Source organism: Oncorhynchus kisutch, unplaced genomic scaffold, assembly GCF_002021735.2.
Source record: "Oncorhynchus kisutch isolate 150728-3 unplaced genomic scaffold, Okis_V2 scaffold2442, whole genome shotgun sequence".
NCBI lineage: Eukaryota > Metazoa > Chordata > Actinopteri > Salmoniformes > Salmonidae > Oncorhynchus > Oncorhynchus kisutch.
The window spans coordinates 725,482-797,570 of NW_022264387.1; the positions used below are offsets into that span (position 1 = coordinate 725,482).

Sequence of the window (72,089 nt, forward strand, 5' to 3'; positions counted from 1 at the left end):
AGACTGTAGGCTTGTTCATTTATCAGACTAGATACTGTATGTTATCAGACTAGATACTGTATGTTATCTGGCTATATGCTCTATGTCATAGACTGTAGGCTTGTTCATTTATCAGACTAGATACTGTATGTTATCTGGCTATGCTATAGACTGTAGGCTTGTTCATTTATCAGACTAGATACTGAATGTTATCTGCACCATGCTATAGGCTGTAGGCTTGTTCATTTATCAGACTAGATACTGAATGTTATCTGCACCATGCTATAGGCTGTAGGCTTGTTCATTTATCAGACTAGATACTGAATGTTATCTGCACCATGCTATAGGCTGTAGGCTTGTTCATTTATCAGACTAGATACTGAATGTTATCTGCACCATGCTATAGGCTGTAGGCTTGTTCATTTAGCAGACTAGATACTGAATGTTATCTGCACCATGCTATAGGCTGTAGGCTTGTTCATTTATCAGACTAGATACTGAATGTTATCTGCACCATGCTATAGGCTGTAGGCTTGTTCATTTAGCAGACAAGATATGCTTATAAGTCCTGTGCCATTCTTTTATATTATATGATTTTATAGTAAGAAGAATATAATTGAATTTTGAATTAAATAACAATAATATTTGTCTCATTCCAGTGCGAGTGCACATATGAAGTGTCTATGTAGACCATAAAAGTGATCCTGTGAAACAATTATTTAGCCATTTTAGTTGAGAATGATACAAACCTTAGTAAAGCCAATTCTAAAGTATAGAGTTCCAGACAGTTGTAGAATGTATTCCAAGACACATTGTAAGTGCTGTTAAGAGAGAGGGAGGGAGAGAGAACAGGCAGAACCTGATATGTAAATGAGCAGAGCAAATGAAAGTAACTTTAGACGACCTGATGATCATTCAGACTCTGTTTCTATTGAGAGATAAAAGGTAAGACGACGATTGTTATGTTTATTCATATAATTGATGATGTTGTTATGTGTTCATATAGTTGATGATATTGTTATGTGTATTCATGTAGTTGATGATATTGTTATGTGTTCATATAGTTGATGATATTGTTATGTGTGTTCATGTAGTTGATGATATTGTAATGTGTATTCATATAGTTGATGATATTGTTATGTGTACTGTGACCAAGTTCCTTGAAGTTGCTCTAAAGCGGAAAGGTGGAATAAACGAGTCAGGAACAGGTTTTCTTAATGGAACAAAGGTCTGTATTGAGGTATTTCTTTCTTCTTAATCACTTCAACACAACCAAGGATTATCTCCCAAGGAAAACACACATCTTCTTCTTCACAAGAACAAGGTACATAAGGAGAGTATCTTTAAACTGTGACACAAATCACAGGTGTGTCACTGCCTTAACGATCCGTCCGTGGAGAGGTCCCTTCGGGGGGTGGTCCGGATCCGTGGGGGCCATTCCCCAGAGGTAGTTTGGTCCCTTCAGGTGGTGGTCCGGATCTGTGGTGGCCATTCCCCAGAGGTAGTTTGGTCCCTTCGGGTGGTGGTCCGGATCCGTGGTGGCCATTCCCCAGAGGTAGTTTAGTCCCTTCAGGTGGTGGTCCGGATCCGTGGTGGCCATTCCCCAGAGGTAGTTTGGTCCCTTCAGGTGGTGGTCCGGATCTGTGGTGGCCATTCCCCAGAGGTAGTTTGGTCCCTTCGGGTGGTGGTCCGGATCCGTGGTGGCCATTCTCCAGAGGTAGTTTGGTCCCTTCGGGTGGTGGTCCGGATCCGTGGTGGCCATTCCCCAGAGGTAGTTTGGTCCCTTCGGGTGGTAGTCCGGATCCGTGGTGGCCATTCCCCAGAGGTAGTTTGGTCCCTTCGGTTGGTGGTCCAGATCCGTGGTGGCCATTCCCCAGAGGTAGTTTGGTCCCTTCGGATGGTGGTCCGGATCCGTGGTGGCCATTCCCCAGAGGTAGTTTGGTCCCTTCGGGTGGTGGTCCGGATCCGTGGTGGCCATTCCCCAGAGGTAGTTTGTTCCCTTCGGGTGGTGTTCCGGATCCGTGGTGGCCATTCCCCAGAGGTAGTTTGGTCCCTTCGGGTGGTGGTCCGGATCCGTGGTGGCCATTCCCCGGAGGTAGTTTGTTCCCTTCGGGTGGTGTTCCGGATCCGTGGTGGCCATTCCCCAGAGGTAGTTTGTTCCTTTCGGGGGATGGTCCGGATCCGTGGTGGCCATTCCCCAGAGGTAGTTTGGTCCCTTCGGGTGGTGGTCCGGATCGTTGTGGCCATTCCCCAGAGGTAGTTTGGTCCCTTCGGGTGGTGGTCCGGATCCGTGGTGGCCATTCCCCAGAGGTAGTTTGGTCCCTTCGGGTGGTCGTCCGGATCCGTGGTGGCCATTCCCCAGAGGTAGTTTGGTCCCTTCGGGTGGTGGTCCGGATCCGTGGTGGCCATTCCCCAGAGGTAGTTTGGTCCCTTCGGGTGGTGGTCCGGATCCGTGGTGGCCATTCCCCAGAGGTAGTTTGTTCCCTTCGGGTGGTGGTCCGGATCCGTGGTGGCCATTCCCCAGAGGTAGTTTGGTCCCTTCGGGTGGTAGTCCGGATCCGTGGTGGCCATTCCCCAGAGGTAGTTTGGTCCCTTCGGTTGGTGGTCCAGATCCGTGGTGGCCATTCCCCAGAGGTAGTTTGGTCCCTTCGGATGGTGGTCCGGATCCGTGGTGGCCATTCCCCAGAGGTAGTTTGGTCCCTTCGGGTGGTGGTCCGGATCCGTGGTGGCCATTCCCCAGAGGTAGTTTGTTCCCTTTGGGTGGTGTTCCGGATCCGTGGTGGCCATTCCCCAGAGGTAGTTTGTTCCTTTCGGGGGGTGGTCCGGATCCGTGGTGGCCATTCCCCAGAGGTAGTTTGGTCCCTTCGGGTGGTGGTCCGGATCGTTGTGGCCATTCCCCAGAGGTAGTTTGGTCCCTTCGGGTGGTGGTCCGGATCCGTGGTGGCCATTAAACAGAGGTAGTTTGTTCCCTTCGGGTGGTGTTCCGGATCCGTGGTGGCCATTCCCCAGAGGTAGTTTGTTCCTTTCGGGGGGTGGTCCGGATCCGTGGTGGCCATTCCCCAGAGGTAGTTTGGTCCCTTCGGGTGGTGGTCCGGATCGTTGTGGCCATTCCCCAGAGGTAGTTTGGTCCCTTCGGGTGGTGGTCCGGATCCGTGGTGGCCATTCCCCAGAGGTAGTTTGGTCCCTTCGGGTGGTGGTCCGGATCCGTGGTGGCCATTCCCCAGAGGTAGTTTGGTCCCTTCGGGTGGTGGTCCGGATCCGTGGTGGCCATTCCCCAGAGGTAGTTTGGTCCCTTCGGGTGGTGGTCCGGATCCGTGGTGGCCATTCCCCAGAGGTAGTTTGTTCCCTTCGGGTGGTGGTCCGGATCCGTGGTGGCCATTCCCCAGAGGTAGTTTGGTCCCTTCGGGTGGTAGTCCGGATCCGTGGTGGCCATTCCCCAGAGGTAGTTTGGTCCCTTCGGTTGGTGGTCCAGATCCGTGGTGGCCATTCCCCAGAGGTAGTTTGGTCCCTTCGGATGGTGGTCCGGATCCGTGGTGGCCATTCCCCAGAGGTAGTTTGGTCCCTTCGGGTGGTGGTCCGGATCCGTGGTGGCCATTCCCCAGAGGTAGTTTGTTCCCTTTGGGTGGTGTTCCGGATCCGTGGTGGCCATTCCCCAGAGGTAGTTTGTTCCTTTCGGGGGGTGGTCCGGATCCGTGGTGGCCATTCCCCAGAGGTAGTTTGGTCCCTTCGGGTGGTGGTCCGGATCGTTGTGGCCATTCCCCAGAGGTAGTTTGGTCCCTTCGGGTGGTGGTCCGGATCTGTGGTGGCCATTCCCGAGAGGTAGTTTGGTCCCTTCGGGTGGTGGTCCGGATCCGTGGTGGCCATTCCCCAGAGGTAGTTTGGTCCCTTCGGGTGGTGGTCCGGATCCGTGGTGGCCATTCCCCAGAGGTAGTTTGGTCCCTTCGGGTGGTGGTCCGGATCCGTGGTGGCCATTCCCCAGAGGTAGTTTGTTCCCTTCGGGTGGTGGTCCAGATCCGTGGTGGCCATTCCCCAGAGGTAGTTTGGTCCCTTCGGGTGGTGGTCCGGATCCGTGGTGGCCATTCCCCAGAGGTAGTTTGTTCCTTTCGGGGGGTGGTCCGGATCCGTGGTGGCCATTCCCCAGAGGTAGTTTGGTCCCTTCGGGTGGTGGTCCGGATCCGTGGTGGCCATTCCCCAGAGGTAGTTTGGTCCCTTCGGGTGGTGGTCCGGATCCGTGGTGGCCATTCCCCAGAGGTAGTTTGGTCCCTTCGGGTGGTGGTCCAGATCCGTGGTGGCCATTCCCCAGAGGTAGTTTGTTCCCTTCGGATAGTGGTCCGGATCCGTGGTGGCCATTCCCCAGAGGTAGTTTGGTCCCTTCGGGTGGTGGTCCGGATCCGTGGTGGCCATTCCCCAGAGGTAGTTTGTTCCCTTCGGGTGGTGGTCCGGATCCGTGGTGGCCATTCCCCAGAGGTAGTTTGTTCCCTTTGGGTGGTTGTCCGGATCCGTGGTGGCCATTCCCCAGAGGTAGTTTGTTCCCTTCGGGTGGTGGTCCGGATCCGTGGTGGCCATTCCCCAGAGGTAGTTTGGTCTCTTCGTGTGGTGGTCCGGATCCGTGGTGGCCATTCCCCAGAGGTAGTTTGGTCCCTTCGGGTAGTGGTCCGGATCCGTGGTGGCCATTCTTCCTGTCGAAAGGTATGTCCTCTCCTTTGGAGAAGCAAACACTATTTTTTTATCTCCCCTCTGCCAGTTCCCTCCTCTCTTTTGTAAGGGAAAGAGAATAGCTCATTAGTACCGTCAGCTGTGCTTAACTGCCTCTGATCTCCTTGAATCACATGCCGGTCTGGGCTACTGTCCGTGGGAGCAGCCTGCCCTCTGGTGGTCCTTCCACAGTAATCATATAGTTGACGATATGGTTATGTGTATTCATATAGTTGATGATATGGTTATGTGTATTCATATAGTTGATGATATTGTAATGTGTGTTCATATAGTTGATGATATTGTTATGTGTGTTCATATAGTTGATGATATTGTTATGTGTATTCATATAGTTGATGATATTGTTAAGTGTATAAATATAGTTGATGATATGGTTATGTGTATTCATATAGTTGATGATATTGTTGTGTGTATGAAAGACTTCAGGAGAAATAGTTGGAAGGACCCTGTGGAGAGGCCAGTACCAGGTTCATCTGACCACCCCCACTGTGGTAAAGGTTGCTGAGAGAGATACCTGGACACATCTGTCGCACTGCAGTTCCTGATCCAGAAGAAGATGGGGTCTCACCAGGTCTGGTGGTGCAGTGTGGCCCTCCTCTGCATTAGCACAGGAGTGCTAATAAGAACAGTAGGTTGTCCTACAGAGGGTGGGATAAGTCCCGAGCCAAAGGGGCCAATGCAGGCCCAGAGTAGTGGCCCAGAAGTAAATGGTAATAACAGGAGAAGTCCTAAGCCAAAAGGACCAATGCAGGCCTGTAGTAGTGGCCCAGAAGGAGATGGTAATGACAGAAGGAGTCCTGAGCCAAAGGGACCAATGCAGGCCTGTAGTAGTGGCCCAGAAGTAGATGGTAATGACAGATGGAGTCCTGAGCCAAAAGGACCAATGCAGGCCTGTAGTAGTGGCCCAGACGTAGATGGTCATGACAGATGGAGTCCTGAGCCAAAGGAACCAACACAGGCTTGTAGTAGTGGCCCAGAAGTAGATGGTAATGACAGATGGAGTCCTGAGCCAAAAGGACCAATGCAGGCCTATAGTAGTGGCTCAGACGTAGATGGTAATGACAGAATGAGTCCTGAGCATAAAGGACTAACACAGGCCTCTAATAGTGGCCCAGAAGTAAATGGTAATAACAGGAGAAGTCCTAAGCCAAAAGGACCAATGCAGGCCTGTAGTAGTGGCCCAGAAGGAGATGGTAATGACAGAAGGAGTCCTGAGCCAAAGGGACCAATGCAGGCCTGTAGTAGTGGCCCAGAAGTAGATGGTAATGACAGATGGAGTCCTGAGCCAAAAGGACCAATGCAGGCCTATAGTAGTGGCCCAGACGTAGATGGTAATGACAGAATGAGTCCTGAGCATAAAGGACTAACACAGGCCTCTAATAGTGGCCCAGAATTAGATGGTAATGACAGATGGAGTCCTGAGCCAAAGGGACCAATGCAGGCCTGTAGTAGTGGCCCAGAAGTAGATGGTAATGACAGAAGGAGTCCTGAGCCAAAAGGACCAATGCAGGCCTGTAGTAGTGGCCCAGAAGTAGATGGTAATGACAGATGGAGTCCTGCGCATAAAGGACTAACACAGGCCTGTAGTAGTGGCCCAGAAGTAGATGGTAATGACAGAATGAGTCCTGAGCATAAAGGACTAACACAGGCCTCTAGTAGTGGCCCAGAAGTAGATGGTAATGACAGAAGGAGTCCTGAGCATAAAGGACTAACACAGGCCTCTAATAGTGGCCCAGAAGTAGATGGTAATGACAGAAGGAGTCCTGAGCCAAAGGGACCAAGAAGTAATGGCCCAGAAGTAGATGATCATCGTAGAAGGACAGCCCTCCTGCAACCTCACAAACATGAGGACAATTTGTTCTTATCTAGAGCAGAAATGGTTGCCAACCTGCCCTCCAAAGAAAAGGACTGTTGGGTGTGTGGGATGGGTCCTGTTAAGGTAGGGGCAGGTTTGCCCCTTATGGGAGTCCCAATAGGAGTGAACTTTACTATAGCATTGGCAGGAAAAATACCTTTTTATACTATGACCAACAATGTTAAGGTATATAATCAACCCAATGTATCCTATTACTTGAGGCCTGGTAATGTCTCAATGCCGCCCATTTCAGTGACTGGGGTGATGACTGCCCCTTGGTGTATTAGAGGATATGGAGATCATGATTTGGGTGAATTGAAATGTAATTGTACTATGAATCTTAATGGATCAAATGCTTGCAATTTAACAGTAATACAGGAGAATGGTCAGGCAGATAAGGAACCTTTTAAAATGTGGGTTGACAAACACAGCACAACTCTGAGAGGAGCCCCACATGGCACCTATTGGCTGTGTGGTAAGATGGCTTACTATAGCCTGCCCTCGAACTGGGGAGGTACTTGTACTGTTGGGTTTGTGGTGACAGCTATGAGAACCGTTCCAAATAATCAGAGGGATCTGATGGCTCTGTTTAGAGACTACAAACTTCCTGGAATGAGGCGAGATAACGTCACTCACGCTGATGTCACTCACGCTCAGACACCTGCCTCCAGGTTCTTTGGTGTGTTTTTCTCTGGGTATGGAGTTGCATGTGCCCTAGACCAAATCCATGACATCTCTAGACACATAGAGAACATTGACAATGCTAGTAGAAATTCCCTGGAACAATTGAATGGGGAACTAAAAGAAATGCTAAAGTTATCTCTGCAAAACAGAGAGGCTCTTGACTATCTTCTGGCAGGTCAAGGGGGCACTTGTGCAATCATTGGGGATAAATGTTGTATTTTTGTTCTCCCAGATCACTCTTCTAATGTGACTGATCTTGCAGAATACATTGCCACTGCGGCTTAGAAAAATCCCCCCAAACCAGAGTGGATGCTTGCAACTTGGTTGGAATCCCTGTTTGGAAGTTGGGTTGCAGCGGTGGCTGGGCTGCAGCATGTGTTTTCTGCTTGGTGTGCCTGATTATTATTAACTGTCAGGCTGTATCACCGCCTGGTACGGCAACTGCTCCGCCCACAACCGTAAGGCTCTCCAGAGGGTAGTGAGGTCTGCACAACGCATCACCAGGGGCAAACTACCTGCCCTCCAGGACACCTACACCACCCGGTGTCACAGGAAGGCCATAAAGATCATCAAGGACAACAACCACCCGAGCCACTGCCTGTTCACCCCGCTATCATCCAGAAGGCGAGGTCGGTACAGGTGCATCAAAGCTGGGACCGAGAGACTGAAAAACCCTTCATTACTCATCTCATATGTATACGTATATACTGTACTCTATATCATCTACTGCATCTTTATGTAATACATGTATCACTAACCACTTTAAACTATGCCACTTTGTTTACATACCCTACATTACTCATCTCATATGTATATACTGTACTCGATACCATCTACTGCATCTTGCCTATGCCGCTCAGTACCATCACTCATTCATATATATTTATGTACATATTCTTTATCCCTTTACACTTGTGTGTATAAGGTAGTAGTTTAGGAATTGTTAGTTAGATTACTCGTCGGTTATTACTGCATTGTCGGAACTAGAAGCACAAGCATTTCGCTACACTCGCATTGACATCTGCTAACCATGTGTATGTGACAAATAAATGTGATTTTGATTTGATATTGTCCTGCCAATAACCCTGCTAATAGACAATTATATTGTTCTGCTAATAGCCCTGCTAATAGACAATTATATTGTTCTGCTAATAGCCCTGCTAATAGACAATTATATTGTTCTGCTAATAGCCCTGCTAATAGACAATTATATTGTTCTGCTAATAGACAATTATATTGTTCTGCTAATAGCCCTGCTAATAGACAATTATATTGTTCTGCTAATAGCCCTGCTAATAGACAAGTATATTGTTCTGCTAACAGCCCTGCTAATAGTCCTGCTAATAGACAAGTCTATTGTTCTGCTAATAGACAATTATATTGTTCTGCTAATAGACAATTATATTGTTCTGCTAATAGCCCTGCTAATAGACAATTATATTGTTCTGCTAATAGCCCTGCTAATAGACAATTATATTGTTCTGCTAATAGCCCTGCTAATAGACAATTATATTGTTCTGCTAATAGTCCTGCTAATAGAAAATTATATTGTTCTGCTAACAGCCCTGCTAATAGACAAGTCTATTGTTCTGCTAATAGCCCTGCTAATAGACACGTATATTGTTCTGCTAATAGCCCTGCTAATAGACCAGTCTATTGTTCTGCTAATAGCCCTGCTAATAGACAAGTCTATTGTTCTGCTAATAGACAAGTCTATTGTTCTACTAATAGCCATAATGGCACTGTACTAGTATTTTCCAGTAGAGCAACAATTTCTTTACCTTCATTAGACAACTTTGTTCCAATATTTCTGTAATTCAGTGATATTTATTCCCATAGTAATTAATGATGTATCCATAACTAAGTATACAGCTGCATTTTGAAAGAGTATTTGTATCATTATTTTATGAAGGAAAGCATAAAGATGCTGATGGAGAAATACAGTACAGCTTTATACGACATTTTGCGGTTGCATGAGGTCACCCACACGCACTTTAAACATCAGGATAATAAAGCATTTCATGTATTTTGAAGATAGAAGCTGCCTGCATTTGGTTATTAGGCTGCAGTCTGACAAGTAAACACAGCCTATAGTACATACTGTAGTAAACACAGTCTACAGTACATACTGTAGTAAACACAGCCTACAGTACATACTGTAGTAAACACAACCTACAGTACATACTGTAGTAAACACAGTCTACAGTACATACTGTAGTAAACACAGCCTACAGTACATACTGTAGTAAACACAGCCTACAGTACATACTGTAGTAAACACAGCCTACAGTACATACTGTAGTAAACACAGCCTACAGTACATACTGTAGTAAACACAGCCTACAGTACATACTGTAGTAAACACAGCCTACAGTACATACTGTAGTAAACACAGCCTACAGTACATACTGTAGTAAACACAGCCTACAGTACATACTGTAGTAAACACAGCCTACAGTACATACTGTAGTAAACACAGCCTACCGTACATACTGTAGTAAACACAGCCTATAGTACATACTGTAGTAAACACAGCCTACAGTACATACTGTAGTAAACACAGTCTACAGTACATACTGTAGTAAACACAGCCTATAGTACATACTGTAGTAAACACAGTCTACAGTACATACTGTAGTAAACACAACCTACAGTACATACTGTAGTAAACACAGCCTACAGTACATACTGTAGTAAACACAGCCTATAGTACATACTGTAGTAAACACAGTCTACAGTACATACTGTAGTAAACACAGCCTATAGTACATACTGTAGTAAACAGTCTACAGTACATACTGTAGTAAACACAACCTACAGTACATACTGTAGTAAACACAACCTACAGTACATACTGTAGTAAACACAGCCTATAGTACATACTGTAGTAAACACAGCCTACAGTACATACTGTAGTAAACACAGCCTACAGTACATACTGTAGTAAACACAGTCTACAGTACATACTGTAGTAAACACAGCCTATAGTACATACTGTAGTAAACACAGCCTACAGTACATACTGTAGTAAACACAGCCTACAGTACATACTGTAGTAAACACAGTCTATAGTACATACTGTAGTAAACACAGCCTACAGTACATACTGTAGTAAACACAGCCTACAGTACATACTGTAGTAAACACAGCCTACAGTACATACTGTAGTAAACACAGCCTATAGTACATACTGTAGTAAACACAGCCTACAGTACATACTGTAGTAAACACAGCCTACAGTACATACTGTAGTAAACACAGCCTACAGTACATACTGTAGTAAACAGTCTACAGTACATACTGTAGTAAACACAGTATACAGTACATATTGTAGTAAACACAGCCTACAGTACATATTGTAGTAAACACAGCCTACAGTACATACTGTAGTAAACACAGCCTACAGTACATACTGTAGTAAACACAGCCTACAGTACATACTGTAGTAAACACAGCATACAATACATACTGTAGTAAACACAGCCTACAGTACATACTGTAGTAAACACAGCCTACAGTACATACTGTAGTAAACACAGCCTACAGTACATACTGTAGTAAACAGTCTACAGTACATACTGTAGTAAACACAGTATACAGTACATATTGTAGTAAACACAGCCTACAGTACATATTGTAGTAAACACAGCCTACAGTACATACTGTAGTAAACACAGCCTACAGTACATACTGTAGTAAACAAAGCCTACAGTACATACTGTAGTAAACACAGCCTACAGTACATACTGTAATAAACACAGTCTACAGTACATACTGTAGTAAACACAGCCTATAGTACATACTGTAGTAAACACAGCCTACAGTACATACTGTAGTAAACACAGTCTACAGTACATAGTACATTGTAATTCTGCTACTGTTGTTACACCACCTGGTGTAATTAAAACATCATGTTGTAATTCTGCTACTGTAGTTACACCACCTGGTGTAATTAAAACATCATGTTGTAATTCTGCTACTGTAGTTACACCACCTGGTGTAATTAATACATCATGTTGTAATTCTGCTACTGTAGTTACACCACCTGGTGTAATTAAAACATCATGTTGTAATTCTGCTACTGTAGTTACACCACCTGGTGTAATTAAAACATCATGTTGTAATTCTGCTAATGCAGTTACACCACAGGTTTGGTGTTTTATTTGGAGATTGGATTGTTATTTTTACAACTATTTATAAGGAAAATGCAGACACATTTTATACGTTAAAATCATGTTGGAAAACAGTGAAAGCATCCTGTTTTGTTGTTGCCATATAAAACTCGTAATTGTCCAAGGACAATTATAGAGGGTCAAACCAACTGTGGTAAAGTGGAGGGGGATTTTATAACAGGGGTATTGATCCTACGTCACAGAGAAGAAGCAGAACAATTCATTGAGTTACTGGAGACAAGCTGGAACACATAATACTATTAAACCAGCTATAATGTTACCCTACCCTACATTACTCATCTATATGTATATACTGTTAAACCAGCTATAATGTTACCCTACCCTACATTACTCATCTCATATGTATATACTGTTAAACCAGCTATAATGTTACCCTACATTACTCATCTCATATATATATCCTGTTAAACCAGCTATAATGTTACCCTACATTACTCATCTATATGTATATCCTGTTAAACCAGCTATATTGTTACCATACTACATTACTCATATATACTGTACTACCAAGCAGCTCAGTGGAACAAAGATGACTTCATTCCCCTTACAGAAGATGTAAAGAAACGTCATTCTCATCTCAGGGGTGTGGAAGATGAGCAGCTGTGAGGGAGCATCAGTGTGGAAGCATTTGCGAACATGTAAAGCACTAAAGAAGGTTCTGGAAAAGAGAATGGCCTGTTATGTAAAAGGTCAGAGCTCTCAGAAACAGAGCATGGAACGTGAAGCAGCCAGTAAAAGGCTAGCATGAAGCAGCCAGTAAAAGGCTAGCATGAAGCAACCAGTAAAAGCCTAGCATGAAGCAGCCAGTGAAAGGCTAGCATGGAGCAGCCAGTAAAAGGCTAGCATGGAGCAGCCAGTAAAAGGCTAGCATGAAGCAGCCAGTAAAAGGCTAGCATGAAGCAGCCAGTAAAAGGCTAACATGAAGCAGCCAGTAAAAGGCTAGTGTGAAGCAGCCAGTAAAAGGCTAGTGTGAAGCAGCCAGTAAAAGGCTAATGTGAAGCAGCCAGTAAAAGGCTAACATGAAGCAGCCAGTAAAAGGCTAGCATGAAGCAGCCAGTAAAAGGCTAGCATGAAGCAGCCAGTAAAAGGCTAGCATGAAGCAGCCAGTAAAAGGCTAGCATGAAGCAGCCAGTAAAAGGCTAGCATGAAGCAGCCAGTAAAAGGCTAACATGAAGCAGCCAGTAAAAGGCTAGTGTGAAGCAGCCAGTAAAAGGCTAGTGTGAAGCAGCCAGTAAAAGGCTAACGTGAAGCAGCCAGTAAAAGGCTAACATGAAGCAGCCAGTAAAAGGCTAGCACGAAGCAGCCAGTAAAAGGCTAGCATGCGATGAAATTGAAGTTCACACAGGTGAATGGGGGAGTTGTAAAATTCTAAAAGCTTTGTGGACATGCAGGTCCTATTTCCAACATGCAGGTCCTAGTTCCAACATGCAGGTACTAGCTCCAACATGCAGGTACTAACTCCAACATGCAGGTCCTAGTTCCAACATACAGGTCCTAGTTCCAACATGCAGGTCCTAGTTCCAACATGCAGGTCCTAGCTCCAACATGCAGGTCCTAGTTCCAACATGTAGGTCCTAGCTCCAACATGCAGGTCCTAGCTCCAACATGCAGGTCCTAGTTCCAACATGCAGGTACTAGCTCCAACATGCAGGTACTAGCTCCAACATGCAGGTACCAGCTCCAACATGCAGGTACTAACTCCAACATGCAGGTACTAGCTCCAACATGCAGGTACTAACTCCAACATGCAGGTACTAGCTCCAACATGCAGGTCCTAGTTGAGCTCGGCAGCTGGATCTGCTGAGTTTCTGCATTTTGTTGTTTTGTGGTGGAAAGCTGAGTGTTTCCAGCATAACATGTCAACTCTGTTACCCACAGATAAAAAGGAGAGACATGTTTTAGGAATTTAATTTGCATTCCTTTGCCACTTCCTGTTGCACACAACAGGCTTCCGTTCCCCTTGTCACTATCAGGTGTGAAGGTAAGACCCAGATGGAGACAACATCGAATTAACAACGGTTTAATAATCCAACAGGGGTAGGCAATAGGCAAGTCAAGGTAGGCAGGGGTCAGTAAACCAGAGGTTGGGCAACCGTACTGGACAGCAGGCAGGCTCAGGGTAGGCAGAGGTCAATAATCCAGAGGTTGGGCAACCGTACTGGACAGCAGGCAAGGCTCAGGGTAGTCAGAGGTCAATAATCCAGAGGTTGGGCAACCGTACTGGACAGCAGGCAAGGCTCAGGGTAGGCAGAGGTCAATAATCCAGAGGTTGGGCAACCGTACTGGACAGCAGGCAGGCTCAGGGTAGGCAGAGGTCAATAATCCAGAGGTTGGGCAACCGCACTGGACAGCAGGCAGGCTCAGGGTAGGCAGAGGTCAATAATCCAGAGGTTGGGCAACCGTACTGGACAGCAGGCAAGGCTCAGGGTAGGCAGAGGTCAATAATCCAGAGGTTGGGCAACCGTACTGGACAGCAGGCAAGTCAAGGCAGGCAGGGGTCAGTAAACCAGAGGTTGGGCAACCGTACTGGACAGCAGGCAAGTCAGGGCAGGCAGGGGTCAGTAAACCAGAGGTTGGGCAACCGTACTGGACAGCAGGCAAGGCTCAGGGTAGGCAGAGGTCAATAATCCAGAGGTTGGGCAACCGTACTGGACAGCAGGCAAGGCTCAAGGTAGGCAGAGGTCAATAATCCAGAGGTTGGGCAACCGTACTGGACAGCAGGCAGGCTCAGGGTAGGCAGAGGTCAATAATCCAGAGGTTGGGCAACCGTACTGGACAGCAGGCAAGGCTCAGGGTAGGCAGAGGTCAATAATCCAGAGGTTGGGCAACCGTACTGGACAGCAGGCAGGCTCAGGGTAGGCAGAGGTCAATAATCCAGAGGTTGGGCAACCATACTGGACAGCAGGCAGGCTCAGGGTAGTTAGAGGTCAATAATCCAGAAGTGGGGCAAAGGTACAGGTCGGTGGGCTTGGGGTCAGGCAGAGTGGTCAGGCAGGCGGGCTCAGAGTCGGGACAGGCAAGGGTCAAAACCAGGAGGGAGAGAAAAGAGAGACTGCGAAAAGCAGGAGCTGAGACAAAAACGCTGGTTGACCAACTGGCAACAGACAAACAGAGAACACAGGTATAAATACACCGGGGATAATGGGGAAGATGGGCGACACCTGGAGGGGGTGTAGAAAATCACAAAGACAGGTGAAACAGATCAGGGTGTGACAGTCACAAGGGATTTATGCATGATTTAATATCAAACCCTGTTATTGTCAATCGTTACTTTATTTGGAACTTAATAGGCACTTATCATAGTCATTTTTCCACCTTTTGAGATGGAAAACTGTTTTATCTTTTTTAGTTATTAATTTGAATGTGTTCTTTATGACAGAATGTTAGAATGTGTTCTTTATGACAGAATGTTAGAATGTGTTCTTTATGACAGAATGTTAGAATGTGTTCTTTATGACAGAATGTTAGAATGTGTTCTTTATGACAGAATGTTAGAATGTGTTCTTTATGACAGAATGTTAGAATGTGTTCTTTATGACAGAATGTTAGAATGTGTTCTTTATGACAGAATGTTAGAATGTGTTCTTTATGACAGAATGTTAGAATGTGTTCTTTATGACAGAATGTTAGAATGTGTTCTTTATGACAGAATGTTAGAATGTGTTCTTTATGACAGAATGTTAGAATGTGTTCTTTATGACAGAATGTTAGAATGTGTTCTTTATGACAGAATGTTAGAATGTGTTCTTTATGACAGAATGTTAGAATGTGTTCTTTATGACAGAATGTTAGAATGTGTTCTTTATGACAGAATGTTAGAATGTGTTCTTTATGACAGAATGTTAGAATGTGTTCTTTATGACAGAATGTTAGAATGTGTTCTTTATGACAGAATGTTAGAATGTGTTCTTTATGACAGAATGTTAGAATGTGTTCTTTATGACAGAATGTTAGAATGTGTTCTTTATGACAGAATGTTAGAATGTGTTCTTTATGACAGAATGTTAGAATGTGTTCTTTATGACAGAATGTTAGAATGTGTTCTTTATGACAGAATGTTAGAATGTGTTCTTTATGACAGAATGTTAGAATGTGTTCTTTATGACAGAATCTTAGAATGTGTTCTTTATGACAGAATCTTAGAATGTGTTCTTTATGACAGAATCTTAGAATGTGTTCTTTATGACAGAATCTTAAAATGTAGGTGAAGTTTTAGTTATTAATAGAAACTGGTAAAAATCTAGTGGCCAATCTTCATTGTAAAAGGCCCAACATGTTTCTGATAAGATTTCAGTTTGACTTGGATACAAATTTGATGTGGTTAAAATACTATCAGCTTTTATGATGCTGATAAAGAGGCACCTTAAAACCTGTTGTGACTAGGGGGCAGTATTTTCATTTTTGGAAAAAAAACGTTCCCGTACTAAATGGGACATTTTATCAGGATAACAAGATGCTAGAATATGCATATAATTGACAGCTTAGGATAGAAAACACTCTAAAGTTTCCAAAACTGTACAAATATTGTCTGTGAGTATAACAGAACTGATGTTGCAGGCGAAAGCCTGAGAAAAATCCAATCCGGAAGTGCCTCATGTTTTGAAATCTCTGCGTTCCAATGAGTCCCTATTGAGCTGTGAATGGGCTATCAACCAGATTACTATTTCTACGTATTCCCCAAGGTGTCTACAGCATTGTGACGTAGTTTCACGCCTTTATGTTGAAGAATGAGCGTAAGCGGCTACATTGCGCAAGTGGTCACCTGATGGCTCTCAGAGTGATACTTGCATAAAATACATTTTTCCTCTCGGTCCTACTGAAAAACCAATTGTCCCGGTGGATATATTATCGAATAGATATTTGAAAAACACCTTGAGGATTGATTATAAACAACATTTGCCATTTTTCTGTCCCGGTCGACTTCTCAGCCAAACGTGAAGAACAAACGGAGCTATTTCGCCTACAAAATAATATTTTGGGAAAAAATGAACATTGTCTATCTAACTGGGAGTCTCGTGAGTGAAAACATCCGAAGCTCATCAAAGGTAAACGATTTAATTTGATTGCTTTTCTGATTTTCGTGACCAAGTTGCCTACTGCTAGCTGGACATAATGCTATGCTAGGCTATCGATAAACTTACACAAATGCTTGTCTTGCTTTGGCTGTAAAGCATATTTTCAAAATCTGAGATGACAGGGTGATTAACAAAAGACTAAGCTGTGTTTCAATATATTTCACCTGTGATTTCATGAAAGGAATATTTTCTAGTAATATTTATGTCCATTGCGTTATGCTAATTAGTGTCAGATGATGAAAACAATCCCGGACACGGGATGGGAGTTACAACAGGTTAACATTAATAAAACCAAGTGAATGTACAGTCAGAGATGTGTGTTTTTGTTTTTATTCATAGGAAACATTCCTGCATAACATAGTGCACCTGAATATCACACCAGTGTTGTTAACCCATACATGTCACCCCATAGTAAAAGTTATACCAATCCGTTAATGCAGCTGGTGGCCACACCAGATACTGACTGTTACTTTTGATTTTGACCCCCCTTTGTTCAGGGACACATTATTCCATTTCTGTTAGTCACATGTCTGTGGAACTTGTTCAGTTTATGTGTCAGTTGTTGAATCTTGTTATGTTCATACAAATATTTACACATGTTAAATTTGCTGAAAATAAATGCAGCTGACAGTGAGAGGACGTTTCTTTTTTTGCTGAGTTCATATGTTATGTGTTGATCCATAATAAGGAGAGGCTGTACTCATTTTTGTATTCTAAAATAATGTTGATGCACTATGAGAGAAAGAGGCGACGATTCGCAGAACATACAGTTTTTACTCTACAAATGTTTTGTATTTTCTTTTGGGTGCAGAGAATGAATTCTGATTCATTAAAACAACCTGTTCTCCAAAGTCCACGTCTATAGTCTCAATAAACCACACACAATGGAAGTGGAAACACTTTGTTGCTTTTATGAATTTTGTCTTGCTGCTTTTTGTTCTATGTTGCTCTTTCTGTATGCTACGTCTTGCTTGTCCTATGTTGCTATGTCTTGCCTGTTCTATGTTGCTATTGTCTATATTGTAATTGTTTTTAATAACCTGCCCAGGGACTGCGGTTGAAAATTAGCCGGCTGGCTAAAACCGGCACTTTTACTGAAACGTTGATTAATGTGCTGTAAAAATAAAAAATAAACTCAAACTCAAACTCAATGCAGAGTTACTCTGAGGCTGCAGAAAATGAATTCTGATTCATTAAAACAACCTGTTCTCCAAAGTCCACGTCTATAGTCTCAATAAACACACAATGCAGAGTTACTCTGAGGCTTTAGAAAAGTTGAAGTTGTTCATATGATTTCTAAAAATGGTCCCAACAGGGCCGGATTACCGAACAGGCACGTGGTCCAGGGGTCCGTTAGTACGAGGGTTGGTTTACTGTCTTAATGTTAGGTCCCTTACTACGAGGGTTGGTTTACTGTCTTAATGTTAGGTCCCTTAATACAAGGGTTGGTTTACTGTCTCAATGTTAGGTCCCTTACTACGAGGGTTGGTTTACTGTCTTAATGTTAGGTCCCTTACTACGAGGGTTGGTTTACTGTCTTAATGTTAGGTCCCTTAATACAAGGGTTGGTTTACTGTCTCAATGTTAGGTCCCTTACTACGAGGGTTGGTTTACTGTCTTAATGTTAGGTCCCTTACTACGAGGGTTGGTTTACTGTCTTAATGTTAGGTCCCTTACTACGAGGGTTGGTTTACTGTCTTAATGTTAGGTCCCTTACTACGAGGGTTGGTTTACTGTCTTAATGTTAGGTCCCTTAGTACGAGGGTTAGTTTACTGTCTTAATGTTAGGTCCCATACTACGAGGGTTGGTTTACTGTCTTAATGTTAGGTCCCATACTACGAGGGTTGGTTTACTGTCTTAATGTTAGGTCCATTACTACGAGGGTTGGTTTACTGTCTTAATGTTAGGTGTGTCATAATCTCTGAGTTGGAACCCAACCTAATCTCATGCTAGATATCTTGGCTAAAGGGGTTAACTAGTTAACTAGTGGAAACTAAGAGATTCAGCCCCCCCCCCCCCTCTCTCTCTTCCTCTCTCCATGCCTGTTTGTGATGTGTGGAGCTATAATCTACACGGTGATGAGTCCGGGTGGGGAGGTGGATGCTGTGTTCATCAATGTCTACGTCCTGGTCTGTGTGCCCTTACCTCTGTGTCTGGTCAGTGGTCTAATCTGCATGGTACTGAGGAAGAGGGAATGAGAGAGGGAGGGAGGCTGAGGTTAAGACCCCAACCATGCTGTGCCCACTGACCACCAGAGGAGGCTGGTAAGGGGAGGATGACCGGCTCATAATCAGGGCTAGAATGAAGTGAATGGAACTGACCCCAACCATGCTGTGCCCACTGACCACCAGAGGAGGCTGGTAAGGGGAGGATGACCGGCTCATAATAAGGGCTAGAATGAAGTGAATGGAACTGACCCCAACCATGCTGTGCCCACTGACCACCAGAGGAGGCTGGTAAGGGGAGGATGACCGGCTCATAATAAGGGCTAGAATGAAGTGAATGGAATTGTACATGTGTGTTTGATGTGTTTGATACCATTCTATTAATGTTATTAGAGCCATTATTATGAGCCTGTCCTCCATGTCACCAGCCACCAGCCACCACTGCTGACCACAGACCAGAGACAAACAGTCTAACTGACAACCCACGGATACATTAGTCTGGTCCCAGATCTTTAGACAACTCCTTTAGATATACAGGGCATGACAATGACAGTCGGAAGAGTTTAACAGATCTGAATCAGGACACTAAGAGTTGGTTTAGAACAGATCTGAATCAGGACATTAAGAGTTGGTTTAAACAGATTGGAATCAGAATACTAAGAGTTGGTTTGAACAGATCTGAATCAGGAAACTAAGAGTTGGTTTGAACAGATCTGAATCAGGAAACTAAGAGTTGGTTTAAACAGATCTGAATCAGGACATTAAGAGTTGGTTTAAACAGATTGGAATCAGGACACTAAGAGTTGGTTTAAACAGATCTGAATCAGGAAACTAAGAGTTGGTTTAAACAGATCTGAATCAGGATACTAAGAGTTGGTTTAGACAGATCTGAATCAGGATACTAAGAGTTGGTTTAGACAGATCTGAGTCAGTAAACTAAGAGTTGGTTTAGACAGATCTGAGTCAGTAAACTAAGAGTTGGTTTAGACAGATCTGAGTCAGTAAACTAAGAGTTGGTTTAGACAGATCTGAATCAGGATACTAAGAGTTGGTTTAGACAGATCTGAGTCAGTAAACTAAGAGTTGGTTTAGACAGATCTGAGTCAGTAAACTAAGAGTTGGTTTAGACAGATCTGAGTCAGTAAACTAAGAGTTGGTTTAGACAGATCTGAGTCAGTAAACTAAGAGTTGGTTTAGACAGATCTGAATCAGGATACTAAGAGTTGGTTTAGACAGATCTGAGTCAGTAAACTAAGAGTTGGTTTAGACAGATCTGAGTCAGTAAACTAAGAGTTGGTTTAGACAGATCTGAATCAGGATACTAAGAGTTGGTTTAGACAGATCTGAGTCAGTAAACTAAGAGTTGGTTTAGACAGATCTGAGTCAGTAAACTAAGAGTTGGTTTAGACAGATCTGAATCAGGATACTAAGAGTTGGTTTAGACAGATCTGAGTCAGTAAACTAAGAGTTGGTTTAGACAGATCTGAATCAGGATACTAAGAGTTGGTTTAGACAGATCTGAGTCAGTAAACTAAGAGTTGGTTTAGACAGATCTGAGTCAGTAAACTAAGAGTTGGTTTAGACAGATCTGAATCAGGATACTAAGAGTTGGTTTAGACAGATCTGAGTCAGTAAACTAAGAGTTGGTTTAGACAGATCTGAATCAGGATACTAAGAGTTGGTTTAGACAGATCTGAGTCAGTAAACTAAGAGTTGGTTTAGACAGATCTGAATCAGGATACTAAGAGTTGGTTTAGACAGATCTGAGTCAGTAAACTAAGAGTTGGTTTAGACAGATCTGAGTCAGTAAACTAAGAGTTGGTTTAGACAGATCTGAATCAGGATACTAAGAGTTGGTTTAGACAGATCTGAGTCAGTAAACTAAGAGTTGGTTTAGACAGATCTGAGTCAGTAAACTAAGAGTTGGTTTAGACAGATCTGAGTCAGTAAACTAAGAGTTGGTTTAGACAGATCTGAATCAGGATACTAAGAGTTGGTTTAGACAGATCTGAGTCAGTAAACTAAGAGTTGGTTTAGACAGATCTGAGTCAGTAAACTAAGAGTTGGTTTAGACAGATCTGAGTCAGTAAACTAAGAGTTGGTTTAGACAGATCTGAATCAGGATACTAAGAGTTGGTTTAGACAGATCTGAGTCAGTAAACTAAGAGTTGGTTTAGACAGATCTGAGTCAGTAAACTAAGAGTTGGTTTAGACAGATCTGAGTCAGTAAACTAAGAGTTGGTTTAGACAGATCTGAGTCAGTAAACTAAGAGTTGGTTTAGACAGATCTGAATCAGGATACTAAGAGTTGGTTTAGACAGATCTGAGTCAGTAAACTAAGAGTTGGTTTAGACAGATCTGAGTCAGTAAACTAAGAGTTGGTTTAGACAGATCTGAATCAGGATACTAAGAGTTGGTTTAGACAGATCTGAGTCAGTAAACTAAGAGTTGGTTTAGACAGATCTGAGTCAGTAAACTAAGAGTTGGTTTAGACAGATCTGAGTCAGTAAACTAAGAGTTGGTTTAGACAGATCTGAATCAGGATACTAAGAGTTGGTTTAGACAGATCTGAGTCAGTAAACTAAGAGTTGGTTTAGACAGATCTGAATCAGGATACTAAGAGTTGGTTTAGACAGATCTGAGTCAGTAAACTAAGAGTTGGTTTAGACAGATCTGAATCAGGATACTAAGAGTTGGTTTAGACAGATCTGAGTCAGTAAACTAAGAGTTGGTTTAGACAGATCTGAATCAGGATACTAAGAGTTGGTTTAGACAGATCTGAGTCAGTAAACTAAGAGTTGGTTTAGACAGATCTGAGTCAGTAAACTAAGAGTTGGTTTAGACAGATCTGAGTCAGTAAACTAAGAGTTGGTTTAGACAGATCTGAATCAGTAAACTAAGAGTTGGTTTAGACAGATCTGAGTCAGTAAACTAAGAGTTGGTTTAGACAGATCTGAATCAGGAAACTAAGAGTTGGTTTAGACAGATCTGAATCAGGAAACTAACCAAAAGTTTGTTTGAGGGTGTCAAAAATGTGGGACCAAATTGTATACTTCAAAGTCAGAGATATGTTGAACCTGGATCATCATAATGATTCTACATGTTATAGTATGAACCTGGATCATCATAATGATTCTACATGTTATAATATGAACCTGGATCATCATAATGATTCTACATGTTATAGTATGAACCTGGATCATCATAATGATTCTACATGTTATAGTATGAACCTGGATCATCATAATGATTCTACATGTTATAATATGAATCTGGATCATCATAATGATTCTACATGTTATAGTATGAACCTGGATCATTATAATGATTCTACATGTTATAATATGAACCTGGATCATCATAATGATTCTACATGTTATAATATGAACCTGGATCATCATAATGATTCTACATGCTATAGTATGAACCGGGATCATCATAATGATTCTACATGTTATAATATGCCATGGCCTTTACTGGCCAAAGGTTAAACTGCTGTTATGGTTATGATATACTATGGTGTTGTGTCACTAGACTTTGACCAGATATTATTGCATCCAAAGATCAACTGTACCTAGAATATAGATACAGAGACACTTGTCATCAGGAAGGTGATCTCTCAGCACAACGGAAAATATCTCAATGACTTGACATGTTCTGGTTATGAATTCAGGTTACAAGGTAAAATGATTGGGATTATTGTCAAGTGTGTACGGAAATTAAATGTATGTTGTTATTTTAGTATAGTGAAGTAAAACACTCAGATGTAACAGTCCATTTCACCTGGGACAGCTACGTGACAGTTCAATCATACTAAATGGCGCTAACTGGGTGTAGTCAAGTCACATTAAAAAACATGCTGTTCATATATTCGTATATCGCGGTTATTTTACAATTTGTATATTTTTACAAATGTAAATATTCTTTCAGAATATCTGAATATTTGTTGTTTTCAAAATTACAATGAATTCAGTAACAGCGTCATAATAACATACCTGGTGAACAAAGCAACACACTAGAATGAGAGAAATTATTCAAAGAGAAAGTGAGACATTATTATTATTATTATTATTACTATTTTTATATTGGTATTATTTTTATTAGTTATCTATTAATTAAATCACCTGACTGTTTGGATGTGTCTGTTAGTAAATGTTTTATTTCTGAGAGATAATGCATAAAATAATTAGTTGTCACTGTGTTAACCACAACCAACATGCTGGATCTCTGTTTAGTTGTCACTGTGTTAACCACAACCAACATGCTGGATCTCTGTTTAGTTGTCACTGTGTTAACCACAACCAACATGTTGGATCTCTGTTTAGTTGTCACTGTGTTAACCACAACCAACATGTTGGATCTCTGTTTAGTTGTCACTGTGTTAACCACAACCAACATGTTGGATCTCTGTTTAGTTGTCACTGTGTTAACCACAACCAACATGTTGGATCTCTGTTTAGTTGTCACTGTGTTAACCACAACCAACATGTTGGATCTCTGTTTAGTTGTCACTGTGTTAACCACAACCAACATGTTGGATCTCTGTTTAGTTGTCACTGTGTTAACCACAACCAACATGTTGGATCTCTGTTTAGTTGTCACTGTGTTAACCACAACCAACATGTTGGATCTCTGTTTAGTTGTCACTGTGTTAACCACAACCAACATGTTGGATCTCTGTTTAGTTGTCACTGTGTTAACCACAACCAACATGTTGGATCTCTGTTTAGTTGTCACTGTGTTAACCACAACCAACATGTTGGATCTCTGTTTAGTTGTCACTGTGTTAACCACAACCAACATGTTGGATCTCTGTTTAGTTGTCACTGTGTTAACCACAACCAACATGTTGGATCTCTGTTTAGTTGTCACTGTGTTAACCACAACCAACATGTTGGATCTCTGTTTAGTTGTCACTGTGTTAAACACAACCAACATGTTGGATCTCTGTTTAGTTGTCACTGTGTTAACCACAACCAACATGTTGGATCTCTGTTTAGTTGTCACTGTGTTAACCACAACCAACATGTTGGATCTCTGTTTAGTTGTCACTGTGTTAACCACAACCAACATGTTGGATCTCTGTTTAGTTGTCACTGTGTTAAACACAACCAACATGCTGGATCTCTGTTTAGTTGTCACTGTGTTAACCACAACCAACATGTTGGATCTCTGTTTAGTTGTCACTGTGTTAACCACAACCAACATGTTGGATCTCTGTTTAGTTGTCACTGTGTTAACCACAACCAACATGTTGGATCTCTGTTTAGTTGTCACTGTGTTAACCACAACCAACATGTTGGATCTCTGTTTAGTTGTCACTGTGTTAACCACAACCAACATGTTGGATCTCTGTTTAGTTGTCACTGTGTTAACCACAACCAACATGTTGGATCTCTGTTTAGTTGTCACTGTGTTAACCACAACCAACATGTTGGATCTCTGTTTAGTTGTCACTGTGTTAAACACAACCAACATGTTGGATCTCTGTTTAGTTGTCACTGTGTTAACCACAACCAACATGTTGGATCTCTGTTTAGTTGTCACTGTGTTAACCACAACCAACATGTTGGATCTCTGTTTAGTTGTCACTGTGTTAACCACAACCAACATGTTGGATCTCTGTTTAGTTGTCACTGTGTTAACCACAACCAACATGTTGGATCTCTGTTTAGTTGTCACTGTGTTAACCACAACCAACATGTTGGATCTCTGTTTAGTTGTCACTGTGTTAACCACAACCAACATGTTGGATCTCTGTTTAGTTGTCACTGTGTTAAACACAACCAACATGTTGGATCTCTGTTTAGTTGTCACTGTGTTAACCACAACCAACATGTTGGATCTCTGTTTAGTTGTCACTGTGTTAACCACAACCAACATGTTGGATCTCTGTTTAGTTGTCACTGTGTTAACCACAACCAACATGTTGGATCTCTGTTTAGTTGTCACTGTGTTAACCACAACCAACATGTTGGATCTCTGTTTAGTTGTCACTGTGTTAAACACAACCAACATGTTGGATCTCTGTTTAGTTGTCACTGTGTTAACCACAACCAACATGTTGGATCTCTGTTTAGATGTCACTGTGTTAACCACAACCAACATGTTGGATCTCTGTTTAGTTGTCACTGTGTTAACCACAACCAACATGTTGGATCTCTGTTTAGTTGTCACTGTGTTAACCACAACCAACATGTTGGATCTCTGTTTAGTTGTCACTGTGTTAAACACAACCAACATGCTGGATCTCTGTTTAGTTGTCACTGTGTTAACCACAACCAACATGTTGGATCTCTGTTTAGTTGTCACTGTGTTAACCACAACCAACATGTTGGATCTCTGTTTAGTTGTCACTGTGTTAACCACAACCAACATGTTGGATCTCTGTTTAGTTGTCACTGTGTTAACCACAACCAACATGTTGGATCTCTGTTTAGTTGTCACTGTGTTAACCACAACCAACATGTTGGATCTCTGTTTAGTTGTCACTGTGTTAACCACAACCAACATGTTGGATCTCTGTTTAGTTGTCACTGTGTTAACCACAACCAACATGTTGGATCTCTGTTTAGTTGTCACTGTGTTAACCACAACCAACATGTTGGATCTCTGTTTAGTTGTCACTGTGTTAACCACAACCAACATGTTGGATCTCTGTTTAGTTGTCACTGTGTTAACCACAACCAACATGTTGGATCTCTGTTTAGTTGTCACTGTGTTAACCACAACCAACATGCTGGATCTCTGTTTAGTTGTCACTGTGTTAACCACAACCAACATGCTGGATCTCTGTTTAGTTGTCACTGTGTTAACCACAACCAACATGCTGGATCTCTGTTTAGTTGTCACTGTGTTAACCACAACCAACATGTTGGATCTCTGTTTAGTTGTCACTGTGTTAACCACAACCAACATGTTGGATCTCTGTTTAGTTGTCACTGTGTTAACCACAACCAACATGTTGGATCTCTGTTTAGTTGTCACTGTGTTAAACACAACCAACATGCTGGATCTCTGTTTAGTTGTCACTGTGTTAACCACAACCAACATGTTGGATCTCTGTTTAGTTGTCACTGTGTTAACCACAACCAACATGTTGGATCTCTGTTTAGTTGTCACTGTGTTAACCACAACCAACATGTTGGATCTCTGTTTAGTTGTCACTGTGTTAACCACAACCAACATGTTGGATCTCTGTTTAGTTGTCACTGTGTTAACCACAACCAACATGTTGGATCTCTGTTTAGTTGTCACTGTGTTAACCACAACCAACATGTTGGATCTCTGTTTAGTTGTCACTGTGTTAACCACAACCAACATGTTGGATCTCTGTTTAGTTGTCACTGTGTTAACCACAACCAACATGTTGGATCTCTGTTTAGTTGTCACTGTGTTAACCACAACCAACATGTTGGATCTCTGTTTAGTTGTCACTGTGTTAACCACAACCAACATGTTGGATCTCTGTTTAGTTGTCACTGTGTTAACCACAACCAACATGCTGGATCTCTGTTTAGTTGTCACTGTGTTAACCACAACCAACATGCTGGATCTCTGTTTAGTTGTCACTGTGTTAACCACAACCAACATGCTGGATCTCTGTTTAGTTGTCACTGTGTTAACCACAACCAACATGTTGGATCTCTGTTTAGTTGTCACTGTGTTAACCAGAACCAACATGTTGTATCTCTGTTTAGGGGTCAGTGCTCTAAAATGAGTCTCTCTGGGGAGAGAGAGGAGGGGGGCCCTGTCTCTAAAATGAGTCTCTCTGGGGAGAGAGAGGAGGGGGGCCCTTCCTCTAAAACACATCTCTCTGGGGGACATGACACCAAAGCTAAGAGGTAAGATGACAATTTTATGAAGAATTTATTAAGTTTGTTTCCAAAATCAATAGCTATCTTAAGGTGAAAGCACTTACTGTAAATAGCTCTGGATAAGAGCATCTGCTAAATCAGGGGTTCTCAATCCGGGGTCTGTGGAGGTACTGCAGGGGTTCTCAATCCGGGGTCTGTGGAGGTACTGCTGGGGTTCCACGGAACCCTGACTGTACTCGTTGCAATGTTAGACATTTGATAGGATTTTCACATGACACGACAACTTGATCTGATATAATGGAATGGAATAATATAATGAACTCTTAATTATTGCCTAATATAATTGAATGCATATTTTTTTTGTTACAAGCAGAATTTTGACAATATTACCGTTATATCAACACTCTCTTCACACCCCTTTAACATCTCTAAATATCTTTGGCATAGTAGGCATCAAGTCCCTTGCCAATAATGTTGCCTACAACGTTGCAACAATGTTCATTTTCATCGAACACATATTACGCCCCAGATACCTTCAATTGCCCAATTTATAGCCATGCACAATTTAGGATTATTATTTAACAACATGATGTTGTGCTCCAAAGGGAGAACCTGAAATAACATGATGGAGATAATTAAATCATCAGAAGAACAACGTGTTTATTATTATACACTCTTAGAACAGAAGGTTCCTTCTAGAACCAAAAAGGCTTCTATCACTTCATTAACATATGGAACCACTAAAACATTATATATATATTTGGTTCAGTGAAGAAGAACCTCTAGAGTTCTGATCAACAGAAGGTTAATGTTTAGAGGATGGGAATCAAGCAGCCTTCCAGTCATCAGATCACTTCTGGTGATTTTTTCCTGGCCCGGGATTTGAACCAGACACCTTTTGGCCACAGCACCAATTCCTTATCCGCTGGGCGAAAACCTGAGATAATAAGCCAAAATGTAGACACAATGCTGTGCAGACATACATGGTATGACTTATTACAATTATTATACATAAATCATTGCCAAAAGCACAAGACATACTGTTGCATGTAGGTCTACATTATTAATGGATTGATCATATAGAAATATAAAACATTATTTTAACTTCTCCAAAGCAATTACATGTGGCTCAGGAACCACTGACTCACTGCATTATTCTATAGTATTATCAAGACACCTGCTGTTAACTCTTAACTACTAAGGACACCTGCTGTTAACTCTTAACTACTTAGGACACCTGCTGTTAACTCTTAACTACTTAGGACAGCTGCTGTTAACTCTTAACTACTTAGGACAGCTGCTGTTAACTCTTAACTACTTAGGACACCTGCTGTTAACTCTTAACTACTTAGGACAGCTGCTGTTAACTCTTAACTACTTAGGACAGCTGCTGTTAACTCTTAACTACTTAGGACACCTGCTGTTAACTCTTAACTACTTAGGACACCTGCTGTTAACTCTTAACTACTTAGAACACCTGCTGTTAACTCTTAACTACTTAGGACACCTGCTGTTAACTCTTAACTACTTAGGACACCTGCTGTTAACTCTTAACTACTTAGGACACCTGCTGTTAACTCTTAACTACTTAGGACAGCTCACGAGGTCTTTATTCTCAGCACTTATACGACCAATGTTCTACTCTGAGACACTTTGGCGATATGGTCCCAGATCTCAACATATTGTTATAAAAAGACATAGAATGTTTGTTTTACATAATAATAATAAAAGAATATTATTAATGTAACCCACTGTAAAGACTGGGTTCAGTTGATTGTGTTGCACTGCTCATGTCCGCGTCCCCGTACAGAACTGTCCGCGTCCCCGTACAGAACTGTCCCCGTACAGAACTGTCCGCGTCCCCGTACAGAACTGTCCGCGTCCCTGTACATAACTGTCCGCGTCCCCGTACAGAACTGTCCGCGTCGCCGTACAGAACTGTCTGCGTCCCCGTACAGAACTGTCTGCGTCCCCGTACAGAACTGTCTGCGTCCCCGTACAGAACTGTCCGCGTCCCTGTACATAACTGTCCGCGTCCCCGTACAGAACTGTCTGCGTCCCCGTACAGAACTGTCCGCGTCCCTGTACATAACTGTCCGCGTCCCCGTACAGAACTGTCCGCGTCCCCGTACAGAACTGTCCGCGTCGCCGTACAGAACTGTCTGCGTCCCCGTACAGAACTGTCCGCGTCGCCGTACAGAACTGTCCGCGTCCACGTTCGGTGTGGCGCCAAGGAGATTGTCCGGTTACGCGCAGAGTGGACTGAGGTGATCTTGGGGAATAACGACGGAGTTTGTTACAGTGTTGAGACGCCGAAGTTTATTGTTCAATTTGCTTTTTTCTTTACGGTCAGGGACAGTATGAGTGTAGCCAGATCCTTTTCACTCTCTGTCCTTGTTTCATTTTGTTGTTCACCGGATTCGTCATCATCGAGATGAGGGACAGAAACGACCTGCTAGCCAGTCAGTACAGCTCGGTAAGCTAGCTAGCTGCTCTACCAGCAGCATCCTAGTTATCCTAGCTAGTCGGTACAGCTCGGTAAGCTAGCTAGCTACTCTACCAGCAGCATCCTAGTTATCCTAGCTAGTCGGTACAGCTCGGTAAGCTAGCTAGCTACTCTACCAGCAGCATCCTAGTTATCATAGCTACCACTACATCATCAGTCGGTACAGCTCGGTAAGCTAGCTAGCTACTCTACCAGCAGCATCCTAGTTACCATAGCTACCACTACATCATCACCGGCTGTCTGCATTTCTTGTGGACCGATGGAGCTCCCCGGTTGTTTCTTCCACCTGTTAAATCCCGGTGAGGCTTCTCCCTCTCTCGTTGACGGATGCTGGCTACCTCTGTCCGGTTCTCCTCTCTTCACTAGATGGACGGTAACTTTAGTGTTTAAACCTAAATAAATAGTAACAATAGCAGGTATTGAACACCGGGTAAATAATCACTAGTCAGAACCTCAACCTCAGTATACATTCATTATAAAAAGCATCTTAATATCTGATATTGTGAGTAAACAACCTCGAGAGTGCGTCTTCCAGCCCTCCAATAAATTACATCATTCAACCCTCCCGGTTAGTAAATTTACCTCAACATCCCCCGGAGAAGGCAGAGTAACGACACCAGCCTTTTAGCGGGGCTGACAGACTGCCTACAACGCTCGCGTCGCTAAATGAATTTCGTTATTAAAAATGACACACTGCTCTCGCGCGCCAACGAGCGTCGAGAAGTCAGTTCTATTTGTGACGCAGGTCGCGCTGCATCTCCTCATTGGTTTATAGAAGCAGGTACCCACGTGGCATCTCCTCATTTAGCAAAAAAACACAACTTAACATAAACTTAACTTCTTTAAACAATAAAAGTTCATTTACGAACATTTCTGAAAAGTGATATATAGCGTTATGGAATGAAACTCTTATGTTTCCCCATCTGAGCTCAGAGTAGTTGAGAGATGTAATGTTTGTCTCTGTTGTGTTGAAGTCCAATCAAGCAGGAGAGACCAGCCTCCCCTGTTCCCAGCTGTGTGTCCATGAAGAGTGACTGGTCTATGAATCCTCCTATATCCTTTAGAGAAGGAGACTTTATTACTGAACCAAGGTAAGAAGAACTCATGGGTCCTGGTCAGTGAGTTAAACAACACTGTCTCTAGTCATTTCTCCTCTCCCATTTTCCCATTTATTGTTGTTGTTTTCATAATCAATAGGCTAATCATTTTGTCCATTTTCATAGTCCTAAAACAATATTAAACAAACACAACATTGACTCAGTACTGGTACTCCTTATAGTCTCATTATTACCTCAACTACCTGGTACCCTGCACATTGACTCAGTACTGGTTCTCCTTATAGCCTCATTATTACCTCAACTACCTGGTAGCCCTACACATTGACTCAGTACTGGTTCTCCTTATAGTCTCATTATTACCTCAACTACCTGGTAGCCCTACACATTGACTCAGTACTGGTTCTCCTTATAGTCTCATTATTACCTCAACTACCTGGTACCCCTGCACATTGACTCAGTACTGGTACTCCTTATAGTCTCATTATTACCTCAACTACCTGGTACCCTGCACATTGACTCAGTACTGGTTCTCCTTATAGTCTCATTATTACCTCAACTACCTGGTACCCCTGTACATTGACTCAGTACTGGTTCTCCTTATAGTCTCATTATTTTTATTTTGTGTTACTATTTCCAAGGTTTAAGGGCAACGTAGCACGTCTGGTGAACAGGGCAGAGTCCCATATCATCAGGCAAACCAGTAGAAACTGGATCAGCAGCACAACAAGGTATCACGTCCGGATCATGTATCAATACTGATAGTATAGAAAGAAAGGGAGCACTGCTCTCAGATCAGCTTTCTCCATTCAAATATTTCCTTAACATTATAATTATGGCACAATACTGACCACAGATCAGCTTCTATTATCACCTATGGCTTCAAGTATTGAGGAGGCTTAGTCTAATGCTTACCCAATTAAAATGCAGTAAATCCCAGATTTGACATTGTGTTCATGTTAGGATACACATCATTAAATATATTGAGACAAATTACAGAGTAGCCTACAAGTAGCAAAATAGAACTCAATATATTGAACAATATGATTGAAATAGGCCTAAAGCCAAAAGTTCATAGTTTAATGCAGTCATCTTGGTTTTCATTTGAAGCAAATTTGTAGAAGTCCCTTGTTTGAATCAATTGCAAAGACATTGTCAACTTTGTTCTGAATTTATCGGTGTCACAGAGAGACTGATAAACCATGTAATTCTATGTGTGATTCTATCTTCTGTGTATAAAGTCATGCGGAAGGGCAAAAAATAATCTAACGACTCACTCAGCTGTTCTAGTGGTCTGAGGCAGGTGTTAGATTACTCAGCTGTTCTAGTGGTCTGAGACAGGTGTTAGATTACTCAGCTGTTCTAGTGGTCTGAGACAGGTGTTAGATTACTCAGCTGTTCTAGTGGTCTGAGACAGGTGTTAGATTACTCAGCTGTTCTAGTGGTCTGAGGCAGGTGTTAGATTACTCAGCTGTTCTAGTGGTCTGAGGCAGGTGTTAGATTACTCAGCTGTTCTAGTGGTCTGAGGCAGGTGTTAGATTACTCAGCTGTTCTAGTGGTCTTTGACAGGTGTTAGATTACTCAGCTGTTCTAGTGGTCTGAGACAGGTGTTAGATTACTCAGCTGTTCTAGTGGTCTGAGACAGGTGTTAGATTACTCAGCTGTTCTAGTGGTCTGAGGCAGGTGTTAGATTACTCAGCTGTTCTAGTGGTCTGAGACAGGTGTTAGATTACTCAGCTGTTCTAGTGGTCAGAGACAGGTGTTAGATTACTCAGCTGTTCTAGTGGTCTGAGGCAGGTGTTAGATTACTCAGCTGTTCTAGTGGTCTGAGGCAGGTGTTAGATTACTCAGCTGTTCTAGTGGTCTGAGACAGGTGTTAGATTACTCAGCTGTTCTAGTGGTCTGAGACAGGTGTTAGATTACTCAGCTGTTCTAGTGGTCAGAGACAGGTGTTAGATTACTCAGCTGTTCTAGTGGTCTGAGGCAGGTGTTAGATTACTCAGCTGTTCTAGTGGTCTGAGACAGGTGTTAGATTACTCAGCTGTTCTAGTGGTCTGAGACAGGTGTTAGATTACTCAGCTGTTCTAGTGGTCTGAGACAGGTGTTAGATTACTCAGCTGTTCTAGTGGTCTGAGACAGGTGTTAGATTACTCAGCTGATCTAGTGGTCTGAGGCAGGTGTTAGATTACTCAGCTGTTCCAGTGGTCTGAGACAGGTGTTAGATTACTCAGCTGTTCTAGTGGTCTGAGACAGGTGTTAGATTACTCAGCTGTTCTAGTGGTCTGAGACAGGTGTTAGATTACTCAGCTGTTCTAGTGGTCTGAGGTGTTAGATTACTCAGCTGTTCTAGTGGTCTGAGACAGGTGTTAGATTACTCAGCTGTTCTAGTGGTCTGAGGTGTTAGATTACTCAGCTGTTCTAGTGGTCTGAGACAGGTGTTAGATTACTCAGCTGTTCTAGTGGTCTGAGACAGGTGTTAGATTACTCAGCTGTTCTAGTGGTCTGAGACAGGTGTTAGATTACTCAGCTGTTCTAGTGGTCTGAGGCAGGTGTTAGATTACTCAGCTGTTCTAGTGGTCTGAGGCAGGTGTTAGATTACTCAGCTGTTCTAGTGGTCTGAGACAGGTGTTAGATTACTCAGCTGTTCTAGTGGTCTGAGACAGGTGTTAGATTACTCAGCTGTTCTAGTGGTCTGAGACAGGTGTTAGATTACTCAGCTGATCTAGTGGTCTGAGGCAGGTGTTAGATTACTCAGCTGTTGTAGTGGTCTGAGACAGGTGTTAGATTACTCAGATGTTCTAGTGGTCTGAGACAGGTGTTATGTTACTCAGCTGTTCTAGTGGTCTGAGGTGTTAGATTACTCAGCTGTTCTAGTGGTCTGAGGTGTTAGATTACTCAGCTGTTCTAGTGGTCTGAGGTGTTAGATTACTCAGCTGTTCTAGTGGTCAGAGACAGGTGTTAGATTACTCAGCTGTTCTAGTGGTCTGAGGTGTTAGATTACTCAGCTGTTCTAGTGGTCTGAGACAGGTGTTAGATTACTCAGCTGTTCTAGTGGTCTGAGGCAGGTGGTAGATTACACAGAGTAAATACTCCTGGTATATACCAGGTATCTAACCACAGAGTAAATACCAGGTATCTAATCACAGAGTAAATACTCCTGGTATATACCAGGTATCTAACCACAGAGTAAATACTCCTGGTATATACCAGGTATCTAACCACAGAGTAAATACTCCTGGTATATACCAGGTATCTAACCACAGAGTAAATACTCCTGGTATATACCAGGTATCTAATCACAGAGTAAATACTCCTGGTATATACCAGGTATCTAACCACAGAGTAAATACTCCTGGTATATACCAGGTATCTAACCACAGAGTAAATACCAGGTATCTAATCACAGAGTAGATACTCCTGGTATATACCAGGTATCTAACCACAGAGTAAATACCAGGTATCTAATCACAGAGTAAATACTCCTGGTATATACCAGGTATCTAACCACAGAGTAAATACTCCTGGTATATACCAGGTATCTAGGCACAGAGTAAATACTCCTGGTATATACCAGGTATCTAAACACAGTATAAATACTCCTGGTATATACCAGGTATCTAACCACAGAGTAAATACTCCTGGTATTGATACAAATAGCGTGTTTGTGTTCAAAATGTTAAACACAGGTTCTACAAATCCCAGAGCACAAAACAGACAAGGTTGTAAAAATCTAACATTTAAAAGGTTGTATTCTGTTAACTCAAACCCAAGTAAAACTGAATGCTCTTCAACTGATCGCTGCCTGCACCCGCCCACCCGACTAGCATCACTACTCTGGACGGTTCTGACTTAGAATACGTGGACAACTACAAATACCCAAGTGTCTGGTTAGACTGTAAACTCTCCTTCCAGACTCACATTAAGCATCTCCAATCCAAAATTAAATCTAGAATCAGCTTCCTATTTCGCAACGAAGCCTCCTTCACTCATGCTGCCAAACATACCCTCATAAAACTGACCATCCTACCGACTGTCATTTACAAAATAGCCTCCAACACTCTACTCAGCAAATCGGATGCAGTCTATCACAGTGCCATCCGTTTTGTCACCAAAGCCCCATACACTACCCACCACTGCGACCTGTATGCTGTTGTTGGCTGGTCCTCACTACACTTTCACCGCCAAACCCACTGGCTCCAGGTCATTTGTAAGTCTTTGCTAGGTAAAGCCACGCCTTATCTTAGCTCACTGGTCACCATAGCAACACCCACCTGTAGCATGCGCTCCAGCAGGTATATTTCACTGGTCATCCCCAAAGCCAACACCACTATGGCCTGATGGCCTCTCTATTGCCTTAATTCCCTGATCGTAGCCAACACCACTATGGCCTGATGGCCTCTCTATTGCCTTAATTCCCTGATCGTAGCCAACACCACTATGGCCTCTCTATTGCCTTAATTCCCTGATCGTAGCCAACACCACTATGGCCTCTCTATTGCCTTAATTCCCTGATCGTAGCCAACACCACTATGGCCTATCTATTGCCTTAATTCCCTGATCGTAGCCAACACCACTATGGCCTATCTATTGCCTTAATTCCCTGATCGTAGCCAACACCACTATGGCACGATGGCCTATCTATTGCCTTAATTCCCTGATCGTAGCCAACACCACTATGGCCTATCTATTGCCTTAATTCCCTAATCGTACTACATTTGCACACACTGAACATAGATTGTTCTATTGTTACCGGCTGTCCGTTTGCTAATCCCTTTCTATTGTGTTACCGACTGTCCATTTGCTAATCCCTTTCTATTGTGTTACCGACTGTCCGTTTGCTAATCCCTTTCTATTGTGTTACCGACTGTCCGTTTGCTAATCCCTTTCTATTGTGTTACCGACTGTCCATTTGCTAATCCCTTTCTATTGTGTTACCGACTGTCCGTTTGCTAATCCCTTTCTATTGTGTTACCGACTGTCCATTTGCTAATCCCTTTCTATTGTGTTACCGACTGTCCGTTTGCTAATACCTTTCTATTGTTACCGACTGTCCGTTTGCTAATCCCTTTCTATTGTGTAACCGACTGTCCGTTTCCTAATCCCTTTCTATTGTTACCGACTGTCCGTTTGCTAATCCCTTTCTATTGTGTTACCGACTGTCCGTTTGCTAATCCCTTTCTATTGTGTTACTGACTGTCCGTTTGCTAATCCCTTTCTATTGTGTTACTGACTGTACGTTTGCTAATCCCTTTCTATTGTGTTACCGACTGTCCGTTTGCTAATCCCTTTCTATTGTTACTGACTGTCCGTTTGCTAATCCCTTTCTATTGTGTTACCGACTGTCCGTTTGCTAATCCCTTTCTATTGTGTTACTGACTGTCCGTTTGCTAATCCCTTTCTATTGTGTAACCGACTGTCCGTTTGCTAATCCCTTTCTATTGTGTTACCGACTGTCCGTTTGCTAATCCCTTTCTATTGTGTTACCGACTGTCCGTTTGCTAATCCCTTTCTATTGTGTAACCGACTGTCCGTTTGCTAATCCCTTTCTATTGTGTTACCGACTGTCCGTTTGCTAATCCCTTTCTATTGTGTTACTGACTGTCCGTTTGCTAATCCCTTTCTATTGTGTTACTGACTGTCCGTTTGCTAATCCCTTTCTATTGTGTTACTGACTGTCCGTTTGCTAATCCCTTTCTATTGTGTTACTGACTGTCCGTTTGCTAATCCCATGTGGAACTCTAAGTTGTTTTTGTGGCACAGCTTTGCTTTATCTTGGCCAGGTCGCAGTTGTAAATGAGAACTTGTTCTTAATAGGCCAACCTGGTTAAATAAAGGTGAAATAAAATGACAAATTAATAACTTAATTACCAATTATTAGAAGGAAAACTATTTCACTCATATTTGAAAACATTTTAGGTCAGATTTCATATAAACCTGTAAACACTGGACAGATACTTTAAGCTCAATCATCTGAGCTGGAGTTTACAAACACAGAACATAAAGCCAACACATAAACAAACTTAGTCCCAGATATAAATCAAATTGGTCACATACACAGGGTTAGCAGATGTTATTGGTCACATACACATGGTTAGCAGATGTTATTGGTCACATACACAGGGTTAGCAGATGTTATTGGTCACATACACAGGGTTAGCAGATGTTATTGGTCACATACACATGGTTAGCAGATGTTATTGGTCACATACACATGGTTAGCAGATGTTATTGGTCACATACACATGGTTAGCAGATGTTATTGGTCACATACACAGGGTTAGCAGATGTTATTGGTCACATACACAGGGTTAGCAGATGTTATTGGTCACATACACAGGGTTAGCAGATGTTATTGGTCACATACACAGGGTTAGCAGATGTTATTGGTCACATACACAGGGTTAGCAGATGTTATTGGTCACATACACAGGGTTAGCAGATGTTATTGGTCACATACACAGGGTTAGCAGATGTTATTGGTCACATACACAGGGTTAGCAGATGTTATTGGTCACATACACATGGTTAGCAGATGTTATTGGTCACATACACAGGGTTAGCAGATGTTATTGGTCACATACACATGGTTAACAGATGTTATTGGTCACATACACATGGTTAGCAGATGTTATTGGTCACATACACATGGTTAACAGATGTTATTGGTCACATACACATGGTTAGCAGATGTTATTGGTCACATACACATGGTTAACAGATGTTATTGGTCACATACACAGGGTTAGCAGATGTTATTGGTCACATACACATGGTTAACAGATGTTATTGGTCACATACACATGGTTAGCAGATGTTATTGGTCACATACACAGGGTTAGCAGATGTTATTGGTCACATACACAGGGTTAGCAGATGTTATTGGTCACATACACAGGGTTAGCAGATGTTATTGGTCACATACACAGGGTTAGCAGATGTTATTGGTCACATACACAGGGTTAGCAGATGTTATTGGTCACATACACAGGGTTAGCAGATGTTATTAGTCACATACACATGGTTAGCAGATGTTATTGGTCACATACACAGGGTTAGCAGATGTTATTAGTCACATACACAGGGTTAGCAGATGTTATTGGTCACATACACAGGGTTAGCAGATGTTATTGGTCACATACACAGGGTTAGCAGATGTTATTGGTCACATACACATGGTTAGCAGATGTTATTGGTCACATACACAGGGTTAGCAGATGTTATTGGTCACATACACAGGGTTAGCAGATGTTATTGGTCACATACACATGGTTAGCAGATGTTATTGGTCACATACACATGGTTAGCAGATGTTATTGGTCACATACACATGGTTAGCAGATGTTATTGGTCACATACACATGGTTAGCAGATGTTATTGGTCACATACACATGGTTAGCAGATGTTATTGGTCACATACACAGGGTTAGCAGATGTTATTGGTCACATACACAGGGTTAGCAGATGTTATTGGTCACATACACATGGTTAGCAGATGTTATTGGTCACATACACATGGTTAGCAGATGTTATTGGTCACATACACAGGGTTAGCAGATGTTATTGGTCACATACACAGGGTTAGCAGATGTTATTGGTGACATACACATGGTTAGCAGATGTTATTGGTCACATACACAGGGTTAGCAGATGTTATTGGTCACATACACATGGTTAGCAGATGTTATTGGTCACATACACAGGGTTAGCAGATGTTATTGGTCACATACACAGGGTTAGCAGATGTTATTGGTCACATACACAGGGTTAGCAGATGTTATTGGTCCCATACACAGGGTTAGCAGATGTTATTGGTCACATACACAGGGTTAGCAGATGTTATTGGTCACATACACATGGTTAGCAGATGTTATTAGTCACATACACAGGGTTAGCAGATGTTATTGGTCACATACACATGGTTAGCAGATGTTATTGGTTACATACACATGGTTGGCAGATGTTAATGGTCACATACACATGGTTAGCAGATGTTATTGGTCACATACACATGGTTAGCAGATGTTATTGGTCACATACACAGGGTTAGCAGATGTTATTGGTCACATACACAGGGTTAGCAGATGTTATTGGTCACATACACAGGGTTAGCAGATGTTATTGGTCCCATACACAGGGTTAGCAGATGTTATTGGTCACATACACAGGGTTAGCAGATGTTATTGGTCACATACACATGGTTAGCAGATGTTATTAGTCACATACACATGGTTAGCAGATGTTATTGGTGACATACACATGGTTAGCAGATGTTATTGGTCACATACACATGGTTAGCAGATGTTATTGGTCCCATACACAGGGTTAGCAGATGTTATTGGTCACATACACCTGGTTAGCAGATGTTATTGGTCCCATACACAGGGTTAGCAGATGTTATTGGTCACATACACAGGGTTAGCAGATGTTATTGGTCACATACACATGGTTAGCAGATGTTATTAGTCACATACACATGGTTAGCAGATGTTATTGGTGACATACACATAATTAGCAGATGTTATTGGTCACATACACATGGTTAGCAGATGTTATTAGTCACATACACAGGGTTAGCAGATGTTATTGGTGACATACACATGGTTAGCAGATGTTATTGGTCCCATACACAGGGTTAGCAGATGTTATTGGTCACATACACAGGGTTAGCAGATGTTATTGGTCACATACACATGGTTAGCAGATGTTATTAGTCACATACACATGGTTAGCAGATGTTATTGGTCCCATACACATGGTTAGCAGATGTTATTGGTCACATACACATGTTTAGCAGATGTTATTGGTCACATACACATGGTTAGCAGATGTTATTGGTCACATACACAGGGTTAGCAGATGTTATTGGTCCCATACACAGGGTTAGCAGATGTTATTGGTCACATACACAGGGTTAGCAGATGTTATTGGTTACATACACAGGGTTAGCAGATGTTATTGGTCACATACACATGGTTAGCAGATGTTATTGGTCACATACACATGGTTAGCAGATGTTATTGGTCACATACACAGGGTTAGCAGATGTTATTGGTCACATACACAGGGTTAGCAGATGTTATTGGTCACATACACAGGGTTAGCAGATGTTATTGGTCACATACACATGGTTAGCAGATGTTATTGGTCACATACACAGGGTTAGCAGATGTTATTGGTCACATACACATGGTTAGCAGATGTTATTGGTCACATACACATGGTTAGCAGATGTTATTGGTCACATACACAGGGTTAGCAGATGTTATTAGTCACATACACAGGGTTAGCAGATGTTATTAGTCACATGGTTAACAGATGTTATTAGTTACATACACATGGTTAGCAGATGTTATTGGTCACATACACAGGGTTAGCAGATGTTATTAGTCACATGGTTAACAGATGTTATTAGTTACATACACATGGTTAGCAGATGTTATTGGTTACATACACATGGTTAGCAGATGTTATTTACAATGGCTGCCTAGGAACAGTGGTTAACTGCCTTGTTCAGGGGCAGATATTTACCTTGTCAGCTCAGGGATTCGATCTAGCAACCTTTCGGTTACTGGCCCAACACTCAAACCACGAGGCTACCTGCCACCTCTACACTCTAACCACGAGGCTTCCTGCCACCTCGACACTCTAACCACGAGGCTACCTGCCGCCTCCACACTCTAACCACGAGGCTACCTGCCACCTCTACACTCTAACCACGAGGCTACCTGCCGCCTCTACACTCTAACCACGAGGCTACCTGCCGCCTCTACACTCTAACCACGAGGCTACCTGCCACCACAGACATACAGGATATCACTTGTTATACATCATTATTATACATAAAGCATTGCCAAAAGCACAAGACATACTGTTGCATGTAGGTCTACATTATTTATCGATTGATCATACAGAAATATAAAACATTATTTTAACTACTACAAAGCAATTACATGTGGTGCAGGAACCACTGACTCACTGCATTATTCTATAGTATTATCAAGACACCTGCTGTTAACTCTTAACTACTTAGGACAGCTGCTGTTAACTCTTAACTACTTAGGACAGCTGCTGTTAACTCTTAACTACTTAGGACAGCTGCTGTTAACTCTTAACTACTTAGGACAGCTGCTGTTAACTCTTAACTACTTAGGACAGCTGCTGTTAACTCTTAACTACTTAGGACAGCTGCTGTTAACTCTTAACTACTTAGGACAGCTGCTGTTAACTCTTAACTACTTAGGACAGCTGCTGTTAACTCTTAACTACTTAGGACAGCTCACGAGGTGTCCTAAATATCTGCCGACTAGGTGGGACTAGAGACTTCATGCATAGTTACCCACCCACTTATACCCATAAGTGTAAAATGTCTTTATTCTCAGCACTTATATGGCCAATGTTCTACTCTGAGACACTGTGTGAACATGGTCCCAGATCTCAACATATTGTTATAGAAAAACATAGAATGTTTGTTTTACATAATAATCCAAAATGAATATTACTAATGTAACCCACTGTAAAGACTGGGTTTAGTTGATTGTGTTGCACAGATCATGTCCGCGTTCTGGAACTGTCCGCGTCCCCGTACAGAACAGTCCGCGTCCCCGTACAGAACTGTCCGCGTCCCCGTACAGAACAGTCCGCGTCCCCGTACAGGACAGTCCGCGTCCCCGTACAGAACAGTCCGCGTTCCCGTTCGGTGTGGCGCCAAGCCGGTTACGCGCAGAGTGGACTGAGGTGATCTTGGGGAATAACGACGTAGTTTGTTACAGTGTTGAAACACCGAAGTTTATTGTTCAATTTGCTTTTTTCTTTACGGTCAGGGACAGTATGAGTGTAGCCAGATCCTTTTCACTCTCTATCCTTGTTTCAATTTGTGGTTCACCGGATTCATCATCGAGACGAGAGACAGACGCACGACCTGCTAGCTAGTCGGTACAGCTCGGTAAGTTAGCAAGCTACTCTACCTGCAGCATCCTAGTTATCCTAGCTAGTCGGTACAGCTCGGTAAGCTAGCTAGCTACTCTATCAGCAGCATCCTAGTTATCCTAGCTAGTCGGTACAGCTCGGTAAGCTAGCTAGCTACTCTACCAGCAGCATCCTAGTTATCCTATCTAGTCGGTACAGCTCGGTAAGCTAGCTAGCTACTCTACCAGCAGCATCCTAGTTATCCTAGCTAGTCGGTACAGCTCGGTAAGCTAGCTAGCTACTCTACCAGCAGCATCCTAGTTACCATAGCTACCACTACATCATCACCGGCTGTCTGCATTTCTTCTGGACCGATGAAGCTCCACCGGTTGTTTCTTCCATCTGTTAAATCCCGGTGAGGCTTCTCCCTCTCTCGTTGACGGATGCTGGCTACCTCTGTCCGGTTCTCCTCTCTTCACTAGATGGACGGTAACTTTAGTGTTTAAACCTAAATAAATAGTAACAATAGCAGGTATTGAACCCCGGGTAAATAATCACTAGTCAGAACCTCAACCTCAGTATACATTCATTATAAAAATCATCTTAATATCTGATATTGTGAGTAAATAACCTCGAGAGTGCGTCTTCCAGCCCTCCAATAAATTACATCATTCAACCCTCCCGGTTAGTAAATTTACCTCAACATCCCCCGGAGAAGGCAGAGTAACGACACCAGCCTTTTAGCGGGGCTGACAGACTGACTACAACGCTCGCGACGCCAAATTAATTTCGTTATTAAAAATGACACACTGCTCGCGCCATTAACTAACGTCAGGAAGTCAGTTCTATTTGTGAAACTCTTCTTATGTTTCCCCATCTGAGCTCAGAGTAGATGAGAGATGTAATGTTTGTCTCTGTTGTGTTGAAGTCCAATCAAGCAGGAGAGACCAGCCTCCCCTGTTCCCAGCTGTGTGTCCATGAAGAGTGACCAGTCTATGAATCTACCTATAGAGTTTAGAAAGGGAGACTTTTCTACTGAACAAAGGTAAGAAGAACTCATGGGTCCTGGTCAGTGAGTTAAACAACACTGTCTCTAGTCATTTCTCCTCTCCCATTTTCCCATTTATTGTTGTTGTTTTCATAATCCATAGGCTCATCCTTTTGTCCATTTTCATAGTCCTAAAACAATATTAAACAAACACAACATTCCCTCCGTGTGTGTGTGTGTGTGTGTGTGTGTGTGTGTGTGTGTGTGTGTGTGTGTGTGTGTGTGTGTGTGTGTGTGTGTGTGTGTGTGTGTGTGTGTGTGTGTGTGTCTGTGTCTGTGTGTGTGTGTGTGTGTGTGTGTTTGTGTGCACTCCCTGGATGAGGAGTGGTAATCTCTATCCTGATTTTCTAGTCACTTTTACCTCTACCTACATGTACATATTATCTCAATTATAGCCTCATTATTACCTCAATTACCTGGTACCCGGCACATTGACTCAGTACTGGTTCTCCTTAGAGTCTCATTATTACCTCAACTACCTCGTACCCTGCACATTGACTCAGTACTGGTACTCCTTATAGTCTCATTATTACCTCAACTACCTGGTACCCTGCACATTGACGCAGTACTGGTACTCCTTATAGTCTCATTATTACCTCAACTACCTGGTAGCCCTACACATTGACTCAGTACTGGTACTCCTTATAGTCTCATTATTACCTCAACTACCTGGTACCCTGCACATTGACTCAGTACTGGTACTCCTTATAGTCTCATTATTACCTCAACTACCTGGTAGCCCTACACATTGACTCAGTACTGGTTCTCCTTATAGTCTCATTATTACCTCAACTACCTGGTACCCTGCACATTGACTCAGTACTGGTGGTACTCCTTATAGTCTCATTATTACCTCAAATACCTGGTAGCCCTACACATTGACTCAGTACTGGTACTCCTTATAGTCTCATTATTACCTCAACTACCTGGTAGCCCTGCACATTGACTCAGTACTGGTTCTCCTTATAGTCTCATTATTACCTCAACTACCTGGTACCCTGCACATTGACGCAGTACTGGTACTCCTTATAGTCTCATTATTACCTCAACTACCTGGTAGCCCTACACATTGACTCAGTACTGGTACTCCTTATAGTCTCATTATTACCTCAACTACCTGGTACCCTGCACATTGACTCAGTACTGGTACTCCTTATAGTCTCATTATTACCTCAACTACCTGGTACCCTGCACATTGACTCAGTACTGGTTCTCCTTATAGTCTCATTATTACCTCAACTACCTGGTACCCTGCACATTGACTCAGTACTGGTACTCCTTATAGTCTCATTATTACCTCAACTACCTGGTATCCCTACACATTGACTCAGTACTGGTTCTCCTTATAGTCTCATTATTACCTCAACTACCTGGTACCCTGCACATTGACTCAGTACTGGTGGTACTCCTTATAGTCTCATTATTACCTCAACTACCTGGTAGCCCTACACATTGACTCAGTACTGGTACTCCTTATAGTCTCATTATTACCTCAACTACCTGGTACCCTGCACATTGACTCAGTACTGGTTCTCCTTATAGTCTCATTATTACCTCAACTACCTGGTACCCTGCACATTGACACAGTACTGGTACTCCTTATAGTCTCATTATTACCTCAACTACCTGGTAGCCCTACACATTGACTCAGTACTGGTACTCCTTATAGTCTCATTATTACCTCAACTACCTGGTACCCTGCACATTGACTCAGTACTGGTACTCCTTATAGTCTCATTCTTGTTATTTTGTGTTGCTATTTCCTTATTTTTATTTACAAGTCACAAGGACAACGTAGCACGTCCTGTGAACACGTCAGGGTTCCATAGCCGGAGGCAGACCAGCAGGAACTGGATCAGCAGCACAACAAGGTAACACGTCTGGTGAACAGGTCAGAGTTCATATCCTCAGGTAGACCAGTAGAAACTGGATCAGCAGCACAACAAGGTATCACGTCTGGTGAACAGGTCAGAGTTCATATCCTCAGGCAGACCAGCAGAAACTGGACCAGCAGCACAACAAGGTAACACGTCTGGTGAACAGGTCAGAGTTCATATCCTCAGGTAGACCAGTAGAAACTGGATCAGCAGCACAACAAGGTATCACGTCTGGTGAACAGGTCAGAGTTCATATCCTCAGTCAGACCAGCAGAAACTGGATCAGCAGCACAACAAGGTATCACGTCTGGTGAACAGGTCAGAGTTCATATCCTCAGGTAGACCAGTAGAAACTGGATCAGCAGCACTACAAGGTATCACGTCTGGTGAACAGGTCAGAGTTCATATCCTCAGGCAGACCAGTAGAAACTGGATCAGCAGCACTACAAGGTATCACGTCTGGTGAACAGGTCAGAGTTCATATCCTCAGGCAGACCAGTAGAAACTGGATCAGCAGCACTACAAGGTATCACGTCTGGTGAACAGGTCAGAGTTCATATCCTCAGGCAGACCAGCAGAAACTGGATCAGCAGCACTACAAGGTATCACGTCTGGTGGAGCCTGTATCAATACTGATAGGATGGAAAGAAAGGCAGATATATATTATTACTGTGTAAAACCTAGCAGATATATATTATTACTGTGTAAAACCTAGCAGATATATATTATTACTGTGTAAAACCTAGCAGATATATATTATTACTGTGTAAAACCTAGCAGATATATATTATTACTGTGTAAAACCTAGCAGATATATATTATTACTGTGTAAAACCTAGCAGTACTACTGATTCCTCTGAGAGTGAGGCAGATATATATTATTACTGTGTAAAACCTAGCAGATATATATTATTACTGTCTAAACCTAGCAGTACTACTGATTTCTCTGAGAGTGAGACAGATATATATTATTACTGTGTAAAACCTAGCAGTACTACTGATTCCTCTGAGAGTGAGACAGATATATATTATTACTGTGTAAAACCTAGCAGTACTACTGATTTCTCTGAGAGTGAGACAGATATATATTATTACTGTGTAAAACCTAGCAGTACTACTGATTTCTCTGAGAGTGAGGCAGATATATATTATTACTGTGTAAAACCTAGCAGTACTACTGGATGAGAGTGAGGCAGAAATAATTTAGAAAAAACATGATTATTTGTCTCTGAAAAAAACACAACTTATAAACATAATTTTTTTAACGTTCGCGACGCTAAATGAATTTCGTTATTAAAAATGACACACTGCTCGCGCCATTAACTAACGTCTGGAAGTCAGTTCTATTTGTGAAACTCTTCTTATGTTTCCCCATCTGAGCTCAGAGTAGATGAGAGATGTAATGTTTGTCTCTGTTGTGTTGAAGACCAAACAAGCAGGAGAGACCAGCCTCCCCTGTTCCCAGCTGTGTGTCCATGAAGAGTGACTGGTCTATGATTCAACCTATAAACTTTAGAGAGGGAGACTTTTCTACTGAACAAAGGTAAGAAGAACTCATGGGTCCTGGTCAGTGAGTTAAACAACACTGTCTCTAGTCATTTCTCCTCTCCCATTTTCCCATTTATTGTTGTTGTTTTCATAATCCATAGGCTCATCCTTTTATCCATTTTCATAGTCCTAAAACAATATTAAACAAACACAACATTCCCTGTGTGTGTGTGTGTGTGTGTGTGTGTGTGTGTGTGTGTGTGTGTGATGGGTGACCCTATATACTTTAGAGAGGGAGACTCTACTGAACAAAGGTAAGAAGAACTCATGGGTCCTGGTCAGTGACTCCTTATAGTCTCATTATTACCTCAACTACCTGGTACCCTGCATATTGACTCAGTACTGGTTCTCCTTATAGTCTCATTATTCGCGTCAACGAGCGTCTAGAAGTCAGTTCTATTTGTGACGCAGTTCGCGCTGCATCTCGTCATTGGTTTATAGAAGCAGGTACCCACGTGCCATCACCTCATTGGTTTATAGAAGCAGGTACCCACGTGCCATCACCCCATTGGTTTATAGCAGCAGGTACCCACGTGCCATCTCCTCATTGGTTTATAGAAGCAGGTACCCACGTGCCATCTCCTCATTGGTTTATAGAAGCAGGTACCCACGTGCCATCTCCTCATTGGTTTATAGAAGCAGGTACCCACTGGCCATCTCCTCATTGGTTTATAGAAGCAGGTACCCACGTGCCATCTCCTCATTTAGCAAGAAAACATAAACAAACATTTCTGAAATGGATATATAGCTTTTTGGAATGAAACTCTTATGTTTCCCCATCTGAGCTCAGAGTAGATGAGAGATGTAATGTTTGTCTCTGTTGTGTTGAAGACCAATCCAGCAGGAGAGACCAGCCTCCCCTGTTCCCAGCTGTGTGTCCATGAAGAGTGACAAGTCTATGGAACCTCCTATAAATCATCAAACAGACCTGGCCTCCATATTCAGTGTATGTGGTCCTGTTATGTACATTTGTTTTTGTTTACCTCAAGTAAAGTTGATCTGTCAATCATTCATTCATGTGTTAATGTCTTGCTTAACTGATTTACTTGATTTATTTCAGTTGCTTGAAGAGAAAATGATGACATTTGTGAAGAACGAGCTGAAGATGTTCAAGAGGATTCTTAGTCCAGAACTCCCAGAAGGCTTTGAGAGTCAGAAGCAGGATAAGGAAGTACTGGATGCTGAAGATGAGCAGCAGGAGAGCAGTGCCAGAGAGGGGGCTCTGAAGATCACACTGCACATCCTGAGGAAAATGAACCAGAAGGAGCTTGCTGACACACTGGAGAAATGTAAGATCTGTCTGCCTCATGTTGAATGCTGATTCATAACATGTAAAAGCTGTAGCTAAAGTACAGCTAAAGTAGCTGTGTAACTCAATGATATTGTAGCAGCCTTAACACAACACCTAGTGACCTCATCAAGTAGCAGCAGGGATGTGTTGTGGTGATTAATTTAGAGAGAGAGAGAGAACATTAATAATACCATCAATAATACCGATAATAATATAATCAGTCACACCAGTCTGTAATGCATTATGACAACATTTACACATTTATACAGTCAGTTAAGATAATAAATTATTATAATGTACAACTTTATAACAGTCCTACGATACTGTAGACATTAAAACAGACGTAATATTAATATCCTCTGTGTTATTTCTAGATTCAGATGAGCTCGCTGTGATTTGCCAACGTGAACTCAAATCTAATCTAAAGAAGAAGTTTCAATGTGTATTTGAGGGGATCGCTAAACAAGGAAACCCAACACTTCTCAATAAGATCTACACAGAGCTCTACATCACAGAGGGTGGAACAGGAGAGGTCAATAATGAACATGAGCTGAGACAGATTGAGACAACAACCAGGAAACAAGCAAGACCAGAGACTGCAATCAAATGTAACGACATCTTCAAACCCTTAACTGGACAAGACAAACTTATCAGAACTGTGCTGACAAAGGGAGTCGCTGGCATTGGAAAAACAGTTGCTGTGCAGAAATTCATTCTGGACTGGGCTGAAGGAAAAGCAAATCAGGATGTCCAATTTGTATTTTCATTCCCTTTCCGGGAGCTGAATTTGATGAAAGAGGACAAACACACTTTTATTGAACTTCGTAATCACTTCTCAATGGAGACCAAACAATCAAGAATCTCCAACCTCGACAAGTACAAAGTGCTGTTCATCTTTGATGGTCTGGATGAGTGCCGACTGCCCCTAGACTTCCAGAAGAACAAGATATGTTGTGACGTCACAGAGTCAACCTCAGTGGATGTTCTGCTGACAAATCTCATCAAGGGAAATCTGCTTCCCTCTGCTCTCCTCTGGATAACTACCCGACCTGCAGCAGCCAATAAGATCCCTTCAGGGTGTGTTGACCAGGTGACAGAGGTACGAGGGTTCAATGACCCACAGAAGGAGGAGTACTTCAGGAAGAGATTCAGTGATGAGGACCTGGCCAGCAGAATCATCTCACACATAAAGACATCAAGGAGCCTCCACATCATGTGCCACGTTCCAGTCTTCTGTTGGATTTCTGCAACAGTCCTTGAACAAATGCTGAAACACAAGAGAGAAGAGATGCCCAAGACTCTGACTGAGATGTACACACACCTTGTGATGTTTCATACCAAACAAAAGAATGAAAAGTATCTTGGGAAAGAAGAGACAGGTACACACTGGAATAAAGAGAGCATTCTGTCACTGGGAAAACTGGCTTTTCAACAGCTTGTGAATGGCAATCTGATTTTCTATGAAGAAGACCTGAAAGAGGCTGGCATTGATGTCAATGAAGCCTCAGTGTACTCAGGATTGTGCACACAGCTCTTTAAAGAGGAATGTGGGCTGTACCAGGACAAGGTGTACTGCTTTGTTCATCTGAGCATTCAGGAGTTTCTGGCTGCTGTATATGTGTGCCTCTCATTCATCAACAACAATGAGAATGTAATGGCTGAACTGCAATCAACATCCAGGAACTTTTCTGTGAGGATCAAACAAAGGCGTAAAGTTACTTTCTACAGGAGTGCTGTGGATAAAGCCTTACAAAGTGAGACAGGAAACCTGGACCTTTTCCTCCGCTTCCTTCTGGGCCTCTCACTGGAGTCCAATCAGAAGCACTTACGAGGTCTACTGACAAAGACAAGAAGCAGCTCACAGAGCCATGAAGAAACAGTCAAGTACATCAAGAAGAAGATCAGGAAGAATCTCTCTCCAGAGAGGAGCATCAATCTGTTCCACTGTCTGAATGAACTGAATGACCATTCTCTAGTGGAGGAGATCCAAAGATACCTGAGATCAGGAAGTCTCTCAGAACCCAACCTGTCACCTGCACAGTGGTCAGCTCTGGTCTTTGTGTTGCTGACTTCAGAAAAGGAGCTGGATGTGTTTGACCTGAAGAAATACTCCAGATCAGAGGAAGGTCTTCTGAGGCTGCTGCCAGTGGTCAAAGCCTCCAGAGCTGCTCTGTGAGTAAATAACATGACATATAAGAACTAATCATCAGGAAGAAATATTCAGTTTAGAGAAAAATATGTATTATAATATGTATAATATATTATTTTGAAAAACATATTGAATAAATTCATTGATTTTCACATTATAACATTATGACCATACAATTATAGGAGATGGAAGATTAATCTTTATGTTGTTTGAGAGAATAAACCAAATGCATCTACCATTGTCCTTCTACACTACTGGTGTTAAATGAACAGTGTGTTTGTGAAGTCATGATGATCTCTTTGTCAGGCTGTCAGGCTGTGGAGTCACAGAGGAAGGCTGTGCTTCTCTGGTCTCAGCTCTGGAGTCAAACCCCTCACACCTGAGAGAGCTGGACCTGAGTAACAATAACCTGAAGGATTCAGGAGTGAAGCTGCTCTCTGCTGGACTGGGGAATCCCCACTGTAAACTGGAGACTCTGAGGTCAGTATTATCAGATATGAAAGCACTTTATGTATGTAGTTCTCACATTTGAAAAGTCATAATTATTCGGTTATATTCACTTATAGTGTATTAAAGTAGTCATACGTTTAGTATTTGGTCCCATGTTCCATGCCTGCAGTGATTACATCAAGCTTGTGATTCTACTAACTTGTTGAATTTATTTCCAGTTTGTCTTGGTTGTGTTTTAGATGTTTTCCTAATAGAAACTGAATGGTGAATAATGTCCTGTCATTTTGGAGTCACTTCACTTGTATTGTCAGTAAGAATAGAAGATGTTTCTGAACACTTCTACATTCATGTGGATGCTACCATGATGATGAATAATCAGGAATGAATCGAGAATGATGATGAATGAGAAAGTTACAGAGGCTCAAAGATCCCCTCTGTTATTGGTAATGGTGAGAGGTTAGCATGTTTTGTTGTAGCCTCTGTTATTGGTAATGGTGAGAGGTTAGCATGTTTTGTTGTAGCCTCTGTTATTGGTAATGGTGAGAGGTTAGTATGTTTTGTTGTAGCCTCTGTTATTGGTAATGGTGAGAGGTTAGCATGTTTTGTTGTAGCCTCTGTTATTGGTAATGGTGAGAGGTTAGCATGTTTTGTTGTAGCCTCTGTTATTGGTAATGGTGAGAGGTTAGCATGTTTTGTTGTAGCCTCTGTTATTGGTAATGGTGAGAGGTTAGCATGTTTTCTTGTAGCCTCTGTTATTGGTTATGGTGAGAGGTTAGCATGTTTTGTTGTAGCCTCTGTTATTGGTAATGGTGAGAGGTTAGCATGTTTTGTTGTAGTCTCTGTTATTGGTAATGGTGAGAGGTTAGTATGTTTTGTTGTAGTCTCTGTTATTGGTAATGGTGAGAGGTTAGCATGTTTTCTTGTAGCCTCTGTTATTGGTAATGGTGAGAGGTTAGCATGTTTTCTTGTAGCCTCTGTTATTGGTAATGGTGAGAGGTTAGCATGTTTTCTTGTAGCCTCTGTTATTGGTAATGGTGAGAGGTTAGCATGTTTTGTTGTATCCTCTGTAACTTTCTCACTCATTATGATTCATTCACGATCTTTCTCAGTCAGGCTTGATGTTGTCATTGTGTTCGAGGAATATGGGACCAGATAAACTTTTGTCTAATGTAATACACTTTAAGTGTCAGAATAGTTATGACTTCTTCAAAAGGGGGGAATAGATACATAAAATGCTTTTTATTTTTCTAAACGGTGAAACAGATATGTATTAAAATATCCTCAAATAAAAGGTGACATTATAAACTGTCACCTCATATGAAACATTTGATCTGAAATCCAAAATGCTAACAGTGTAAGCAGGGAAAGCTAACATTTTAATACAACCTGTCTGTCATTGTATTTCTTCTGTGTTGGCAGACTCACTGTCTGTAAACTCACAGACACATCCTGTAAAGTGTTGGCCTCAGTTCTCAGTTCAAACCCCTCACACCTGAGAGAGCTGGACCTGAGTAACAATGACCTGAAGGATTCAGGAGTGAAGCTGCTCTCTGCTGGACTGGGGAATCCCCACTGTAAACTGGAGACTCTGAGGTCAGTATAATATATATTGTGGACTGTATACTCAATACAATCTAAATCTGATACCTCACTGTCTAAATAGATATGGTGTGGACTGTATACTCAATACAATCTAAATCTGATACCTCACTGTCTAAATAGATATGGTGTGGACTGTATACTCAATACAATCTAAATCTGATACCTCACTGTCTAAATAGATATGGTGTGGACTGTATACTCAATACAATCTAAATCTGATACCTCACTGTCTAAATAGATATGGTGTGGACTGTATACTCAATACAATCTAAATATGATACCTCACTGTCTAAATAGATATGGTGTGGACTGTATACTCAATACAATCTAAATCTGATACCTCACTGTCTGTCTTCTGACTGATACTGCTTTTTAAACTGGTCTGGTCAGTCTACTATAATATTTGTACTAGACATGTTTCTATCTGCAGGCAATACTTTGATCATTTGTCATTTTTTATGATGATACACTATTTTATGAATAGATATGGAAGGTTTCAGGACACTGATGTATCTGAATATGCTGAAAAATGAATATCAGTGTGATTTGAATATGATTTGACTCTTTGCAGGCTGTCAGGCTGTCTAGTCACAGAGGAAGGCTGTGCTTCTCTGGTCTCAGCTCTGAGGTCAAACCCCTCACACCTGAGAGAGCTGGACCTGAGCTACAATCACCCAGGAGACTCAGGAGTCAGACTGCTCTCTGCTGGACTGGAGGATCCACACTGCAGACTGGAGAAACTCAAGTATGTAGAGGGTTTATGTCAATGTTCATATCAGACATGTTTGACTTATCAGGCTGGTTAAGACAAACATTCTGACCACCACTTGGACAAAGTTATATGCTGACTGTGTGTGTGTGTGTGTGTGTGTTAGTGTCACCAGTGTGTGTGTGTGTGTGTGTGTCACCAGTGTGTGTGTGTGTGTGTGTTAGTGTCTCCAGTGTGTGTATGTGTGTGTGTCTCCAGTGTGTGTGTGTGTGTTAGTGTCTCCAGTGTGTGTGTGTGTGTGTGTGTGTGTGTCTCCAGTGTGTGTGTGTGTGTGTCTCCAGTGTGTGTGTGTGTTAGTGTCTCCAGTGTGTGTGTGTGTGTCACCAGTGTGTGTGTGTGTGTGTGTTTGTGAGTGTGTGTCACCAGTGTGTGTGTGTGTGTGTCACCAGTGTGTGTGTGTGTGTGTTAGTGTCTCCAGTGTGTGTGTGTGTCACCAGTGTGTGTGTGTGTGTGTGTGTGTCTCCAGTGTGTGTGTGTGTGTGTGTGTGTGTGTGAGTGTGTGTCACCAGTGTGTGTGTGTGTGTGTGTCACCAGTGTGTGTGTGTGTGTTTGTGTGTCTCCAGTGTGTGTGTGTGTGTGTGTCTCCAGTGTGTGTGTGTGTGTGTGTTTCCTGTGTGTGTTTGTGTGTGTGTGTGTGTTTGTGTGTGTGTGTGTGTCACCAGTGTGTGTGTGTGTTTGTGTGTCTCCAGTGTGTGTGTGTGTGTGTGTGTGTGTGTCTCCAGTGTGTGTGTGTGTGTGTTTCCTGTGTGTGTGTGTGTGTGTGTGTGTCACCAGTGTGTGTGTCACCAGTTTGTGTGTGTGTGTCACCAGTGTGTGTGTCACCAGTTTGTGTGTGTGTGTCTCCTGTGTGTGTGTGTGTGTGTCTCCTGTGTGTGTGTGTGTGTTACCAGTGTGTGTGTGTGTCTCCAGTGTGTGTGAGTGAGTGTCCATTGTGTGTGTGTGTTACCAGTGTGTGTGTGTCTCCAGTGTGTGTGAGTGAGTGTCCATTGTGTGTGTGTCTCCAGTGTGTTTGTGTCCAGTGTGTTTGTGTCCCCAGTGTGTGTGTCCAGTGTGTCCTGTGTGTGTGTGTGTCTCCAGTGTGTGTGAGTGTGTGTTTGTGTCCAGTGTGTTGTGTCCCCAGTGTGTGTGTGTGTGTGTGTGTCCAGTTTGTGTGTGTGTGTGTGTCTCCTGTGTGTGTGTGTGTGTCACCAGTGTGTGTGTGTGTCACCAGTGTGTGTGAGTGTGTGTCCATTGTGTGTGTGTCTCCAGTGTGTGTGAGTGTGTGTGTGTTTCCAGTGTGTCCTGTGTGTTTGTCCTGTGTGTCCTGTGTGTGTGTGTGTGTGTGTGTCCAGTGTGTCCTGTGTGTGTGTGTGTGTCCAGTGTGTCCTGTGTGTGTGTGTGTGTGTGTGTCCAGTGTGTCCTGTGTGTGTGTGTCCTGTGTGTGTCCAGTGTGTCCTGTGTGTGTGTGTGTGTGTGTCCAGTGTGTGTGTCCAGTGTGTGTCCAGTGTGACCTATGTGTGTGTGTGTGTCCAGTGTGTCCTATGTGTGTGTGTGTGTGTGTGTCCTGTGTGTGTGCGTGTGTGTCCTGTGTGTGTGTGTGTGTCCAGTGTGTGTGTGTGTCCAGTGTGTGTGTGTGTGTGTGTGTGTGTGTGTGTGTCCAGTTTGTCCTGTGTGTGTGTGTGTGTGTTTGTCCAGTGTGTTTGTGTCCCCAGTGTGTGTGTGTCCAGTGTGTCCTGTGTGTGTGTGTGTCTCCAGTGTGTGTGAGTGTGTGTTTGTGTCCAGTGTGTTTGTGTCCCCAGTGTGTGTGTGTGTCCAGTTTGTGTGTGTGTGTGTGTGTGTCTCCTGTGTGTGTGTGTGTGTCACCAGTGTCTGTGAGTGTGTGTCCATTGTGTGTGTGTGAGTGTGTGTTTGTGTCCAGTGTGTTTGTGTGTTTGTGTGTGTGTGTGTGTCCAGTGTGTCCAGTGTGTCCTGTGTGTGTGTGTGTCCAGTGTGTCCTGTGTGTTTGTCCTGTGTGTCCTGTGTGTGTGTGTGTGTGTGTGTCCAGTGTGTCCTGTGTGTGTGTGTCCTGTGTGTGTCCAGTGTGTCCTGTGTGTGTGTGTGTGTGTGTCCTGTGTGTGTGTGTGTGTCCAGTGTGTCCAGTGTGTGTGTGTGTGTGTCTAGTGTGTGTGTGTGTGTGTCCAGTGTGTGTCCAGTGTGTGTGTCCAGTGTGTGTCCAGTGTGACCTATGTGTGTGTGTGTGTCCAGTGTGTCCTATGTGTGTGTGTGTGTCCAGTGTGACCTGTGTGTGTGTGTCCAGTGTGTCCTCTGTGTGTGTGTGTGTGTCCAGTGTGTCCTGTGTGTGTCCTGTGTGTGTGCGTGTGTGTCCTGTGTGTGTGTGTGTGTGTGTGTGTGTGTGTGTGTGTGTGTGTGTGTGTGTGTGTGTGTGTGTGTGTGTGTGTGTGTGTGTCCAGTGTGTGTCCAGTGTGTGTCTAGTGTGTCCAGTGTGTCCGGTGTGTGTGTGTCCTGTGTGTCCTGTGTGTGTCCTGTGTGTGTGTGTGTATGTGTCCTGTGTGTGTGTGTGTATCCCTCAATGACTGTCTGTTCTTCTGCTTACCGCTACAGTGTGGAACATGGTGGAGAGAACAGAATGAAACCTGGACTTAGAAAATGTGAGTGTTGACTGCTGTGAAGAATATGACTAAGAATAAGTCTTAATTCAAGTTAAGTCAAAGACCAACATCATTACTGACTTGGTCATATTAAATATCAGCTGTAGTTCTACAGAAGCAGAAATCAGGGACACCAACGTTTACAAAGAGTTGCTTTGATGTGTGTGTGTGTGTGTGTGTGTGTGTGTGTGTGTGTGTGTGTGTGTGTGTGTGTGTGTGTGTGTGTGTGTGTGTGTGTGTGTGTGTGTGTGTGTGTGTGTGTGTGTGTGTGTGGCGTGTCCGTGTTACATAAGGAATGTGTGTTTTTGTTCATGCATGCATACGTGTGTGTGTGTGTGTGTGTGTGTGTGTGTGTGTGTGTGTGTGTGTGTGTGTGTGTGTGTGTGTGTGTGTGTGTGTGTGTCCAGTGTGTGTGTAATTAATGTGGATAAGTGTGTTTTATATTACCATACAGTATAACATATGATCATTCAACAAGTCTCAAGTTACCTTAACTTCTCCTTTTGATACCTAGAAACATCTACATTAAATGAATTAGTGAAAAGTGAGTTAACATTCTAATGTGAATGATGATGATTTCTAATATTGTGTCTGGTTTCATCCATCAGATGTCTGTGATCTCACACTGGACCTAAACACAGTAAACAGACTCCTCTCTCTGTCTGAGGAGAACAGAAAGGTGACATGGAGGAGAGAGAAGCAGCCGTATCCTGATCACCCAGAGAGATTTGAGGACTGTGGACAGGTGCTGTGTAGAGAGGGTCTGACTGGGCGCTGTTACTGGGAGGTAGAGTGGAGTGGGGGGGGCTGTTATAGGAGTAACATATAAAGGAATCAGCAGGAGAGGAGGGGGTTATGACTGTTGTCTTGGATACAATGACAAGTCCTGGAGTCTGTTCTGCTCTGACAACAGATACTCTGCCTGTCACAATAATAATCCCACTACCATAGACGTCCCCCCCTCCAGCTCCCACAGAGTAGGAGTGTATCTGGACTGGCCAGCCGGCACTCTGTCCTTCTATAGAGCCTCCTCTGACACACTGACCCACCTGATCACATTCACCTCCACATTCACTGAGCCCCTCTATCCAGGGTTTTGGGTTTATTACAACTCCTCAGTGTCCCTGTAAATAATAACCTGACACACACACAATAGACTTACACACACACACACACTGAAACACACAAACACTGGACACACACACAATAGACTTACAAACACACACGGACACACACACTGGATACACACACACACACTGGATACACACACACTCACACTGGACGGACACACACTCACACTGGACACACACTGGACACACACACAATAGACTTACAAACACACACGGACACACACACTGGATACACACTCCTCAGTGTCCCTGTAAATAACAACCTGACACACACTGGACACACACACACACACACACACACACACACACACATACATACACACACACACACACACACACACACACACACACACACACACACACACACACACACATACATACACACATACACACACACACACACACACACACACACTGGACAAATACACACACACACACAATGGACAAACACACACTGGACAAATACACACACACACGCACTCTGGACACACACACACACACTGGACACACACACACTGGGCACACACACACTAGACACACACACAATGGACACACACTAGACACACACACACTAGACACACACACAATGGACACACACTAGACAACACACACTAGACACACACTAGACACACACACACTAGACACACACTAGACACACACACAATGGACACACACTAGACACACACACACTAGACACACACACAATGGACACACACTAGACAACACACACTAGACACACACACACTAGACACACACACACTGGACAAATACACACACACACACACACACTCTGGACACACACACACACTGGACACACACACACTAGACACACACACAATGGACACACACTAGACACACACACACACTAGACACACACACACTAGACACACACACACACTAGACACACATACACACACACACACACACACACACTGGACACACACACTGGACACACAGACAGGACACACACACTGGACACACACACTGGACACACAGACACTCTGGACACACAGACACTCTGGACACACACACACACTGGACACACGCACACACTGGACACACACACTCAGGACACACACACACTGGACAAATACACACACACACACACACAGTGGTCACACACAAACACACACACACAGGACACACACACACACACACTGGACACACACAGTGGACACGCACACACACACACTGGACACACACACACAGACAGGACACACACACTGGACACACACACTGGACACACACACTCTGGACACACACACACTGGACACACACACACTGGACACACACATACTCTGGACACACACATACTCTGGACACACACATACTCTGGACACACACAGACTCTGGACACACACAGACTCTGGACACACACACACACACTCTGGACACACACACACACACTCTGGACACACTCACACACACATACTCTGGACACACACACACATACTCTGGACACACACATACTCTGGACACACACACACATACTCTGGACACACACACACACACTCTGGACACACACAAATATACTCTGGACACACACACACTCTGGACACACACACTGGACAAGCACACACTGGACAAATACACACACACGCACTCTGGACACACACGCACTCTGGACACACACACACTCTGGACACACACACACACACTGGACACACACACACTCTGGACACACACACACACACACTGGACACACTGGACACACACACACTGGACACACACACACACACTGGACACACACACACACACTCTGGACACACACACACTCTGGACACACACACACACACTGGACACACTGGACACACACACACTCTGGACACACACACACACACACTGGACACACACACACACACTCTGGACACACACACTCTGGACACACACACACTCTGGACAAACACACACTGGACAAATACACACACACGCACTCTGGACACACAAACACACACTGGACAAATATACACACACACACACACAGGACACACACACTCTGGATACACACACACACACACAGTGGTCACACACAAACACACACACACAGGACACACACACACACACACAGGACACAGGACACACTGGACACACACACTCTGGACACACACACACTCTGGACACGCACACACACACTCTGGACACACACACACACACTGGACACACACACACACACTGGACACACACACACAGACAGGACACACACACTGGACACACACACTGGACACACACACTCTGGACACACACACACTGGACACACAGACACTCTGGACACACACAGACTCTGGACACACACAGACTCTGGACACACACAGACTCTGGACACACACACACACACTCTGGACACACACACTCTGGACACACACACACACACTGGACACACTGGACACACACACACTCTGGACACACACACACACACTCTGGACACACACACTCTGGACACACACACTCTGGACACACACACACTCTGGACAAACACACACTGGACAAATACACACACACGCACTCTGGACACACACACACTGGACAAACACACACTGGACAAATACACACTGGACAAATATACACACACACACACAGGACACACACACTCTGGATACACACACACACACACTGGACAAACACACACTGGACAAATATACACACACACACGCACACACACAGGACACACACACTCTGGATACACACACACACACACGCACACTGGACACACACACTCTGGGCACACACACACTCTGGACACACACACACACTGGACACACACACACTCTGCACACACACATACTGGACACACACACACACACTGGGCACACACACACTCTGGACAAAAACACACTCTGGGCAAACACACACTCTGGACAAACACACACTCTGGGCACACACACACTCTGGACACTCACACACACTCTGGACACTCACACACACTGGACACACATACACACTGGACACACACACACACACACTGGACACACACACACACACACTGGACACACACACACACTGGACACACACACACACTGGACACACACACACACACTGGACACACACACACACTGGACACACACACACTCTGGAAACACACACACTCTGGAAACACACACACTCTGGACACACACACACTCTGGACACACACACACACTCTGGACACACACACTCTGGACACACACACACTCTGGACACACACACTCTGGACACACACCACACACACACTCTGGACACACACACACACACACTGGACACACACACACTCTGGAAACACACACACTCTGGAACACACACATTCTGGACACACACACACTCTGGACACACACACACTCTGGACACACACACACACACACACACACACACACACACACTCTGGACACACACACACACACACACACACACATGCGCGTCTTTCTATAGTTGTGAGGACCTCTTACAACAACACTGTTAAAATACAATGTGATCATGTGAAAAAACTAATTATACAATTATATATAATTATATCTGGACATACGCTCCATAGTTGTATAATTATATATGGACATACGCTCCATAGTTGTATAATTATATATGGACATACGCTCCATAGTTGTATAATTATATCTGGACATACGCTCCATAGTTGTATAATTATATATGGACATACGCTCCATAGTTGTACAATTATATATGGACATACGCTCCATAGTTGTACACTATAGATTTGGATTTCTTTCAGGACCTCTTACAATGTATTTTATGTTGAATAACAAATTGTATAATTATATATGGACATACGCTCCATAGTTGTATAATTATATATGGACATACGCTCCATAGTTGTATAATTATATATGGACATACGCTCCATAGTTGTATAATTATATATGGACATACGCTCCATAGTTGTACAAGTAAACAAGGATATATTGTACTGTTCATAATAAAACATACTTGAAACAAGAAAAGGCTGTTAATTGTGAAAACAGTTTGTTTATTGATTTAACGTTTCCTCTGTCAGGTTGATGTTAACCTGCGACTGGTTGAAACATGAAACAAATATGAAATGAAATACAAAACAATTAAATATGTGGAATAGAATTAAACAAATTGTACAATTAGTACAACAGAGTGGTGTGATGCAGGGTTACTATAGCAACAGTGTTCTGAGGGTCACTATAGCAACAGAGTGTTGTGATGCAGGGTTACTATAGCAACAGTGTTCTGAGGGTCACTATAGCAACAGAGTGTTGTGATGCAGGGTCACTATAGCAACATAGTGTTGTGATGCAGGGTCACTATAGCAACAGAGTGTTGTAATGCAGGGTCACTATAGCAACAGAGTGTTGTAATGCAGGGTCACTATAGCAACAGAGTGTTGTGATGCAGGGTTACTATAGCAACAGTGTTGTAATGCAGGGTCACTATAGCAACAGAGTGTTGTGATGCAGGGTCACTATAGCAACAGAGTTCTCTCTGCTCTCTCTTCTCTGCTCTCTTTCTGCTCTCTCTCTCTTCTCTGCTCTCTTTCTGCTCGCTCTCTCTGCCCTCTGCTCTCTCTGCTCTCTGCTCTCTCTGCTCTCTGCTCTCTCTGTTCTCCGCTCTCTCTTCTCTGCTCTCTTTCTGCTCTCTCTCTCTTCTCTGCTCTCTTTCTGCTCGCTCTCTCTGCTCTCTCTGCCCTCTGCTCTCTCTGCTCTCTGCTCTCTCTTTTCTCTGCTCTCTCTGTTCTCTGCTCTCTCTCTGTTCTCTGCTCTATCTGCTCTCTCAGCCTGCTCTCTGCTCTCTCTCTGCTCTCTCTTTTCTCTGCTCTCTCTTTGCTCTCTGCTCTCTCTTTGCTCTCTGCTCTCTCATTCTTTGCTCTCTCACACTTTCTTTGCTTTCTCAGCCTGCTCTCTCTCTGCTCCCTCTCTCTCACACTCTCTGCTCCCTCTCTCTCACACGCTCTGCTCTCTCTCTCCCACACTCTGCTCTCTCTCTCCCACACACTCTGCTCTCTCTCTGCTCTCTCTCTCCCACACACTCTGCTCTCTCTCTGCTCTCTCTCCCACACTCTCTGCTCTCTCTCCCACACACTCTGCTCTCTCTGCTCTCTCTCTCTCCCACACTCTGCTCTCTCTCTCTCCCACACACTCTGCTCTCTCTCTGCTCTCTCTCCCACACACTCTAATCTCTCTCTCTGCTCTCTCTCTCTCCCACGCTCTCTCTCTCTCCCACAATCTCTGCTCTCTCTCTCCCACAGTCTGCTCTCTCTCTCTGCTCTCTCTCTCTCTGCTCTCTCTCCCACACTCTGCTCTCTCTCTCTCCCATACTTTCTTCTCTCTCTCTCTCCCACACTCTCTGCTCTCTCTCTGCTCTCTCCCACACTCTCTGCTCTCTCTCTCTCCCACACTCTGCTCTCTCTCTGCTCTCTCTCTCTGCTCTCTCTCTCTGCTCTCTCTCCCTGCTCTCTCTCTCTCTCTCTGCTCTCTCTCTCCCTGCTCTCTCTCTCTGCTCTCTCTCTGCTCTCTCTCCCACTCTCTGCTCTCTCTGCTCTCTCTCTCTGCTCTCTCTCTCTCCCACTCTCTGCTCTCTCTCTCTCCCACTCTCTGCTCTCTCTCTCTCTCTCACACTTTCTTCTCTCTCTCTCTCCCACACTTTCTTCTCTCCCCCACACTTTCTTCTCTCTCTATCTCTCACTTTCTCTATCATTACAGTGGTGCAAACAACATCACTGCAGAGAGAGAGAGAGAGTCTAATATACTGATATGCAGTAACATTCAGAAAGTATTCAGACCCCTTGACTTTTTACACATTTTGTCACGTTACAGCCTTATTCTAAAATGGATTAAATGTGTTTTTCCCCTCATCAATCTACACACAATAACCCAGAATTACAAAGCAAAAACTGTTTATTTTATGTGTGAACATTTTATTTAAAAAAACTTAGATATCACAGAGGGAGAGGGAGAGTAGAGAGTCAGAACAGAGGGAAAGAGAGAGAGAGGGAGGGTAGAGAGTCAGAACAGAGGGAAAGAGAGAGAGAGGGAGGGTAGAGAGTCAGAACAGATTGAAAGAGAGAGAGGGAGGGAGGGTAGAGAGTCAGAACAGAGGGAAAGAGAGAGATGGAGGGTAGAGAGTCAGAACAGAGGGAAAGAGAGAGAGGGAGGGTAGAGAGTCAGAACAGAGGGAAAGAGAGAGAGAGGGAGGGTAGAGAGTCAGAACAGAGGGAAAGAGAGAGAGAGGGAGGGTAGAGAGTCAGAACAGATTGAAAGAGAGAGAGGGAGGGAGGGTAGAGAGTCAGAACAGAGGGAAAGAGAGAGATGGAGGGTAGAGAGTCAGAACAGAGGGAAAGAGAGAGAGGGAGGGTAGAGAGTCAGAACAGAGGGAGGGTAGAGAGTCAGAACAGAGGGAAAGAGAGAGAGAGGGAGGGTAGAGAGTCAGAACAGATTGAAAGAGAGAGAGGGAGGGAGGGTAGAGAGTCAGAACAGAGGGAAAGAGAGAGATGGAGGGTAGAGAGTCAGAACAGAGGGAAAGAGAGAGAGGGAGGGTAGAGAGTCAGAACAGAGGGAGGGTAGAGAGTCAGAACAGATTGAAAGAGAGAGAGAGGGAGGGAGGGTAGAGAGTATGAACAGATGGAAAGAGAGAGAGAGGGAGGGTAGAGAGTCAGAACAGAGTGAAAGAGAGAGAGAGGGAGGGGAGAGAGTCAGAACAGAAGGAAAGAGAGAGAGAGGGAGGGTAGAGAGTCAGAATAGAGGGAAAGAGAGAGAGAGGGAGGGTAGAGAGTCAGAACAGAGGGAAAGAGTAAGAGAGGGAGGGTAGAGAGTCAGAACAGAGGGAAAGAGAGAGAGAGGGAGGGTAGAGAGTCAGAACAGAGGGAAAGAGAGAGAGATGGAGGGTAGAGAGTCAGAACAGAGGGAAAGAGAGGGAGGGAGGGGAGAGAGTCAGAACAGAGGGAAAGAGAGAGAGAGAGAGAGAGAGGGAGGGAGGGGAGAGAGTCGAAACAGAGGGAAAGAGAGAGAGAGGGAGGGGAGAGTGTCAGAACAGGGGGAAAGAGAGAGAGGGAGGGGAGAGTGTCAGAACAGAGGGAAAGAGCGAGAGGGAGGGGAGAGAGTCAGAACAGAGGGAAAGAGAGAGAGGGGGAAGGGAGAGAGTCAGAACAGAGGGAAAGAGAGAGGGAGGGAGGGAGGGGAGAGAGTCAGAACAGAGGGAAGAGCGAGAGAGGATGTGTGGAAGTTGCTTTATGTTTGGTAATTGGGGGCCTTTGAGCCCTGATGGGCTGGGTGACATCAGTGACTCTCTGAGAGATTACTGTTGCTGTGGAGGGAGAGCAAGAGAGAGAGAGGAGGGAGAGAGAAATAGAAAGGGAGAGAGAGAGACTCTGAGAGATATGAGTCGCTGTGGAGGGAGAGCAAATCATCAAATCAAATCAAATTGTATTGGTCACATACACATGGTTAGCAGATGTTAATGCGAGTGTAGCGAAATGCTTGTGCTTCTAGTTCCGACAATGCAGTAATAACCAACAAGTAATCTAACTAACAATTCCAAAACTACTGTCTTATACACAGTGTAAGGGGATAAAGAATATGTACATAAGGATATATGAATGAGTGATGGTACAGAGCAGCATAGGCAAGATACAGTAGATGGTATCGAGTACAGTATATACATATGAGATGAGTATGTAAACAAAGTGGCATAGTTAAAGTGGCTAGTGATACATGTATTACATAAGGATGCAGTCGATGATATAGAGTACAGTATATACGTATGCATATGAGATGAATAATGTAGGGTAAGTAACATTATATAAGGTAGCATTGTTTAAAGTGGCTAGTGATATATTTACATCATTTCCCATCAATTCCCATTATTAAAGTGGCTGGAGTTGAGTCAGTGTTAGTGTGTTGGCAGCAGCCACTCAATGTTAGTGGTGGCTGTTTAACAGTCTGATGGCCTTGAGATAGAAGCTGTTTTTCAGTCTCTCGGTCCCAGCTTTGATGCACCTGTACTGACCTCGCCTTCTGGATGATAGCGGGGTGAACAGGCAGTGGCTCGGGTGGTTGATGTCCTTGATGATCTTTATGGCCTTCCTGTAACATCGGGTGGTGTAGGTGTCCTGGAGGGCAGGTAGTTTGCCCCCGGTGATGCGTTGTTCAGACCTCACTACCCTCTGGAGAGCCTTACGGTTGTGGGCAGAGCAGTTGCCGTACCAGGCGGTGATACAGCCCGCCATGATGCTCTCGATTGTGCATCTGTAGAAGTCTGTGAGTGCTTTTGGTGACAAGCCGAATTTCTTCAGCCTCCTGAGGTTGAAGAGGCGCTGTTGCGCCTTCTTCACGATGCTGTCTGTGTGAGTGGACCAATTCAGTTTGTCTGTGATGTGTATGCCGAGGAACTTAACTTGCTACCCTCTCCACTACTGTTCCATCGATGTAGATAGGGGGGTGTACCCTCTGCTGTTTCCTGAAGTCCACAATCATCTCCTTAGTTTTGTTGACGTTGAGTGTGAGGTTATTTTCCTGACACCACACTCCAAGGGCCCTCACCTCCTCCCTGTAGGCCGTCTCGTCGTTGTTGGTAATCAAGCCTACCACTGTTGTGTCGTCCGCAAACTTGATGATTGAGTTGGAGGCGTGCGTGGCCATGCAGTCGTGGGTGAACAGGGAGTACAGGAGAGGGCTCAGAACGCACCCTTGTGGGGCCCCAGTGTTGAGGATCAGCGGGGTGGAGATGTTGTTGCCTACCCTCACCACCTGGTGAGAGAGAAGGAGGGAGGAAGAGATTAGTCAGCAGTAATTATTCAGGACGACGTTCGTCTTTAAATGTACTTCTTTATTTCTCTCTTTCCACTGAGGAAGATGAAGGACACACAGACACACACACACACATAGACAGACAGACAGACAGACAGACAGACAGACAGACAGACAGACAGACAGACAGACAGACAGACAGACACGAGGGCTAGGTAATCAGGAACTCCTCCCAAGGTGGGTATATTGATTTTAGTCCGCTTCTAGAGATGAGATGCTAGATTGAGCTAGAGGGGTGTGTGTGTGTGTGTGTGTGTGTGTGTGTGTGTGTGTGTGTGTGTGTGTGTGTGTGTGTGGTGTGTGTGCAAGCGTTTTTACATGTGTGTTTTTGTGAGAGAGTTAACAGGACTTTAGATAAGAATGACACACACAGCTCTGATTCCATTTTCTGCTTTGTGTTTCAATGAGGTCTTAGTGGAATAGTGACTCTCTGAGAGATACGAGTTGCTGTGTAAACTTTTGTTATTGACCAAATACTTATTTCCACCATAAATTAATAAAAAAATGTGATTTTCTGGATTTTTTTCTTCTCATTTTGTCTGTCATAGTTGAAGTGTACCTATGATGAAAATTACAGGCCTCTCTCATCTTTTTAAGTGGGAGAACTTGCACAATTGGTGGTAAATACTTTTTTGCCCCACTGTAGTTGGCCCAGCCTGTGTTAACACAATGTGTTGTGATGATAGTTGGCCCAGCCTGTGTTAACACAATGTGTTGTGACAATAGTTGGCCCAGCCTGTGTTAACACAATGTGTTGTGACGATAGTTGGCCAAGCCTGTTGTGATGATAGTTGGCCAAGCCTGTGTTAACACAATGTGTTGTGATGATAGTTGGCCCAGCCTGTGTTAACACAATGTGTTGTGACAATAGTTGGCCCAGCCTGTGTTAACACAATGTGTTGTGATGATAGTTGGCCCAGCCTGTGTTAACACAATGTGTTGGGCCTCATTATGAATGGTTAAGGTTTGGGATAGAGTTTAAACATTAAGTTTAGGGCCTCATTATGAATGGTTAAGGTTTGGGGTAGAGTTAAAACATTAAGTTTAGGGCCTCATTATGAATGGTTAAGGTTTGGGATAGAGTTTAAACATTAAGATTAGGGCCTCATTATGAATGGTTAAGGTTTGGGGTAGAGTTGAAACAGAATGTTTAGGGCCTCATTATGAATGGTTAAGGTTTGGGATAGAGTTATAACAGAATGTTTAGGGCCTCATTATGAATGGTTAAGGTTTGGGATAGAGTTTAAACATTAAGTTTAGGGCCTCATTATGAATGGTTAAGGTTTGGGATAGAGTTTAAACATTAAGATTAGGGCCTCATTATGAATGGTTAAGGTTTGGGATAGAGTTATAACAGAATGTTTAGGGCCTCATTATGAATGGTTCAGGTTTGGGATAGAGTTTAAACAGAATGTTTAGGGCCTCATTATGAATGGTTAAGGTTTGGGATAGAGTTATAACAGAATGTTTAGGGCCTCATTATGAATGGTTAAGGTTTGGGATAGAGTTATAACAGAATGTTTAGGGCCTCATTATGAATGGTTAAGGTTTGGGATAGAGTTATAACAGAATGTTTAGGGCCTCATTATGAATGGTTAAGGTTTGGGATAGAGTTATAACAGAATGTTTAGGGCCTCATTATGAATTGTTAAGGTTTGGGATAGAGTTATAACAGAATGTTTAGGGCCTCATTATGAATGGTTAAGGTTTGGGATAGAGTTATAACAGAATGTTTAGGGCCTCATTATGAATGGTTAAGGTTTGGGATAGAGTTATAACAGAATGTTTAGGGCCTCATTATGAATTGTTAAGGTTTGGGATAGAGTTATAACAGAATGTTTAGGGCCTCATTATGAATGGTTAAGGTTTGGGATAGAGTTTAAACAGAATGTTTAGGACCTCATTATGAATGGTTAAGGTTTGGGATAGAGTTATAACAGAATGTTTAGGGCCTCATTATGAATGGTTAAGGTTTGGGATAGAGTTATAACAGAATGTTTAGGGCCTCATTATGAATGGTTCAGGTTTGGGTGTAACGGCTTTCTTCCTGTGAAGGAGGACCAAAACACAGCGTGGTTGAAGTTCATGGTTCTTTAATAAGAGACACTTAAAACCTGTTGACGGGGTAGGGTTCCCTTTTGGGAACGACCCCTCCCACGTTCAGCTGGAACGGTGGCGCACGGAATGCAAAGATATTCTTAGAAATATTTAACCTCCACACATTAACAAGTCCAATAGCTCAAATGAAAGATAAACACCTTGTTCATCTAGCCAGCAAGTCAGATTTCTAAAATGTTTTACGGCGAAAACATAGCACATATTTTGTTCAAACCACCACCAAAGACACAGCTCATTTGAATAGCCATGTTGAACAAAATATGCAATCAACAAACGCAGGATTGAAAGAAAAATAATTCACTAACCTTTTGAAAATCTTCATCAGATGACAGTAATAGGACATGTTACACAGTACATTTATGTTTTTTTCAATAATATGCTAGTTATATCCATAAATCTCTGTTTACAATGACGCCATGTTCAAAAAATGCTACTCAAATGTCCAGAGAAATGATGATAGCCCCGCCAGATAACGTCAGATAACAAGCAATACACATCATAAACGTTGACTAAATATACATGTTCTACATATAGTTAGAAAGATACACTTCTTCTTAATGCAACCGCTGTGTTACATTTATTTTTAACGTTACAGAGTTCGTTCACTAGGCTGTAATATGAGACGGCGCTCATAGATTAGCAGTATGTCTCCTCTATGTTGGAGTCCACAGAAACACAAAATTAACCACATAAATATTCCCTTACCTTTGATGTTCTTCGATCAGAAGCCGTGGAAGGAGTTATACTTACCAAAAACTGTTTGTCTTTGGGTTATCAAACGCGACAAATTCCGGCTGAAATGCAGCCAAAATTCTAGTGGATGCGCATCAAAACTTCAAAATTACATATTATATGTCGACTAAACTGGTCAAACTAAGTGCAGAATCAAGCTTTAGGCTGTTCTAGACATGCAAAACAATTCTCAGCTCGAACAGATAAACTGACATCGTTTGGTGAATCATGGAACAAAGAGAGATCTAGACGCGACGCGCGCATGTGAGTACATGTATATTCGCGTGACCCGAAGGTTTCTTCCCGCCAAAGGGTGAGGGAGCGCGCGATTTTCACAATGAAGCGCCCCATTGAAAGGAGACATCGCGCTGAAGAGATAGAAACTGTTCCCAGATCCGTAGCTGGTTGGGAAGGGTGGGGGCGATGACGTCAAAGTTGGCCCAACTTTCTTGATGACAAGAGAGAGTTTGGGAGAATGGCTGCCCTGAGAGTTCTGCTTTACATAGAGACATAATTTGAACGGTTTTAGAAGCTTTAGAGTGTTTTCTATTCAATAATTATTATTATATGCATATATTAGCAATTTTGGCCGTTTTTTTTCTGTTTACTATGGGCACGCAATTCCTCCAAAGGGGGCAGTATTCTGCCCTATCCCCATGTTCTGCCTTAACAGGTTTAATATTTAATTGGACTATTTTTGCATTTTGAATTTGGAGCTCTGCAATTTCACCAGACGCTACCGTCCCACCCATAATGCATTTTGAATTTGGAGCTCTGCAATTTCACCAGACGCTACCGTCCCACCCATAATGCATTTTGAATTTGGAGCTCTGCAATTTCACCAGACGCTACCGTCCCACCCATAATGCATTTTGAATTTGGAGCTCTGCAATTTCACCAGACGCTACCGTCCCACCCATAATGCATTTTGAATTTGGAGCTCTGCAATTTCACCAGACGCTACCGTCCCACCCATAATGCATTTTGAATTTGGAGCTCTGCAATTTCACCAGACGCTACCGTCCCACCCATAATGCATTTTGAATTTGGAGCTCTGCAATTTCACCAGACGCTACCGTCCCACCCATAATGCATTTTGAATTTGGAGCTCTGCAATTTCACCAGACGCTACCGTCCCACCCATAATTAACTGGCTGTGCTCCATGCCACAGCCTGTAGGCTTGTCCATTTAGCTGACAATATATGCTCATAAATCCTATGCCATTACGTTATATTGTATTATTTTATAGTCAGAAAAATATAATTGAATTTAGCAGAATAAAATAGAAAGGATATTTTTCTCATTCTGGAGTTCAGTGTTCAGATGAAGTGTTGTGTGTTTTATGTTGAGCATAAGAGTGATCATTTGAAACAGTTATTTGGCAACTTTAGTTGTGATTGATACCAACTTTAGTAAAGCCAATTCTAAAGTGTAGTTTCACCAGGACATCTACTGAGGCATTTCAACAGTGGCACAGCAACAGGTAGTCAGGGAGACATGCACTTAAACACATCCCCTCATTCATCTAGAAATATAACAGACTTTATTATAGTTTCACCAGGACATCTACTGAGGCATTTCAACAGTGGCACAGCAACAGTTTGACTTCATTATCAAAATTACATTTCAAGTTATTTCTTAAAATATTGTCATTTTATTTTCAAAATGTTGCCACTTTCTTCACATATTGTAACTTTTTAAAGTCCTATCATGCAAATAATTATAATCCAAATTCCACTACCTTTCCCTGTTAATTTAATTTTCTCTTCACGTCGGCCTAATACTCCTCTAGAGCTTAGAATGTCTTATCAAAATCTATATGGGCTGCATGATGCATAAGAAGAGATTCCCATGACTCAAAAGTCTTGTGAAATTTGACTCCGGTGTGGCAGTAATAAAGTCACCACTACAGCCCAACACAGGCCCAAAATAAGTCACCACAACACCACAACAGCCCAACACAGGCCCAAAATAAGTTAAGCTACCACAGTATCCCCTTGACCTTTTTGGATTGGAAAACTAAAGCGATACACCAGACAAGACACAGAGACAGCAACAGAAGAATAGGATATGATAGAGAGAGACACCAGACAAGACACAGAGACAGCAACAGACTATGATGTGATGGGAAAAGACATCAGACAAGACACAGAGACAGCAACAGAAGAATAGGATATGATAGAGAGAGACACCAGACAAGACACAGAGACAGCAACAGAATAGGATATGATGGAGAGAGACACCAGACAAGACACGGAGACAGCAACAGAAGAATAGGATGTGATGGCGAGAGAAAGTTTGGCTCATTGGACAGGTCAGAGTCCATGTTTGAAGTTGTTGAAATTCCGTCCCGGACCCCCCTACTGCCTATGGGTTAAGCCACCAATGTCTTCAAATCCTAGGGGAAAGAGGAGCTGCTACCCCTGGGGAGAGAGGAGCTGCTACCCCTGGGAGAGAGGAGCTGCTACCCATGGGCAGAGAGGAGCTGCTACCCATGGGGAGAGAGGAGCTGCTACCCCTGGGAGAGAGGAGCTGCTACCCCTGGTGAGAGAGGAACTGCTACTCCTGGTTAGAGAGGAGCTGCTACCCCTGGGTTGAGAGGAGCTGGGAGGAGCTGCTACCCCTGGGGAGAGGGGAACTGCTACCCCTGGGGAGAGAGGAGCTGCTACCCCTGGGGAGAGAGAGGAGCTGCTACCCCTGGGTAGAGAGGAGCTGCAACCAGGAGAGACTGCGACCCTGCTCGGGAAGAGCTTAACGATTGGTGTTTGCTGGGGCACATTTGGCAGGAGCTTCAGTGATGAAGACTGCTGAACTTGCTGATGTTTCACAATATGCCATGGCCGTCTCAGTCACCAGGTCTCAACACAATTGAACACAACCATCAACAAAACACCAAATGATGGAATTTCTTGTGGAATAATGATGTCACATCCCTCCAAATAGAGTTCCAGACAGTTGTAGAATGTATTCCAAGGCACATTGTAAGAGCTGTAAAGAGAGAGGGAGGGAGAGAGAACAGGCAGAACCTGATATGTAAATGAGCAGAGCAAACAAAAGTAACTTTCCACGACCAAATGATCATTCAGACTCTGTTTCTATTGAGAGATAAAAGGTAAGACGATTGTTATGAGTATTAATATAGTTGATGATATTGTTATGTGTCATATAGTTGATGATATTGTTATGTGTCATATAGTTGATGATATTGTTATGTGTATTCATATAGTTGATGATATTGTTATGTGTCATATAGTTGATGATATTGTTAAGTGTATAAATATAGTTGATGATATTGTTATGTGTATTCATATAGTTGATGATATTGTTGTGTGTATGAAAGACTTCAGGAGAAATAGTTGGAAGGACCCCGTGGAGAGGCCAGTTCCAGGTTCATCTGACCACCCCCACTGTGGTAAAGGTTGCTGAGAGAGATACCTGGACACATCTGTCGCACTGCAGTTCCTGATCCAGAAGAAGATGGGGTCTCACCAGGTCCGGTGGTGCAGTGTGGCCCTCCTCTGCGTTAGCACAGGAGTGCTAATAAGAACAGTAGGTTGTCCTACAGAGGGTGGGATAAGTCCTGAGCCAAAGGGGCCAATGCAGGCCTGTAGTAGTGGCCCAGAAGTAGATGGTAATGACAGAAGAAGTCCTGAGCCAAAGGAACCAACGCAGGCCTGTAGTAGTGGCCCAGAAGTAGATGGTAATGACAGATGGAGTCCTGAGCCAAAAGGACCAATGCAGGCCTGTAGTAGTGGCCCAGAAGTAGATGGTAATGACAGATGGAGTCCTGAGTCAAAGGAACCAACACAGGCCTGTAGTTGTGGCCCAGAAGTAGATGGTAATGACAGAAGAAGTCCTGAGCCAAAGGAACCAACGCAGGCCTGTAGTAGTGGCCCAGAAGTAGATGGTCATGACAGAAGGAGTCCTGAGCCAAAGGGACCAATGCAGGCCTGTAGTAGTGGCCCAGAAGTAGATGGTAATGACAGAAGGAGTCCTGAGCATAAAGGACTATCACAGGCCTCTAATAGTGGCCCAGAAGTAGATGGTAATGACAGAAGGAGTCCTGAGCCAAAGGGACCAAGAAGTAATGGCCCAGAAGTAGATGGTCATCGTAGAAGGACAGCCCCCCTGCAACCTCACAAACATGAGGACAATTTGTTCTTATCTAGAGCAGAAATGGTTGCCAACCTGCCCTCCAAAGAAAAGGACTGTTGGGTGTGTGGGATGGGTCCGGTTAAGGTAGGGGCAGGTTTGCCCCTTATGGGAGTCCCAATAGGAGTGAACTTTACTATAGCATTGGCAGGAAAAATACCTTTTTATACTATGACCAACAATGTTAAGGTATATAATCAACCCAATGTATCCTATTACTTGAGGCCTGGTAATGTCTCAATCCCGCCCATTTCAGTGACTGGGGTGATGACTGCCCCTTGGTGTATTAGAGGATATGGAGATCATGATTTGGGTGAATTGAAATGTAATTGTACTATGAATCTTAATGGATCAAATTCTTGCAATTTAACCGTAATACAGGAGAATGGTCAGGCTGATAAGGAACCTTTTAAAATGTGGGTTGACAAACATAGCACAACTCTGAGAGGAGCCCCACATGGCACCTATTGGCTGTGTGGTAAGATGGCTTACTATAGCCTGCCCTCGAACTGGGGAGGTACTTGTACTGTTGGGTTTGTGGTGACAGCTATGAGAACCGTTCCAAATAATCAGAGGGATCTGATGGCTCTGTTTAGAGACTACAAACTTCCTGGAATGAGGCGAGATAACGTCACTCACGCTGATGTCACTCACGCTCAGACACCTGCCTCCAGGTTCTTTGGTGTGTTTTTCTCTGGGTATGGAGTTGCATGTGCCCTAGACCAAATCCATGACATCTCTAGACACATAGAGAACATTGACAATGCTAGTAGAAATTCCCTGGAACAATTGAATGGGGAACTAAAAGAAATGCTAAAGTTATCTCTGCAAAACAGAGAGGCTCTTGACTATCTTCTGGCAGGTCAAGGGGGCACTTGTGCAATCAT

The 72,089-nt window shown here is 43.3% G+C and overlaps 2 protein-coding genes across 3 annotated transcripts; both read left to right on the forward strand.

Annotated features, from left to right (window-relative positions):
* Window positions 1-843: 843 nt before the first annotated feature.
* Window positions 844-9,271, forward strand: LOC116370076 (uncharacterized). 2 transcript variants are annotated; one of them, XM_031819680.1, is made up of 2 exons: window positions 844-924; window positions 5,115-9,271. In XM_031819680.1, the coding sequence occupies exon 2, from the start codon at window positions 5,252-5,254 to the stop codon at window positions 7,517-7,519; it is 2,268 nt and encodes a 755-aa protein (XP_031675540.1). In that variant the 5' UTR covers window positions 844-924; window positions 5,115-5,251; the 3' UTR covers window positions 7,520-9,271. The 2 variants fall into 2 exon arrangements, with proteins under 2 accessions (XP_031675540.1, XP_031675541.1); XM_031819681.1 differs by lacking the exon at window positions 844-924 and having other exon boundaries at window positions 4,700-5,405; window positions 5,820-9,271.
* Window positions 9,272-26,384: 17,113 nt separating this feature from the next.
* LOC116370068 (NLR family CARD domain-containing protein 3-like) lies at window positions 26,385-51,462 on the forward strand. Its single transcript, XM_031819666.1, has 12 exons — window positions 26,385-26,512; window positions 29,966-30,082; window positions 30,688-30,777; window positions 41,881-41,997; window positions 43,782-43,871; window positions 45,304-45,420; window positions 46,257-46,371; window positions 46,486-46,714; window positions 47,097-48,888; window positions 49,172-49,345; window positions 50,735-50,892; window positions 51,458-51,462. The coding sequence occupies exons 1-12, from the start codon at window positions 26,385-26,387 to the stop codon at window positions 51,460-51,462; spliced, it is 3,132 nt and encodes a 1,043-aa protein (XP_031675526.1).
* Window positions 51,463-72,089: the final 20,627 nt, after the last annotated feature.

What these genes read in the sequence shown, in the direction of transcription:
- LOC116370076 (XM_031819680.1), top strand. Translation starts at nt 5,252, where the DNA reads ATGGGGTCTCACCAGGTCTGGTGGTGCAGTGTGGCCCTCCTCTGCATT.
- LOC116370068 (XM_031819666.1), top strand. Translation starts at nt 26,385, where the DNA reads ATGAGTCTCTCTGGGGAGAGAGAGGAGGGGGGCCCTGTCTCTAAAATG. An exon ending in TGGATCAGCAGCACAACAAG is followed by an intron (nt 30,778 to 41,880) that starts GTATCACGTCCG and finishes GTTGTGTTGAAG; the next exon opens with TCCAATCAAGCAGGAGAGAC. An exon ending in AAAGCCTCCAGAGCTGCTCT is followed by an intron (nt 48,889 to 49,171) that starts GTGAGTAAATAA and finishes TCTCTTTGTCAG; the next exon opens with GCTGTCAGGCTGTGGAGTCA.